Raw genomic sequence first — 72,089 nt, 5'->3', positions numbered from 1 at the left:
TCACGGTGGACTTGCCAACTCCATAGTCGTGGAATTATCTTTAGCAGAGCGGGCAGATACTACATCCGCAGTAGACAGCAGTACTCCACATGAAGAGATACCGCTATTACGTAGATCACAGCGTAGTACCCAGGGTCAATTACCGGCCAGGTATGCAGATTACCAACTATAAAGCTCATAATGTGAATTGTATATATGTTATGCCGTATATAGTTAAACAGAAAATGTAGTATAGTCATTGTTATCAGTCTGCAACGTTTAAGCCCAGTACCTACAGAGACTTGTCTGTATGAACTTCTTGCATATTCTTGAACTTGTTATCAGCCCAGAGGCACTAAATCAAAGCTCCGGAAAGACTGCTTTTTGAACTTTGCTTTTTGCTCTTTTTGAACTTTCTTTAGACTTTATATTGAGTACCTTCAAGGGTAGAACTGTATTAATGGACGCTATTTGAAGTGACTTTTTACAGAACTCTATTTTTGTTTCCTTGAGTGGTTTTTGTAACTTTTCATTTTTAAGACTCTGTACATATTAATTGTTATTTCAAAATGTTATCGTCCCACAGTCCCGGAGTACTGTTCTTAACTAAGGGGGAATGTGGCACCCCTAGGGGTATTTGCCACAAAAATAGTTACTGACAGTAAATACAAATACTAAAATAGCAAGACTGCACTACCACCTCCGGCCAGAAGGGGGAGCTCCAGAGACTCCCCTTGATCCATTCTGGTCTGAGAGAAGAAATGGCAGTTGGGCCAAGGAGCTGATAGTGAGAGGTCATACAGTTGAATCTCTAACAGCCCTGTGACTGTTTCCAGGCCTAAATCACCGGCCTGAGGAGAAGAGGGACAGAGAAAAAGGACATTGTGAGAACCGGGTAGCATTAATCACTACCCAGAACAGGCGCAAAGACGGATACTGGATCCGTGGCCGTATTCATTATATACAATACAGCAACCGGAAAAACATGAGGTGATATCAGCTTCACTAGGGCCGGACGCAGCAACAGACACAGAGTTCAGCGGTACTCCCGGAGGGGGTAAGCCGATAAAAGGACTCGGGTTGCCCGTCGAACCAGGACCCGGAGGGGACAGATTGGGCCGGCAGCCAGTTCACATACAGCAGCAGGGCCACACAGAAATTGCGTACACTAAGAGGCGAAGACCCCGGCAGGGTCAAAGTAACTCAGAGTTCCCATACAGACTCCGGTGACAGGACAGGTTGTAATTCCTTTTATGTTGAAGTAAATTGGTTAAACGTTTCAGTGCCTCAGTCTTTCATTTGGACAATAGCCAATATCCAGGATCGGGATCATCACCGCTGATAGAACCTGCTGCTGATCAAGTAAGTGCCTGTTCCCTCATGATACTCCTTACACTGTGCATTGCCTGAGACCACAGCACCGGGTCAAGCCACCCGTGACATCCCCCTCAAGAGACAGACCCCATTGGTCCGGTGCTGGGTATCCCGGTCTCCTGGGCGTCACACTTGGACCTTACAAACATGTCTGACCATGTGTATTTAAGCACAACTCAGCGGGTGTTGCTTCACTGGGTGTTGTTCTCGTCGCTTTGGGCAGCCATATCCGGTCAATGTTGATCCGCGAAGGAGGAGACGAAGATTGTGTGTCCCTCCTCTATTGACCCAACGCCAGAGTAAAGGACATTTCCAGAGACTATATTCAGCTTTGAGGGCACATCCTGACAAGTTTTACCTGTATAGTCGCATGTCCATCAGGACTTTTGACATGTTGTTGGAGATCTTACGTCCTGGCCTCACCTATCAGGACACCTGGATGAGAAAAGCCATCTCTGCTGAGGAGCGTCTGCTCCTAACCTTACGGTATGTATTCCACATTCGCCCATACTGTTTTTTGTTTGTTTGTTCAAAACTGTGTGGTGTCCTACTATGTTTCAGTAACTTAACTTGGACATGAAGCCACAAGCACATATAAAAGAATGTTGTAAATATGCTATTATTTTAAGATAGTAAAATTAACCTTTTTCTATTGTAAATAATGTCCTAGGAAATGAAATATACACTTGTGCTTATTCCTGTTTTCGTAGTCATCATGTTAATATTTTTTTTACCTTTTTCTTGTATTGCAGCTTCCTGTCCACAGGCTTGTCCTATGCAGTAAACCTACAGAAAGGGCATCGGAGGTAAAAGCTCCGCCACAATATATCAGATAGAAACCCAAAAGAAAAATGGACACTAAGAGCTAAAGTATAACAATTTTATTATGACAATTTATTGGAGAACCATATAACTATAGTACAAAAAATAGATAAAAACCAAGTAATGGGATGCAATGAAACAGGATAAAAAGAGGCGACACTAGTACCACACACGGGACAAATGACACATATATGGAGCAAAAAGATCATCAAAGGAACTATTCCAAAATCATGGACAGTTACACTGATACAAAAAAGTGCACAAAATCATACATAGATCACTAAGATTGATGTGTATTGCGTAATGCACATAATGAGATCATATTAGTGTTTATAAGAGTAAGATATAGAACAAATAATAAGTGCTCACAAATAAAGTGCCAATGCAGGGAGATACCCAAATGCAAGATGATACAAAGTAAAGTTTACTTTGTATCATCTTGCATTTGGGTATCTCCCTGCATTGGCACTTTATTTGTGAGCACTTATTATTTGTTCTATATCTTACTCTTATCTATGGACAGTTCCTTAGAGCAAAACGTATCTGCTCTCAGGAGACATCTTACCAGAAACAAGCGGAGGATATCTCGAACCGGTTCTTGGATCGAGGCTACTCATCGAGGATAGTTAAACGATGCAAAGGGAGGGCCTCCCGGATCGATAGAGCGAGTCTCCTGAACACTAAGAGGGAATCCCAAACATCTAATCAGGTGAGATTCATAGCCACCTACTCAAGCAAATCCAACATGGTGAGAGAGACTTTGAGCAAGTATTGACCCATCATCAAATATGACACAACATTATCGAATTGTCTCACTAACCAACCTTCCATCACATATCGGAGGAACAAAAACCTCCGTGATCTGCTTACTCATAGTTATTATAGAGGTCAAGAACCTAAATGTGCCTTTGGCTCTAAGGGCTCCAGATGGGGTTTTTTCCCGTGTAGAGACTGTACGGCATGCAAAAATTTGGAACGGTGTTTCTCCTGCCTTTCTAGCGATGGATCCAAGGAATTTCGGATAACTCAGCACATCACCTGCTCTACTGAACATGTAGTATATTATGCCACATGTCCATGTGGACTCATCTACGTGGGTCTTACTTCACATCAGCTACGGGTCAGAATTAGGGAACACACCCGGGACATAAAAGCAGCATTAAATTCATCGGCTGATGAATTTTTGAAACCAATACCTAGGCACTTTAAAGACAAACATGGTTGCAATAGTCAGTTGCTGTTGGTACGGGGCATTGATCGCGTATTGGCAGATGGTCGAGGAGGAGACATGAAGAAACGCCTTGCCCAGTTAGAGGCACAGTGGATAGTCCGCATTGATTGCATTCGACCTAAGGGCCTCAATGAGGTCCTTAGTTTTGTCCCATTTTTATAAAGTTTTCTGTAGTCTTATGGTTTATCTTCTATAGTAAACTTTTTTTAGTTTAGTGTTTTGTGGTTTTAACTGTTTTTTTTTTTATTGCTCTGATATTTACTGTCTCTCTCTCTATTTTAACAGATTGTCTTCACTATGTATTTCTCTCATCCCCCTTGATCCCAGGAGGCTCCTTTGATTTCTTGTATGTCTGCTATGAAGCTGAGGATATACCCCACCAGCCGTTACAACGTTTCTGTATCTAATCAGATGTCTGTGCACTTTTTTTTTTTTTTTTTTTATTTAGGTTGTTTTATATTACTGTTTCATACAGGGCTATATATTCTTCATATATAACTGTCACCCAGTTTTCACATTTTACTGTCATACATCTTTGTGCATCAGTATGTACACGGGTGGGTCAATTTTTCTTCACATATATAACTGTCACCTATTTACTGACATACATCTTTATGATTTTCCTCTGCTATCTTGCAGGGTGACCCTTTTCCCTTCACCTTTCTTCATGCCGGTGTATTATAATCTGCACGGTATAACATCTTTGCACTTGCATTCCTATGTGCACTTATCTCCTGGCATTTATTTGCCATACATTTGGTTCGGGTATTTCTTTAATTGTATTAGCACCGTATTGTGCTTTGTTTCCATTGATTAGTTTCTCTCACCTTGAATCTGTGTATTTCTCCTATTGAGGGCTTTGTCCTGGCAGAAGCTTCGTGCACTTTTTTTATTCCTTCTCCTGTTTACCCCTGTATTAATCAGTATACGCCCCCTTTCCCTCAGCCTCTATTAGTCTTTCTGCTTGTGTTTGGCCGCCTCCTGCTCCTGATCACGCCCCCAGCGATGTGCGCTTCTCCCGGCCGGCTTGTCTGGTTGCCGTGGTGACGCGTCCTGCTTGCGTCGCGCATCTGGCCCCTCCCACTGACGCGTCAGTGCGGGGCGCAGGTGCGTGACGTCGGACGCCGACTCCGCCGCCTCCGGCCATTGCAGTGCTGGAGGAAGCGCCGCCATTACCGCTGGAGGAGCTTTTTGTTGGGGATATAAAGAGACCTCCACTACACATCACACTAGCGCCCCCCGAGGAAGCAGCACATGCGAAACGCGCGTCGGGGCTCCCCTTACCGCACACGGCAGCAGGTTGGTACTCTGTATGTGTACCCTTTCATTAGTAGTATGTAGGCAGACTATAGGCTTTATCTACCTTATTGTATGGGACTTTTCCCCTTATGCTTGACTCTTACCTCCAGCCCTAGTATAGTGTATGCCTCATTATATATATTTGGCCCATATTATGTACTTTATGGATAGTATTTAAACATACAATCTCTTGCACTAGGCACTTTACTTTGTATCATCTTGCATTTGGGTATCTCCCTGCATTGGCACTTTATTTGTGAGCACTTATTATTTGTTCTATATCTTACTCTTATAAACACTAATATGATCTCATTATGTGCATTACGCAATACACATCAATCTTAGTGATCTATGTATGATTTTGTGCACTTTTTTGTATCAGTGTAACTGTCCATGATTTTGGAATAGTTCCTTTGATGATCTTTTTGCTCCATATATGTGTCATTTGTCCCGTGTGTGGTACTAGTGTCGCCTCTTTTTATCCTGTTTCATTGCATCCCATTACTTGGTTTTTATCTATTTTTTGTACTATAGTTATATGGTTCTCCAATAAATTGTCATAATAAAATTGTTATACTTTAGCTCTTAGTGTCCATTTTTCTTTTGGGTTTCTTTTTGTCCTATGCAGGTCTACACCTGGAGTTTCTGATTGGGCGGTCGACAATTTCAGGCATTGTTAGGACAACCTGTTCCCAAATATGGCAGAAACTTCAGGAAGTTGTGATGCCTGAGCCCAAACAGGAGGATTGGCTCAAAATTGCCACTGGTTTCAAAAATACTTGTGACTTCCCTAACTGCATTGGAGCTGTGGATGGGAAACATATCAGGGTGCGTAAGCCGCCGAACTCTGGTTCCCAATTCTACAATTACAAACAGTTTTTCTCTGTAGTTCTGTTAGCAGTTGCTGACAGTAACTACAGGTTTATAATTGTAGACATTGGGGCCTATGGGCGAACTGGAGACTCTAGGGTCTTCAATTCGTCCATAATGGGTTGGCGGCTACGTGACAACCAGTTGAACCTCCCACCACCACAACAACTCCCAGGCTCCAATGCGGAAGCAGTGCCTTTTGTTTTTGTTGGAGATGAGGCCTTCCAACTGACGAGGCACGTCATGAGGCCTTACCCCAGGCGCAACCTTGACCACCGGCGGAGGGTGTTTAATTTGAGACTTGCAAGGGCACGGAGACTGGTTGAGTGCGCCTTTGGGATTCTTGTTGCCAAATGGCGTGTTCTTCAGTCTGCCATCCAGCTGAGTGAGGCTATAATCAATGAAGTGATCAAAACCTGTGTAATTCTACATAATTTCACAAGAATACATGATTGTTCCCCTCCAAATTTTGAAGATCACCTCATGAACAATGTTAGTAGGCCTACCCCATATGTCCCTCCTTCGCGCCGTCCACTTTCTGGTCTTAAAGTTCGTGATGTCTTAACAAATTATTTTTTGAGTCCTCAAGGTGCTACTCCCTGGCAAGACTATGCATTTTTGCATGTTTAATTATTTTGATCTATGAAGTATGTGTTAACCAATTTATAAACTCGGTCTGTTGTATTTAATTATTTCACATATGGTTGTCAGCATATCATGTGTGTGTGATGTAAGAATGATTCGAGCGCATCCAGACTTTGATTGTTAGTAATATAACTTTTTACTGTAGACCATTTGTTATGTTTTTTTTTTTGTGCCCATAACCAGATTTTGGCATCAAATTGGCCTTTTTTTAGTGGCAACAAAATTATTTACAACATCCACAATTAAGACTGCTATGTATGCACAATCTAAACCAATATTGTGGATAAAAGAATATAAACCTCAAAAAAATAACAAGGAAAAAAAAAAACCAAAAAAAAATTGCAAGTCCTGGTAGGTTGGTGCAGGAGATGTAGCTTGCTCAGGGTCAGCATCAGGTGGCCTTTGTAGGCCCAATTGTCCAGCACCCTGTGCAGATGTTGTAGTGGCCTGAGGGACATTAGCCCAGCTATGATGCTGGAAAGTTTGAAGAGTGGGCCGAGGATTTGGGACATACCCCTGCTGTTGCTGACCATATGTCCGGGAATCATACCCCAACCCAAAATGACCATATTGTCCATACCCAGGTTGGGACCAGCCTCCAGCACTAGGTGAGGACAAGTGGCCATATTGGGATGTTTGATGATATCCTGCCATATGTTGCTGAGGTTGCCATTGTGGGTTCGTTGTGGGTTGGGGTTGAGGGGTTGGCTGACGTTGAGGGGTTGGCTGACGTTGAGGGGGTGCTTCAGGTCCTTGTTGAGCAGCCAGGCATTGTAATCTCTGAGGCCGCAGAATATTTTCAGGTGATATCTGCCACTGTTCAATCATCTGCAAGAGATTGTATGGGTTATTTGGGGGGGTGCATGCGTCAATAAGGATCTGAAAACACCCTCTCAAACGCAGCCTCAACTCCCGCTCTATGGACCTTAAGTACTGGGCAAGGCTCCTTGTAAATCCCTCCTCCTCATCATCCTCTCGAACCCGTGCCAAATAGTTCATGACCCCAGCATCAACGTTTCGCCGGCTTGGGATCAGCTCTCTCCTGCGGCGTGAACGCTGTGGTATGACTGCAGCCTGTGGGGATGGATCCAGGGCAACAGTTGGGCTGCTGCTATTTCCAGGGTCATCCTGGCTAGGTGGTGGTGCTGATGATGATGCTGCGGCGGAAGATGCAAACTCTGGGGCCTCTGGGTGTGGTTCTGATGCAGATGGAGCTGCCTGGCCAGATGTGGAGGATCCATGAGGGATGGAGCCGGAGGGAGCAGCAGATGGACCAGCCACCTCTTCACCTTCCCCAACTGGGTCAATGACCAGCTCTGACTCAGACCCTGTCTCCCTGTCAGTGAGGTTAGACTGAGTTCTGAAAAAGTAAAATTTATATTTATTCAAAATTTTAATGAAAATTTGTATCAAAAGACTTAATAAAAACAGTGAGTGATGTTTGTACTTACGGCCTGAGGTCCATGCTGGGGTTAAGGAAGGTTAGGCGGTCGAAGTAGACGTATTTTCGTTTTTTAGGAGGTGCCCCGGCTCCACTTTTCTCCCGCTGCTGCCTCTCCCTCCTATACTGGTCACGGATACTCCGCCACCTTGTTGTAACATCACCCACTAAAACAACAAAAAATAAACACATTGATTAGCCCATTATGCAGAGTGCTCACACAAGGTGAAATTGAATACACAGATTTAAGTGAAGCATACAAATAGGCATTTGTGGAGCACATTTAATATTAAATTTAAAAACCACACACACAATTATCAAGCAAGGCCACAAGGACAGAGTCCCCTAACCTCTATCACAGAAAGGACAATTAATGGGAAACACTGTTAGTAAGGGACACCTATTCCAAACATTAATGAAATCCGTTTATCATGTACAGCACCATGTATCTACTGGTGTGCTTTCTAGTTCTTTCATGAATATTTAAGACATTCTTGATGATAAATTCTAAGTAGTAAAGGCCTGCTGTTTCACAAGAACATTACATTTCAAACATGGGTGTACTTACTTATCTGTCGCTGTGCCTCACGTGGCTGCTGGTCATAATGTGGGAAGAGGGACCCACACACACACTCCTCCATGCAGCCTCTTTTTGTGCCCTGTTGGCATAATTTGGGTCTCTTTGGTCCCAGATGACAGGCCTCTCTTGGACCAAAATTATCAGCATGTCCGTATTGACAATGTTTGCCATGCTGAATATCACTCCGTGGAGGCGTGCAGCAGACTTCCGGGTTCACTGTCTGGCTTTTTCAGCTAATTAGCATGTCTCACCTGCCTGATTGAGTCCTTTGGACATTTCCGGACATCTGCCAGTAAGTTGCGTATTTCTCGCAAGGCACACGCATGGTCCGTATGCATTCCGTATTATACGCTCTCCCATAGACTTGCATTGGCGTATTTTTTGCGCGATACGCTGACAAACGCAGCATGCTGCGATTTTGTGCGGCCATAGAACGCCGTATATTACGGATCCGTAATATACGGCTGATAGGACTAGACCCATTGAGAATCATTGTGCCGTATGTTATGCGAGTTTTACGGACGTAGTTTCTGCGCTCTTACGTCCGTAAAACTCGCAAGTGTGACGCCGGCCTAAGAGTTAAGGAATCCAAAAACATTAAAGGGCCAACTGTTCGGCTGGCATCTACCTAGGCCACCTGTCTTATACACCTACTAGGCTGAGTGCTCCTTGCTCTTTATGAGAACGCCATTGCCAAATACGTTTGGCAATGGCTTATCTTAGGAAGAACAAAAAAATCAGTGGTTTAAAATTGGGCTTGCCAGATGCTTAAATGGGTTGTTCCACCAACGAAATACATTTTAATCAATAGATCTTGGTGTAAAAAAAAGTTTCACAATTGTAGGTATTAAAAAAAATGTTCCAGTGCTGACATTATCATATAAATGTTTCCCTGTTATGTACTGTGTAATGGCTTTGTTTGACCACGCAGGAACATTCACCTACACATTGCATGCATACCAACTTATACAGGTCCTTCTCAAAAAATTAGCTTATAGTGTTAAATTTCATTATTTACCATAATGTAATGATTACAATTAAACTTTCATATATTATAGATTCATTATCCACCAACTGAAATTTGTCAGGTCTTTTATTGTTTTAATACTGATGATTTTGGCATACAACTCCTGATAACCCAAAAAACCTGTCTCAATAAATTAGCATATTTCACCCATCCAATCAAATAAAAGTGTTTTTTAATAACAAACAAAAAAACCAACAAATAATAATGTTCAGTTATGCACTCAATACTTGGTCGAGAATCCTTTGGCAGAAATGACTGCTTCAATGCGGTGTGGCATGGAGGCAATCAGCCTGTGACACTGCTGAGATGTTATGGAGGCCCAGAATGCTTCAATAGCGGCCTTAAGCTCATCCAGAGTGTTGGGTCTTGCGTCTCTCAACTTTCTCTTCACAATATCCCACAGATTCTCTATGGGGTTCAGGTCAGGAGAGTTGGCAGGCCAATTGAGCACAGTAATACCATGGTCAGTAAACCATTTACCAGTGGTTTTGGCGCTGTGAGCAGGTGCCAGGTCGTGCTGAAAAATGAAATCTTCATCTCCATAAAGCATTTCAGCCGATGGAAGCATGAAGTGCTCCAAAATCTCCTGATAGCTAGCTGCATTGACCCTGCCCTTGATGAAACACAGTGGACCAACACCAGCAGCTGACATGGCACCCCACACCATCACTGACTGTGGGTACTTGACACTGGACTTCAGGCATTTTGGCATTTCGTTCTCCCCAGTCTTCCTCCAGACTCTGGCACCTTGATTTCCGAATGACATGCAAAATTTGCTTTCATCAGAAAAAAGTACTTGGGACCACTTAGCAACAGTCCAGTGCTGCTTCTCTGTAGCCCAGGTCAGGCGCCTCTGCCGCTGTTTATGGTTCAAAAGTGGCTTTACCTGGGGAATGCGGCACCTGTAGCCCATTTCCTGCACACGCCTGTGCACGGTGGCTCTGGATGTTTCCACACCAGACTCAGTCCACTGCTTCCTCAGGTTCCCCAAGGTCTGGAATCGGTCCTTCTCCACAATCTTCCTCAGGGTCCGGTCTCCTCTTCTCGTTGTACAGCGTTTTCTGCCACATTGTTTCCTTCCAACAGACTTACCATTGAGGTGCCTTGATACAGCACTCTGGGAACAGCCTATTTGTTGAGAAATTTCTTTCTGGGTCGTACCCTCTTGCTTGAGGGTGTCAATGATGGCTTCTTGACATCTCTCAGGTCGCTAGTCTTACCCATGATGGGGGTTTTGAGTAATGAACCAGGCAGGGAGTTTATAAAAGCCTCAGGTATCTTTTGCATGTGTTTAGAGTTAATTAGTTGATTCAGAAGATTAGGGTAATAGGTCGTTTAGAGAACCTTTTCTTGATACGCTAATTTATTGAGACAGGTTTTTTGGGTTATCAGGAGTTGTATGCCAAAATCATCAGTATTAAAACAATAAAAGACCTGACAAATTTCAGTTGGTGGATAATGAATCTATAATATATGAAAGTTTAATTGTAATCATTACATTATGGTAAATAATTAAATTTAACACTATATGCTAATTTTTTGAGAAGGACCTGTACTCCAGTTCATCTCTTTAGGTTTTAGATTTTTGCACCCTGTGCAAATAAGGGTGTTGCCTCCCTTTTCTTTGAGATGGACATTACGCTCCCCATGGCTGGGTGTCCATTAGTCAGGGTCTTGGTCCTGCTCAGCCGTTATTTTCATTTGACATATGGCAAGGTTTTAATACTAGAGGTAAGACTGTCCCAAATAGGATTACTTTGATATGGTGTATTGGCTTTTATGTTTTTTTTGTCAAAAAAATATGTTAATTAAGTTCCCTATGTTATTTTCATGCACTGTTGCTATGTATTTATTTATTATTATTATTATTTATTATTATAGCGCCATTTATCCCATAAAAACAAGTACAATAATCTTAAACAATACAAGTCATAACTGGTACAGGAGGAGAGAGGACCCTGCCCGCGAGGGCTCACAATCTACAAGGGATGGGTGAGGATACAATAGGTGAGGGTAGAGCTGGTCATGCAGCGATTAGGTCAATCGGTGGTTACACTTGGTGGTTATTTACTGCAGGGTCTTTGCTCAGGAACATGATCTGAACATATCACATATTTGCAGGGAAGGAAGCAAAAGAGAGGATATAGACAGGGCAGCAGATGCTGCTTTTTGTAAAGGTACCGTCACACATAGCGACGCTGCAGCGATACCGACAACGATCCGGATCGCTGCAGCGTCGCTGTTTGGTCGCTGGAGAGCTGTCACACAGACAGCTCTCCAGCGACCAACGATCCCGAGGTCCCCGGTAACCAGGTTAAACATCGGGTAACTAAGCGCAGGGCCGCGCTTAGTAACCCGATGTTTACCCTGGTTACCATCCTAAAAAGTAAAAAAACAAACGCTACATACTTACCTACCGCTGTCTGTCCTCGGCGCTCTGCTTCTCTGGTCTGGCTGTGAGCTCCGGGCAGCCAGAAAGCAGAGCGGTGACATCACCGCTCTGCTTTCCGGCTGACCGACGCTCACAGCCAGAGCAGGAGGAGAGCAGAGCACAGCGCTGGAGGACAGACGGCTGTAGGTAAGTATGTAGTGTTTGTTTTTTTACTTTTAGGATGGTAACCAGGGTAAACATCGGGTTACTAAGCGCGGCCCTGCGCTTAGTTACCCGATGTTTACCCTGGTTACCAGCAAAGACATCGCTGAATCGGTGTCACACACGCCGATTCAGCGATGTCTACGGGGAGTCCAGCGACGAAATAAAGTTCTGGACTTTCTTCCCCGACCAGCGATCTCCCAGCAGGGGCCTGATCGCTGCTGCCTGTCACACTGGACGATATCGCTAGCGAGGACGCTGCAACGTCACGGATCGCTAGCGATATCGTCTAGTGTGACAGTACCTTAAGAGAAAGCATTTTCCTGCCTGTTTAAAAACGTTTTATCTCACAGAAAGAATCAGCTGCGATCCCATGCTGTTCTGTCTGTAAACTCTCTTTTGCACTCTCCTCTGGCCAGGAGCTATGGTGTATCTGACCATGTTACTGCACGGTTAGACACAGCCATTACACAGCACATACCTGGGGCACATACAGGTGCTTCTCACAAAATTAGAATATTGTCAAAAAGTTCATTTATTTCAGTTCAGTTCTTCAATACAAGTGAAACTCGGGAAGAGACTTGGCACCAGTGCATTGATAGCAACCATGCAAATATTATTGTACAGTCATGGCCAGAGGTTTTGAGAATGACACCAAAATTATATTTTCACATGATCTGCTGCCCTCTGGTTTTTATTAGTGTTTGTCTGATGTTTATATCAAATACAGAAATATAATTGCAATCATATTATGAGTACCAATAGGTTATATTGACAGTTAGAATGAGTTAATGCAGCAAGTCAATATTTGCAGTGTTGACCCTTCTTCTTCAAGACCTCTGCAATTCTCCCTGGCATGCTCTCAATCAACTTCTGGACCAAATCCTGACTAATAGCAGTCCATTCTTGCATAATCAATGCTTGCATTTTGCCAGAATTTGTTGGTTTTTGTTTGTCCACCCGTCTCTTGATGATTGACCACAAGTTCTCAATGGGATTAAGATCTGGGGAGTTTCCAGGCCATGGAACAAAATCTCTATGTTTTGTTCCATAAGCCATTTAGTTATCACCTTTGCTTTATGGCAAGGTGCTCCATCATGCTGGAAAAGGCATTGTTGGGCGCCAAACTGCTCTTGGACGGTTGGGAGAAGTTGCTCTTTGGAGGACATTCTGGTACCATTCTTTATTCATGGCTGTGTTTTTAGGCAAGACTGAGTGAGCCGATTCCCTTGGCTGAGAAGCAACCCCACACATGAATGGTTTCAGGATGCTTTATAGTTGGCATGAGACAAGACTGGTGGTATCGCTCACCTCTTCTTCTCCGAATAAGCTGTTTTCCAGATGTCCCAAACAATCGAAAAGGGGATTCATCAGAGAAAATGACTTTGCCCCAGTCCTCAGCAGTCCACTCCCTGTACCTTTTACAGAATATCGGTCGGTCCCTGATGTTTTTTCTGGAGAGAAGTGGCTTCTTTGCTGCCCTCCTTGAAACCAGGCCTTGCTCAAAGAGTCTCCGCCTCACAGTGCGTGCAGAAGCACTCACACCAGCCTGCTGCCATTCCTGAGTAAGCTCGGCACTGCTGGTAGTCCGATCCCGCAGCTGAAACAGTTTTAAGATACGGTCCTGGCGCTTGCTGGTCTTTCTTGGGCGCCCTGGAGCCTTTTTGACAACAATGGAAGCTCCCTCCTTGAAGTTCTTGATGATTCGATAGATTGTTGACTGAGGTGCAATCTTTGTAGCTGCAATACTCTTCCCTGTTAGGCCATTTTTGTGCAGTGCAATGATGGCTGCACGTGTTTCTTTAGAGATAACCATGGTTAACTGAAGAGAAACAATGATACCAAGCACCAGCCTCCTTTTAAAGTGTCCAGTGATGTCATTCTTACTTAATCATGACTGATTGATCGCCAGCCCTGTCCTCATCAACACCCACACCTGTGTTAATGGACCAATCACTAAAACAATGTTAGCTGCTCCTTTTAAGGCAGGACTGCAATGATGTTGAAATGTGTTTTGGGGGTTAAAGTTCATTTTCTGGGCAAATATTGACTTTGCAAGTACAGTAATTGCTGTTAAGCTGATAACTCTGACATTCAGGAATATATGCAAATTGCCATTAGAAAAAATGAAGCAGTAGACTTTGGAAAAATTAATATTTGTCTCATTCTCAAAACTTCTGGCCATGACTGTACTCGGTCAGTACCCTATTAGGCTGCTTTTACGCTTGCTGTGATTTTGTGTCCCCGATAGATTTCTATGGGGCCGCAAAAACGGGCCACAATAATTTCACGGTGTGCCTTACGCCGTATGGCCGTGAGGGCCATATTTACTGGTGTGAAAAAATATCGAGCTTGCTCGATAATTTTCACGGCTTACGGATGTGACCCCCATTGTAAATCAATTGAGGTTATTTTTGCAGTGCGCCGTGACTTCCGGTTTGGGGACTGCCGTTTTTTTTCCCAATACTTTTGCTATAGTATTGGGAACCTGAAAAACGGCGATGTGCAAGTTTTTTGTGGTGCGATATTGCGGCAGACCTTGAAAATTGCAACAATACTGCCCACAAAAGGCCCGCAATAACGGGCCGAAAAAAAACCCGGTAAGTGTAAAAGCAGCCTTACTTACAAATTACTCTGTTCCAATCTCCCACTTCCTGTTTTCACACCCAGCGAATAAATAGTTAAGTTGGTTAATTCTGCCATGTCCTTGTCTGCGTGTTGTATCCCATTGCCTGCTTACACTTGTGCACATGAGTGTTATCTGTTTTTTGACAGATAGCACGTGTTCCCATGTTATTTTATGGGCCTGTACACATCGCCGATGTGTTTGGCCATCTTTGTCTATGGATCGGTGGAAAACATTGGACCACAGTTGGACGATATCTGAGTGCATACCGATTTTCACAAACACACTGCATGTAGAAAAGGGAGAAACTTTTTTTTTATCTTCACGTCAGAGAAAAACAGATAACACTCTGATCAAATTCTGATCAGAGTGTGATTATCATAATTGGGCTAATTATCTTGAGTGAGAGAAAATTTGGAATCGAGTTTCCCAGTGGAGAACTCGAATTTCGCCAGCTCTGCTCACCTTTATCAAAAACATTATTTTATTTTTACCTAGAAGTCTTGTATACACTTTGGATTTTACAGAATGATTAATATACATTAAATGCTATGCCATCCATGAACAATTATCTGCCTTTCCATCCACACTTATTGCATTCATTATCTGCTATCCTGTATGCCTTTCTGCATACAGAATGGTATAGCGCAGCAATGCTTGAGCCTTGGTCACGACTCCACACCACTTCTTACTGCATAGTTTTGCTCTATAGAAACATGGGTACATTATAGAATTAATGTAAATACTTTCGTTTTGCTTACCATTACTAACCATCTAAATAAAAAATAGTCATGATTGTTTTCTTATAATCACCAGTCCACCCCATGAAGAAAGTTCTAGCTGAATATAAAAATGATGGCTGACTGTGAAGATGATAATAATAAGCAATGTCCTAATATACAAAGATTTTGTCTCAGTATTTGTAATAAAATAGGCTTACTCTGGCATAAGAAGATATCTGTATTCACATACCAGGGTTGTTTTCTTTGTTCCAGCTTGCCACACACATAGATGGTTTTAATATTAAAGCAGCTCTTCCCTTTAGGAAGCGGTGGAATGTAGCATGAAAAGACATGCGTTGTAGTATCATTTTACTGTGCATTGTCTTATTTTGATGACTGTTTGGGAGATTATGTGGAATGAATAGAGCAGCCATGGCATTGAGAGTAATCATAAACATTCATTTTGTCAAATCCCAAATCATTTTTTTACTCATTGACATGCTGACTCATTCATGGATTTATCTCCCTCAGCTTCATTGAGTCACACTGTAGGAAGTCTCATTTCTCCTAGATTTGTGGTAATTAAAACGCAGATATTTTTTGGGTGGGCATATGAGTTGCAACATATTAATATTTTAGAAGGGGGACATGAATAAAAGTATAAAGTATACAAACAATTTTAGGCTGGGTACACGTCTTTTCATTGAGCACTCTAACTATCAGCAGAAGGCGTTTTTAAATAGAGCTTGACCCTACCTGTCCATATAATTGCAGGCTTTTAGTCCAGGAGAGGCATCATGTTAGGTTTAGGGTCCCAACAAAGGTGTGCACCTTGTCAGTGGTGGTTGGGCTCACCCTAACTGATGTTTATCAGAAAACTTGGCACTCGGGTAAATGTTGTAATCCAAAATTACAAAAGAAGTTTCAGTTATACAATGACCTTCATCAGTCCAACAGGTCGCAGTATGCACTATCATATGTTAAAACTAAGAAGGACCCAACTCGGACTATTGGAGTACCCTACTGTTAATTGTTCCCGAATTACAGTTTCATTACACTGAGACAGTTTTGAACACAAGCCACTCAGCCAAACCAGATCTCCACTTTGCACTGACGAGGGGCAGTACCCTGAATCACAGTGTCTGCAAATTGAGATTCTGGTTTGGCTATTATCCTAAGTCATGTGACAAGGCTCGTTAAAGGGTCAACATTGACTGTTAGGATTGCTTCTTCCTATAGGTGGCACTAGAGTTCTAGTCCACTTCCTCTCTGAAGAGACAATTTCCATATTTCCCAGAGGAGCATTGCTCCTTTTCTCATCTCAACATGCTTAACATGTCACTCTCCGCAAGGAGAAACAATACTTCTTGGATCCCTAGCACAATTATGCATATTTTCCCCTTGTCCTCAGTTCTCATTTTATGTGCCAATTTAAGTTGAGTGGATCGATCTGCTGCAAATCAACTACAGTTTACATTTTCTGAAAATCGCAGGTCTCAGCAAATTTAAACAGTTTGCAATTCGATTCCCCAGGATTAAAAAAAAAAATGCCCTGCACCATTTCATACACTGATGAAGAATGCAGCAATCTGTGATTGAGTTCATGACATAAGGCGCAGCAGCGCATGCATTCCCCAAATGCCTTGCAGCATCACATCACATGGATAAGGGCAGCTAACTGGGGTGATTGTCAGAATATTACATGACCTATAAAAGATAAGGAAGGGATCACCAAACAGTGGACATTTTAGGATTTAACAGCCATGGGATAGGAGAACAGAGCGCAACACCCATTATAAATAGGAATAGAAAATAGATCTGATTATGGTGCACTACTTCAACACTGAAAGACAATGAAAATGGAAGTGATAATCTCAGTTTGTGGAACATATTCAAAAGATTAATGTGATAGGCTTTTGACAAACCATGCAAAGTGTAACTGTGAATCTGTGTTATACCACTGTAACAGCCCCATTAATAATAGCATTTTTTATTTTATTAATCCTCGCATGCTGCAAGTAAAGAGGGCAATTTAAATACCCATCTGTTAGGTGTCGAGTTCCCGTTGCTACACAGGGGGAATCTTGAACTACATCTGCTGCGGTCTCCCATGCTCCTCCAACTGCAGTGGAACCTGCACAGCGGAAATGTCGATCACAGCGTCTGGCTCTGCTTGATACTGTGCGAATGGTTACGGTCAGTGGCGAGCAGGCTTTTGTGGGACTTAGTCCTGCTTTTCACGCACTGAGCATGCCCACAGGAGGACCTCTCATTGGAGGTCAGAGGTCACATGCTCAGGCCCTGTAGCAGCTCCTATTGCTCCACCAGGAAGGTCCTGAAGAGCTGCAACTATAAATGGTTTTCATAGCCGCATGGCCATGCACTATTACCAAATGTGTTTGGCTTTTGCCAGTGGATACTATACCACTCTATACATATGTGGTGTGAGGCTGTAGCTTTGGGACTGTACACTCAGGCAGGCAGCTAGCGTCAGTGGGGACAATTAGCCTTGGCTTAGCATCTGGTTCCTTCATGTGTGCGGTTAGCACAGAAGAATTCCAGAGCAAGCACAACCCTAGTTAGGGTAATAGTTTTGTGTACAGCGCGATTCTGTGAGGCAACAGAGATCGCTTCCAGTTCACACGGGGTGAAGCTTAACCATGTGTGAGCTCAGAGTTTATCCGCCGTTACTTTGCAGCAGATATCTCTGCACAGTGGACCAAGGGCTGCGAGTACCTTGTAGCTATCTATCTATACTCGGTGCGTTCTTCTAGCCCTAACAGTATACTAGCGCCAGGGTCTGGCTAAGTAATGGTGAATTGAACAGCAATTGCAGAGGTACATCCAGCAGCTGGAGGGCAGGTTGACGGCTCTCGAGCGTGCAACCTCATCTGTGGATGCTACCACAATAGCTGTTCAGGCTGGTAGCGTAGCTGCAGCAACTTTAACCACTGCCACCCCTGGTCTGACCTAATCCCACCTCCCGCCACCAGAGAAATACTCTGGTGACAGTAAATCATGTAGGGGTTTCGTGAGCCAGTGCGGTATATATCTCGAGCTCCTGGCTGCACGTCCTCATGTGCTTACGGTCTGTCATGTTTTTACCGGCAATCAGGACACCTTGCCTCCAGGTGTTCTCAGCGGCCGGAAAACGTCAGCGTCTAGTGGTAGTCGGAGGAGGTACACTAGACACAGCGACGTTTTCCTCCAAATTGTCCTTCAAGGGGACAATTACCATAGGCCCATCCACTCTTATGGTAGAGCTTTGTGTGGACTCCTGGGCAGAGGGCAATTTTATGTCATCTGCTTTCGCCCAATGACATGCAATACCCCTGGTGATGCTCACCAAACCTGTGAGCGTTTGAGTGGTAAATGGGTCGATACTACCTTCACAGATTACGCACCAAACCATTCCATTCACTCTTTCCATGTCTCCATCTCATCAGGAGATTATTTCCCTACTAGTCATTCCCGAGGGAATTCATGAGGCCCTGTTGGGGATACCATGGCTACGCTACCACTCTCCTCATATAGAGTGGTCCTCAGGGAAAATTCTGGGATGGAGTAAATCCTGTGAGGGTAGATGTCAGAGAGAGTGCGTTCAGGTTGCTACAACTGAGGTACCCGCATATCTTTCCTCTCTCCCCAAGCACTATTGGCCCTATGTGGACATGTTCTCCAAAAGGGCTGAGGAGACCCTTCTGCCTCACCGCCCCTATGACTGTCCTATTGGCCTCTTGCCTGGTGCAGAGCCTCACCGGGGTCGAGTCTATCCGTTATCTCATCTGGAGATGGAGGCAATATCCCAGTACATCCGAGAGAATCGGGCAAGAGGATTCATTAGGAAGTCAGTGTCACCTGCAGGGGCTGGGTTCTTCTTCGTGCAGAAGAAGAATGGAGAACTACGTCCATGCATAGACTACAGGGGTCTTAACGCCATCACCATTAAGAATAAGTACCCACTACCCCTGATATCTGAGCTCTTTGATAGGCTACAGGGAGCAAGGGTATTTTCTAAATTAGATCTGCGGGGTGCTTACAATCTGATTTGCATCCGTGAGGGGGACGAATGGAAGATGGCTTTTAACACCAGGGATGGGCACTATTAATATCTGGTGATGCCCTTCGGGCTCTGTAATGCCCCTGCCATTTTCTAAGACTTTGTGAATGACATCTTCTGGGATATGCTCACCACCTCGGTCATAGTCTATCTGGATGATATTCTCATCTACTCTCCGGATATTGACTCCCACCGGAGAGATGTTTGCAAAGTCTTCGACCTCTTACGGGCAAACTCCCTCTACGCCAAGTTGGAGAAGTGTGTGTTTGAGCATGAGTCCTTGCCTTTCCTGGGCTATATCATCTCTGCCCAGGGATTGGCTATGGATCCTGCCAAGCTACAGGCTGTGATGGACTGGCAGGAACCCAATTCTCTTGAAGCGGTGCAGCGCTTTATGGGGTTCATTAATTACTATCGCCAATTCATTCCCGACTTCTCAACTTTGGTAGCTCCCTTGGTTGCTCTCACCAAGAAGGGAGCAAACCCCAAATTGTGGTCAAGCAGGTCTCCAAGGCCTTTCTCGCTATTAAGTCACACTTTGCTAGCGCTCCCATTCTACTTTGCCCCGATGTAGATAAGCTGTTTAAAATGGAGGTGGATGCCTCATCTGTTGGTGCTGGAGCAGTCCTCTTCCAAAAGGATGCTCAAGGTCGGAAGATTCCTTGCTTCTTCTTTTCCAAGACCTTCTCACCAGTGGAAAGGAATTATTCCATCGGGGACAGAGAGTTGCTAGCCATGAAGTTGGCTTTCTCAGAGTCAGACACCTCCTGGAGGGGGCTCACTTTCCCTTCCAAGTTTTTACAGACCACAAAAATTTGGTGTACTTACACACAGCCCAGCTGCTAAATTCTCGCCAGGCCAGATGGTCCCTGTTCTTCTCCCAGTTCCATTTCACCCTCCATTTTCTCTCCGGGGAGAAGAACATTCATGCTGATACTCTCTCCCACTCCGTAGTGTTATTAGAGGAGGAGGAGCCTCGGCTTATTGCCCCTTCTGAGAGCCTGAGAACCGTGGCTCTGGTTTTGCTAGAGTCTGTGCCCACGGGCAAGACTTTTGTACCATTTAATTTGCGACCAGAGGTTCTCTCTTGGGCTCATTCGTTCAGGGTGGGTGGACATTTTGGGACCAAGAGGACATTTGAGCTTCTGGCGAAGACATACTGGTGGCCACGTATGGCTCGTGACATAGGGGATTATATTCGGGTGTGTGTCTCCTATGCCAAGAATCAGTCTCCTTGGCAACAGCCTGCTGGGCTACTTTACCCCCTGCCGGTGGCAGACAGGCCCTGGGAGATGGTCAGGATAGATTTCGTGGTGGGCTTACCTAAAGGGGGAGTCACACATAACGATATCGTTAACGATATCATTGCAACATCATGCTTTTGGTGACGTAGCAACGATCATGTTAACGACCTCGTTATGTGTGACAGCGACCAACGATCAGGCCCCTGCTGGGAGATCGTTGGTCGTTGGGGAATGATCAGGACCATTTTTTGGTCGCTGATCACCCGCTGTCATCACTGGATCGGCATGTGTGACGCCGATCCAGCGATGTGTTCACTTGTAACCAGGGTAAATATTGGGTTACTAAGTGCAGGGCCGCGCTTAGTAACCCGATATTTACCCTGGTTACCATTGTAAAAGTTTAAAAAAAAAAACAGTACATACTCATATTCTGATGTCTGTCACGTCCCCCGGCATCCACAGGGTTAAATCGGCTTTCAGCAGGAGCGCTGCTAATGTGTCAGAGCCGGCCGTAAAGCAGAGCACAGCGGTGACATCACCGCTGTTACTGCAGGCGCTGACACAGTCAGTGCAGGGAAGCTCTCGGCAGCAGCGCGTGCATTAGCAGCGCTCTTGCCGAAAGCAGTTTTAACCCTGTGGACGCCGGCGGGAGACGTGACAGACATCAGAATGTGAGTATGTAGTGTTTTTTTTTTTTACTTTTACAATGGCAACAAGGGTAAATATCGGGTTACTAAGCGCGGCCCTGCACTTAGTAACCCGATGTTTACCCTGGTTACCCGGGTGCTGCAGAGGGACTTCGGCATTGTTGAAAACAGTTTCAATGATGCCGAAGTCGTTCCCCTGATCGTTGGTCGCTGGAGAGAGCTCTCTGTGTGACAGCTCCCCAGCGACCACACAACCACTTACCAACGATCACGGCCAGGTCGTATCGCTGGTCGTGATCGTTGGTAAGTCGTTTAGTGTGACTAAAGCTTAAGTCTCGTAGCTGAACCCTTATCTGGGTAGTCACTGATCATTTTTCTAAAGTGGTGCATTTGGTGCCTCTTCCATGGTTACCTTCTGCACTGGCCTTGGCGGCATTGTTCATAAAACATATCTTCCGTCTACATGGCATGCCTGATAAAATTGTCAGTGACTGGGGTCCCCAGTTTGCATCTTGGTTTTGGAGAGAGCTCTATTGTTTACTCTGCATTGAGCTGAATCTCTCTTCTGCATACCATCCAGAGATGAATGGGTTTGTATAGAGGGCCAACCAGACTCTGGTGACATACCTGCGAAATTTTGTCTCTGCTAGGCTGGATGAATGGGCATCTTTGCTACCTTGGGCGGAATTTGCTTTGAACAATGCCGTAGCCGACTCCACTCAGCAGACTCCATTTCTCCTTAATTACAGCCAGCATCCATGTGTCCCTGTGCACATGCCCGTGTCATCCACTGATTCCAGGGTGGCAGACTGGGCAGTGGAGGCACGTGACATTTGGGACCACACACAGGATGCCATTCGGGCCTTCAAGGAGAGAATGAGGGTTTCTGCCGATGCACACCGGTGCCCTGCTCCAACCTTAGCTCCTGACAACTTAGTCTGGCTCTCCGCCCATAACATAAGGCTGCGAGTTGAGTCCACTAAGTTTGAGCCTCATTACATTGGTCTTTTCAAGGTTCTGGAACAGGTTAACCCTGTGGTCCACCGTTTGGCTATTCCTCCGCGCCTTTGTAACACTGACACCTTTCATGTTTCCCTCTTAAAGCCCGTGTATATGTCCCAGTTTTCTGAGTCATCTGCCGGGACATTGGGTTCATCCACGGATGAGTACGAGGTGAACTCTATCTTGGGGTGCAAGGTGGTAGGCAGCAAGAAATACTATCTGGTGGACTGGAAAGGTCACGGCGCAGAGGACAGAACCTGGGAACCTGTCGAGCACATTCGGCCTCCGCTGCTCATTGCAGCCTTTGAGCGCAGCGAAGCTCAAGGAGGAAGGGGCCCTAGGAAGGGGGGTAATAATAGGTGTCGAGTTCCCACCGCTGCACAGGAGGAATCTCGAACCATGTCTGCTGCAGTCTCCCATTCTCCTCCAACCGCAGTGGAACCTGCTCAGTGGAGACGTCGGTCCCAGCGTCTGGCTCAGCCTGATGCTGTGCGAAAGTTACTGCTGCCTTTCCAGGCTCTGCCTTTGTAGCCAGCACTGGTCAGTGGCGAGCAGGCTTTTGTGGGACTTAGTCCTGCTTTTCACGCTCTGAGCATGCCAACAGGAGGACCTCTCATTGGAGGTCAGGGGTCACACGCTCAGGCCCTGTGGCAGCTCCTATTGGTCCACCTGGAAGATCTTGAAGTGCTGCAACTATAAAAGGTTTGCATGGCCGCAAGGCCATGTGCTAGTATCAAATGTGCTTGGCTTATGCCAGTGGAAACTATACCCCTCTATACATATGTGGTGTGAGGCTGTAGCTTTGGGACTGTACACTCAGGCAGGCGGCTAGCATCAGTCGGGGCAATTTGCCTTGGCTTAGCATCTGGTTCCTTCGGGTGTGCGGTTAGCAAAGAAGAGTTCCAGAGCAAGCACAACCCTAGTTAGGGTAATAGTTTTGTGTACAGTACAGGGTGAAGCTTAACCATGTGTGAGCTCAGAGTTTATCCGCCTTAACTTTGCAGCAGATATCTCTGCATGGTGGACCCCGGGCTGCGAACGCACCTTGTAGCTACCTATCTATACTTAGTGCGTTCCGCTAGCCCTAACACCATCTGTCCTAATTTTGTCACTAAATAAAAATCCTGAAGCCAAGGCTTGTGTGTTAGAGAAGGTGTGCTTCCCGTGAGAGGTTTGCCTCCTGTGAGACAAGTAATCCATATTTCTTAACTTTGTTTTCTTAAATAAATATACACATACAAAACCAGTATATACTGTATATATGTTATGTATCCACTGGAAAATAACACCTATAAATGTGATACACAACTAAGGAATATACTTCAAAGCTCATGTAAAATGAGTGTCGGGCAGGTGGGGGCTGCCGCGGAGTCGCTATACTGATTGGTATACTGACAACTATCCTCTCATACTGTATATGCACTTTCATATTACGCACTTTTTATTGCACACTGGCATTTTATATTGAATCCAGTATTGGCTATATTGCTGTATTTATAGCGTGATTTATAGCATGATTTTAATTCCAGTATATTTCAGCTCTATTTATTTCTCATATGAGGACATTTATCTGGTGTACCACATATAGTAATTCATTGTTCATGAATTTTGTGCTAACTTATTTTGATATTGGTCCTGCATGACATATATATATATATATATATATATATATATATAATATTTGTTTTAATTAGTTAATTAATTAATTAATATTTAATGTCATTCATGGATAAAGTATAATTTCATAATTGAGCACTGTAATTTTACTTCGTATCATCCCGCACATTTTTCAATTTTATCTTGTCTTCCCCTTCATTCATATTTCATTATGTATTTTGTGAACTTTTTCTTGTATAAATAATCTATGATTGATTGTTAGTGATAAACGAATATACTTGTTCGGGTTTTCCCGAGCATGTTCGGGTGGTCTCTGAGTATTTATGACTGCTTGGAGATTTAGCTTTCCTTGCCGCAGCTAGATGATTTGCAACTACTAGACAGCTTGATTACATGTGGGGATTCCCTTGCAACCAGGCAACCCCCACATGAACTTAAGGTACCGTCACACTCAGCAACTTTGCAACGAGAACGACAACAATTCGTGACGTTGCAGCATCCTGGATAGCGATCTCGTTGTGTTTGACATGCAGCAGCGATCTGGATCCCGCTGTGCCATCGCTGGTCGGAGCTAGAAGTCCAGAACTTTATTTCAGGTCAGCATGTATCGTCATGTTTGACATCAAAAGCAACGACGCCAGCAATCTTTTACATGGAGCTAACAACCAGCGAGAACAATAAGTGAGTCGCCGATACGTCACTGGATCGCTCCTGCATCGTTCTGGAGTTGCTGTGTTTGACGTCTCTACAGCGACCTAAGCAGCGACGCTCCAGCGATCGGCTCGTTGTCTATATCGCTGCAGCATCGCTGAGTGTGACGGTACCTTTAGGCTGGCTAATAGCTGGAAATCAAGCAGCTGAATCAACAAAAACTAAATCTCCGAACACTAACAAATACTCGGAGATCACCCGAGCAACGAGTATATTCGCTCATCACTATTGATTATATTCTTTAGTTATGTATCACATTTGTTTTCTAAAATGAAAAAAGAAAAATCTCCACAATTCAAAAATTCCAACACAACTGTATAACTCACAAAGTGTGTATGTTTAATTTTTATTTTTAGTTTGCAAGCTTTTTTTTATTTTTTTTATTTTACAATAGTTCAGTAATACATCTGTACACATCACCAGAAGGGCATAATGGATCATTTTGGACTGTTCAAGTAGCCTAAGAATTCTGTTACTGCAGTGTGCTGTTAGTTAGGTTGTTGGCTACCATCATTTACCATCCATTTTCCCCTAACCAGATGGGTTGAGGTTAGTTTGACATTAATAACACTGCATTTGCGTTGTAAGGCTCAAAAGGCATTCAATAAAGTCACATGAGACCTCAGAGTGTTAGACGTGTTATACATGTATTTTCCAGGTAATTAGAGGATTTGCACTATTGTGATTCACCACCTATTAAATTTTGGGGGAAAATTCAACAAAGCTGTCAATTTCATATTTCGAAAGATTTGCTAATCTCTTAAATCAGCCATTTATGAGGCACCATATTAAATGCCTTTGATAACTCTAGATACCGTACAGACCAAAAGTTTGGACAAATCTTTTCATTTAAAGATTTTTCTGTATTTTCATGACTATGAAAATTGTACATTCACAATGAAGGCATCAAAACTATGAATTAACACATGTGGAATTAATGAAAAAGAGTGAAATAACTGAAATTATGTCTTATATTCTAGGTTCAAAGTAGCCACCTGTTGCTTTGATGACTGCTTTGCACACTCTTGGCATTCTCTTGATGAGCTTCAAGAGGTAGTCAACGGGAATGGTCTTCCAACAATCTTGAAGGAGTTCCCAGAGATGCTTAGCAATTGTTCGCTCTTTTGCCTTCACTCTGCGGTCCAGCTCACCCCAAACCATCTCGATTGGGTTCAGGTCTGGTGACTGTGGAGGCCAGCCCATCTGGCGTAGCACCCCATCACTCTTCTTCTTGGTCAAGTAGCCCTTACACAGCCTGGAGGTGTGTTTGGGGTCACGGTCCTGTTGAAAAATAAATGATGGACCAACTAAACGCAAACTGGGTGGAATAGCATGGCGCTGCAAGATGCTGTGATAGCCATGCTGGTTTAGTATACCTTTAATTTTAAATAAATCCCCAACAGTGTCACCAGCAAAGCACCCCACACCATCACACCTCTTCCATGCTTCAAGGTGAGAACCAGGTATATAGAGACCATCTGTTCACCTTTTCTGCATCGCACAAAGACACGGTGGTTGGAACCAAAGATCTCAAATTTGGACTCATCAGAACAAAACACAGATTTCCACTGGTCTAATGTCCATTCCTTTTATTCTTTAGCACAAACAAGTCTCTTCTGCTTGTTGCCTGTCCTTAGCAGTGGTTTCCTAGCAGCTATTTTACCGTGAAGTCCTGCTGCACAAAGTCTCCTCTTAACAGTTGTTGTAGAGATGTGTCTGCTGCTAGAACTCTGTGTGGCACTGACCTGGTCTCTAATCTGAGCTGCTGTTAACCTATGTTGTTAACTATGCTGTTAATTTCTGAGGCTGGTGACTCAGATAAACTTATCCTCAGAAGCAGAGGTGACTCTTTGTCTTCCTTTCCTCGGGCGGTCCTCATGTGAGCCAGTTTCTTTGTAGCCCTTGAACGTTTTTGCCACTGCACTTGGGGACACTTTCAAAGTTTTCCCAATTTTTTGGACTGACTGACATTCATTTCTTAAAGTAATGATGGCCACTCGCTTTTCTTTACTTAGCTCCTTTTTTCTTGCCATAATACAAATTCTAACAGTCTATTCAGTAGGACTATCAGCTGTGTATCCACCAGACTTCTGCACAACACAACTCATGGTCCCAACCCCATTTATAAGGCAAGAAATCCCACTTATTAAACCTGACAGGGCACACCTGTGAAGTGAAAACCATTCTCGGTGGCTACCTCTTGAAGCTCATCAAGAGAATGCCAAGAGTTTGCAAAACAGCTATCAAAGCAAAAGGTGGCTACTTTGAAGAACCTAGAATATAAGACATAATTTCAGTTGTTTCACAATTTATTGTTAAGTATATAATTCCACATGTGTTAATTCATAGTTTTGATGCATTCAGTGTGAATATATATATATACACTGCTAAAAAAAATAAAGGAGAACTTGTACAATTGGTGGCTGACTAAATTCTTTTTTTCCCCACTGGGTATGTATATTCGCTCTATCTGCCATTCTATATAACACCACAATAGCTGTAGCTTTGAAATCGGTTGCCCATCTCACACATACCAAAGCTTGCAAAATCAACTGACTGCCCTGGTACAACAGCCTGACCAAAGAACTGAGGCGATCATCCAGGGCTTCTGAGCGGAGATGGAAAAGATCCCACTCCAATGAGCACTTCATTGCATTCAAACAGTCCCTCACTACTTTCAAGGACACACTCGCCACAGCTAAACAAACCGACTTTTCGTCTCTCATATCCTCCCTGTCTCACTACCCTAAACACTTATTCAGCACCTTCAATTCTCTTCTCCGTCCCCTAGCACCTCCTCCCTCCCCACTCATCTCAACTAAAGACTTTGGATCATTTTTCAAGCAGAAGATTGATAACATCAGAGACAGTTTTGGTCAACAACACCCAGAGCCCTTCCTGTTAACTGCCCAGCGCTCCTCCTCCAAAACCAACTTCTCCACATTACAGAAGGTTGACTCTCTACTCTACTCTCAAGATCGCATCTCACCACCTGTATACTTGACCCGATCCCATCCCACTTCATCCCAAACCTCACCACAGTCTTCATCCCAACCCTAACCCATCTTTTCAACCTATCACTAACAACTGGTGTTTTTCCCTCAAGCTTTAAACATGCCTCAATCACACCTATTCTCAAAAAGCCCTCTCTTGACTCATCCTCTGTATCTAGCTATCGCCCTATATCACTTCTCCCCTATGCCTCAAAACTACGGGAACAACACGTCCATCTTGAACTGTTGTCCCACTTCTCTTCTTGCTCCCTCTTCAACCGCTTACAATCAGGCTTCCGGTCACACCACTCCACTGAAACTGCCCTAACTAAGGTCACCAATAACCTATTAACCACCAAGGCCAAGCAACACTACTCTGTCCTCCTCCTCCTGGACCTGACCTCTGCCTTTGACACAGTGGACCACTCCCTATTATTACAGACCCTTTCATCTCTTGGCATCACAGACTTGGCCCTATCCTGGATCTTGTCATACCTAACAGACTGGACATTCAGTGTCTCCCACTCGCACATCACCTCCTCACCTTGCCCCTATCTGTCGGAGTCCCGCAAGGTTAGGTCAAGGGCCCCAGCTCTTTTCCATTTACCCCTTCGGCCTGGGACAGCTCATAGAATCTCACAGCTTTCAGTATCACCTCTATGCTGATGACACACAGATCTACATCTCTGGACCAGATATCATCACCCTACTAACCATAATCCCTCAATGTCTGTCCGCTATTTCATCTTTCTTCTCCGCTAGATTTCTAAAACTTAACATGGACAAAACAGAAATCACCATCTTTCTCCCATCTCACGTGACCCCCCCAATGGGCCTATCCATTAAAGTAAACAGCTGCTCACACTCCCCAGTCCCACAAGCTCTCTGCCTCGGGGCAATCCTTGACATTGATCTCTCTTTCAAACCACATATCCAAGCTCTTTCCACTTCCTGCCAACTTCAACTCAAAAATATTTCACGGATCCATACATTCCTCAACCAAGAATCTGCAAAGACCCTAGTCCATGCCCTCATCATCTCCCACCTTGACTACTGCAACCTTCCGCTCTGTTCTGTGGCCTCCCCTCGAACACTCTTGCACCCCTCCAATCTATTCTAAACTCTGCTGGCCGACTAATCCACCTGTCCCCCCGCTATTCCCCGGCCTCTCCCCTCTGTCAATCCTGGCACTGGCTCCCCATTACCCAAAGACTCCAGTTCAAAACCCTAACCATTACATACAAAGCCATCAACAGCCTGCGTCCTCCGTATATCTGTGACCTCGTCTCCCTGTACTTACCTGCACGCAACCTCCGATCCTCACAAGATCTCCTTCTCTACTCCCCTCTTATCTCCTCTTCTCACAATCGCATACAAGATTTCTCACGCACATCACCCCTACTCTGGAACTCTCTACCACAACATATCAGACTCTCGCCTACCATCGAAACCTTCAAAAAGAACCTGAAGACCTACATCTTCCGACAAGCCTACAATCTGCAGTAACCACCGATCCACCAAACAGCTGCACGACCAGCTCTACCCTCACCTACTGTATCCTCACCTGTCCCTTGCAGATTGTGAGCCCTCGCGGGCAGGGTCCTCTCTCTTCCTATACCAGTCGTGACTTGCATTGTTAAAGATTATTGTACTTGTTTTTTACTATGTATACCCCTTCTCACATGTAAAGCGCCATGGAATAAATAGTGCTGCAATAATATATATATATATATATATAGATATATATATCTATATATATATATATATATATATATATATATACAAATTATCAAGACGGATAGTTAACAGCTGTGAGACTTACCAATGGACATTAGAAGTTCAGGTGCTCTCACAAGTCATGTAAGCATGCGTCCACCGGCATACCAAAAATAAAAGTATATATTTGCAAAGAGCATGTGCAGCAAGAGATGCCATCTGCTGTAAGTGAATTTCAAAAGATGCAACATGTGCATGCGCACTAACTCACACCAAACAAACCCGGATTGGCAATCTGTCGAAGCAGGCAGATGCCAGCAGCTCTGTGCTACAAAATGGGCTGCTGGCCCTTTAAAACTTCTGCATAGGCCCTGGCCACTACCAGCATCAGAGAACAGTGCTCTCTTCATCAATCTCCAGCATCCTTTCTGAATCCCCAGCAACTCCAATGCTGGCTGGACAGCACCCACCTCATCTTTTCATCCTCCCCCCATCTCAGAGACCTGGGTGCGTACCAAGATGAAGGGAATGTGCGCACGTATCTGTGAGGGCTGCGGATTTTTCCGCAGCGGATTTGATAAATCCGCAGTTCAAAACCTCTGCGTTTTTTCCTGCGGATTTATTGTGGTTTCTATTGCGGATTCCGCTGCGGTTTTACATCTGCAGTTTTCTATTGGAGCAGGTGTAAACCCGCAGCGGAATCCACACAAAGAATTGACATGCTGCGGAATGTAAACCGCTGCGTTTCCGCGCGTTTTTTTCTGCAGCATATGCACTGCGGATTTAGTTTCCCATAGGTTTACATTATACTGTAAACGCATGGGAAACCGCTGCGGATCCGCCGCAAAATCCGCAGTGTGTGCACATACCGGAAAACTTTTTTCATATATATGCAGCACTTGCAGTTTCACGTGTATAATGTATATAGACTGTTGTATATACAATATATAGGTGATACTGCTGTATACAATCACAGTATCATCTATATAATGTATGTACAGCAGTCTATATTCATTATATAGGTGATGCTGTGACTGCTGTATATACTGTACATAATATACAGTAGCTTATACTGATGTGTATATTTCTCCTGTCCTGTATACATAGTATAATTCTCAGCATCTACTCATATTTTGTGTATGAGAGAGTATGTATGTTTGTGTGTGTGTGTGTGTGTGTGAGAGAGTGTGTGTGGACACACACACACACACCACTCTGATTAATTGTGAAAAAAGTGGAGGACTCTTTATTACCTCATGTGGCAATATTTTAGATCAATAACAGAACATTTCTCTGATATGGAACTGACATGTTGCCTTAAAGGGATTGTCTCCTACTAGGACAACCTAGTCCTAAACTAAATGTTCAACCCCAAGAAAATAATAAAGCCTATACTGCCATGCTGGCACTGTTCTGACAGTGGCTGTGATGTCCCCTCCCCCCTAGGGCTGGGATGTGGTATTGTGAATAGTGTTGAGCGATACCTTCCGATATTTGAAAGTATCGGTATCGGATGGTATCGGCCGATACTGGCAAAATTTCGGATCTCGCCGATACCGATACCTGATACCAATACAAGTCAATGGGACACAAATATCAGAATGTATCCTGGATGGTTCCCAGCGTCTGAAGGAGAGGAAACTCTCCTTCAGGCCCTGGGATCCATATTAATGTAAAAAATAAAGAATAAAAATAAAAAATATGGCTATACTCACCCCTCCGAAGGACCCTGGCTGTCACCGCTTTAAGCGTCCGCCTCCGTTCCTAAGAATTGCAGACAGTGAAGGACCTTCGATGACGTCGCAGTCGGGTGACCGGTCACCTGACCGCTCACGTGACCGCTCACCTGACCGCGACGTCATCGAAGGTCCTTCACTCACTACATTCTCAGAAACGGAGGCGGACGCTTGCAGCGGTGACAGCCAAGGTTCGTCGGAGGGGTGAGTATAGCCATATTTTTTATTTTTATTCTTTATTTTTTACATTAATATGGATCCCAGGGCCTGAAGGAGAGTTTCCTCTCCTCCAGACCCTTGGAACCATATGCACTGCACATTGCGATTCTGATTTCCGATATCACAAAAATATCGGAACTCGGTATCGGAATTCCGATACAGCAAATATCGGCCGATACCCGATACTTGCAGTATCGGAATGCTCAACACTAATTGTGACACGTGATGCCCGTACAGTGGGTACAGAAAGTATTCAGACCCCTTTAAATTTTTCACTTTTTGTTTCATTGAAGCCATTTGGTGAAATCAAAAAAGTTCATTTTTTTCTCATTTATGTATGCTCTGCACCCCATCTTGACTGAAAAAAACAGAAATGTAGAAATTTTTGCAAATTTAGTGGAAATGAAAAACTGATATATTGCATGGTCATAAGTATTTAGACCCTTTGCTCAGACACTCAGATTTAAGTCACATGCTGTCCATTTCCTTGTGAACCTACTTGAGATGGTTCTACTCCTTCATTGGAGTCCAGCTGTGTTTAATTAAACTGATAGGACTTGACTTGGAAAGACACACACCTGTCTATTTAAGACCTCACAGCTCACAGTGCATGTCAGACCAAATGAGAATCTTGAAGTCAAAGGAAATGGTCAAGGAGCTCAGAGACAGAATTGTGGCAAGGCACTGATCTGGCCAAGGTTAAACTAGAATTTCAGCAGTACTCAAGGCTCCTAAAAGCACAGAGGCCTCCATAATCCTTAAATGAAAGAAGATTGGGACCACCAGAAGTCTTCCTAGACCTGGCCGTCCAGTCAAACTGAGCAATCGTGGGAGAAGAGCCTTGGTGAGAGAGGTAAAGAAGAACCCCAAGATCACTGTGGCTGAGCTCCAGAGATGCAGTAGGGAGATGGGAGAAAAGTTCCACAAAGTCAACTATCACTGCAGCCCTCCACCAGATGGGCTTTTATGACAGAGTAGCCCAGCGGAAGCCTCTCCTCAGGGCAAGACATATGAAAGCCCGCACAGAGTTTGCTAAAAAAAAACACATGAAGGACTACCAGACTATGAGAAATAAGATTCTCTGGTCTGATGAGATGAAGATAGACCTTTTTGGTGATAATTCTAAGTGGCATGAGTGAAGAACACCAGGCACTGCTTATCATTTGCCCAATACAATCCCAACAGTGAAACATGGTGGTGGCAGCATCATGCTATGGGGGTGTTTCCACAATCAGTGATGGTTTTAGGAGCCATGTCATCTGCTGGTGTAGGTCCACTGTGTTTTATCAAGATCAAAGTCAGCACAGCCGTCTACCAGGAAATTTTAGAGCACTTCATGCTTCCCTCTGCCGACATGTTTTTTGGAGATGGAAATGTCATTCTCAAGCAGGACTCAGCACCTGTCCACACTGCCAAAAGTACCAATACCTGGTTTAAAAACAACAGTATCACTGTGCTTGATTGGCCAGCAAACTCACCTGACCTTAACCCCAAAGAGAATATATGGAGTATTGTCAAGAGGAAGATGAGAGACACCAGACCCAACAATGCAGACGAGCTGAAGGCTGTTATCATAGCTACCTGGGCTTCCATAACATCTCAGCAGTGCCACAGGCTTATCGCCTCCATGCCACACCGCATTGATGCAGTAATTGATGCAAAAGGAACCCCGACCAAGTATTGAGTGCATTTACTGAGCATATATTTCAGTAGGCCAACATTTCAGATTTTAAAATCATTTCTCAAGCTGCTGTTTTAAAGTATTCTAATTTACTGAGATAATGACTTTTGGGTTTTGATTGGCTGTAAGCCAAACTCATCAACATAAACAGAAATAAACACTTGAAATAAATCACTCTGTGTGTAATGACTCTATATAATATATGAGTTTCACTTTTTGTATTGAAGAACTGAAATAATGAGCTTTTTGATGATATTCTAATTTTGTGAGAAGCACCTGTAGCAGCAACGACCAATGGTGCTCGGACTGATCTTTAACAAGGACTAACTTGGTAATGTTAATCCAAATAACTCATTCCAGCTCCAAAGAGTTAAAATAATGCTTTTTATTGATAGAATTAAAACTTCATGATCCAAGTAAGAGATTGTAGGAGAAAACAACTAGATGATTTGCCTGCCTGTCTACTGTACTCTACAATGTTCTGCTGCTGCAAGGGCCAACAACTCCTCTCCAAGCATCTACTCCCTGACCATCATTTCATCTACAGTGGGGCAAAAAAGTATTTAGTCAGTCAGCAATAGTGCAAGTTCCACCACTTAAAAAGATGAGAGGCGTCTGTAATTTACATCATAGGTAGACCTCAACTATGGGAGACAAACTGAGAAAAAAAAATCCAGAAAATCACATTGTCTGTTTTTTTATAATTTTTTTTGCATTTTATGGTGGAAAATAAGTATTTGGTCAGAAACAAACAATCAAGATTTCTGGCTCTCACAGACCCGTAACTTCTTCTTGTATACTGTATACTGTGCTGCTGCTAGAGCAGGGCAATATTAATCCATAATGATTGGTCCAGCTGCAAAGGGATAAATAATGTTTTTTGTTTCTATTATTAAAACTTCATAGTGAAAGTGAAAAAATAGTGGAAAATGAACAACTAGTGTAAAAGATTAGGCGTTATTGCGACTGAGGAGATAGACTGTCCAAAAAGCTGACTCTAACTAATGGTGTCATTGAGGTAATATTATCCTGCTCTGACTGAGATGAGTGATGTGCCATCTATTCTTTTAAGCCCTGCACTTCCTCCGCACTATGAGACCAATTGTGAGCTGTGCTTGTTAATACTGCTGCCCATACGGCTGGTGCTAGTGGTGGCGGTGCAGCTGCTGCTAGTGCCTCGTACATTCTCAGCCAAGCTATAGGTTTTGTTTCTTTTCACTACTTTGTCTATTTCCGGGGGTTTTTCTTTCGTTTACTGTACATGTTGTACATTTGAAGGAAAAATGGAAAAATGTTGGGTAGGACACATGTGAGGCCAAAATAGCTTAAAGCCCAATAAGTGTCTCAAATTTGACTTTTTAAGCTGGTGTTCCAAAACAGACCTGCACAGATAAATGTGCAGATTAATTTAATATTTTTTTCTATGTTTTTATTAATCAATTTAAATCCCTTTGTCATCTAAGATGTAACAAAAGATGCCAACTAGGTAGTTGCAATCCGATGACAAATGCAACAAGACAACTGCGTGAAGTATTGTTGTGTCATTAATGCTTTCCCAAATTGGACTTTTAAAACAGATATGCAAAAATTAAGATAATTTTTTTTTTATAAATTTGTTATTCTATATTTAAAAACCTTATCTCTGCCCCTTTGACAAAAAGTCAAACTTAAAATGTTATGTTGTATCATAGATACTCCCTAGTACAGTAAAATACGGCAACAGTATTGTCATGGCCCCTATCAATTGAATCAACGTATTTTTCAAAGGCAATGATCACTTTTCCGTCTGTAAAATTTGTCCAAATCTGTTTTAGGGCTTACTCTCCCTATCTGAAATCTCTAAGCTCCTCTCTTTAGACTGTAAGAAACAAAAAATGGTTGATGTGTTCCCTGTTTCAGCTTTTATACAGCCTATGATGGTCCCCTCTGATTGGCTGTACAATGCCATGTGATGCGATAGCTGAAAGGCATTGTGGGAAACCCAATATAGCCAATCTTGAGGTCGTGAGAACGTTCCTGGGTCTTTAGCAATCTTCTGCAGTGTGTAAAATGGCGCAAACCACTTTTTGGATGATTCATCTGTGCTATACAATGTCAATGAATATATTGGAGCAGTGTTGAAAAATATTTATGTTCGGAACCTGCTTTGGAATCTATATCAGGTATAATTTCCGCCATGAGCTTTTAGTGGCAGCCAACTCCTAAAATCATCTGTATCTTGAATAATAAGGAGAAAGCAAAGGGATACGTGCACACTTTCGAGTACATTGCTCAGTTTAGGGTTACAGAGGTGAGTTTACTGCTAGTTTTGACCTACTTTTGTCATGGCAGCAGAAAAGAGCTTTGCTATTACTTGTTAAAGAGTATAGAAATATTGTTGTATAGCAACTCCAGGGATCATAATGAAATGAAACCAAGCCAACCACTACAAAAAAAGAAAATATACAAGTGCACAGATAAGCTTATTGGTGAATCACACCAGCATGCATCTGCCAGGCAACATGTCTTAATGCTAGTAGCTGTTCAATTTCACGTTTTCTTTGTGGCGAGAAATCTAATCCAACAATTATTATGTCAGACTTGTCATGCCTTCTGCGCTTACCTGTAATTTCAAACCAGGATAATTATCACAGTGGTTGCACAGGTAAGTTATGTTGTCTCCCAATCATATCTCCATAAAAAAACACACAATGACGTTGATTGAATGCTAGGTATTCATTTAAAAATACAGGAAACCTGTAGCCTGTTCCATTTGAGAACCGGCTAAAATATACATATTTCATGTTCACATCAGACTTATAATTACAGATGTAATTGATTGAACACATATTTTTTGCCTACTCTTTGCCCTACTGATCAAGTTAAGATGAAAAACAAAAACAGTGGAAAAAAAAATAAATACAAAAAATAAGTGGGCGAGTTTTTGTGTTTTTATATACCAAAAAACAAAATGGGACTTTTTACTTATGAAAAGGGATATGGTTCAACTACTGATGCCTCCAGGCTTAAAACTATTTAAACATTGGGAATTTATGAGACTTTACTTTGGTATTTACTAGAACGGTATTCCTGTTCAAACTCTTTTTAAAGCAGTCAGCCATATGTGTGATTTACTTACATGAGTATTCTTGTGAAAAAATAAAACTATGTGATGATATTTATTTGAGCAATGCTCACATTTCCGTCTAAATAACCATATCAAATATTTATAGTCAATCTTCACAAAATTACCCCTAAGAATAAAAAATACCAAAATGGCCATATGTTTCCTAAGTAGGGGGTGACGCTAAACTATTTCGCTACTACATGATGCTACTAAATGAGCAGAGCTATATAACCATTAGCAAAGTTCGAAGAGGCCTGTCAAAAGATTGAAAGTCATCAGAAATTATTCTACCTGTTCAAATTTTTTTTTTTACTTAGTTGCATTTCATTGGTCCTTAAAATTATTTGGCAATTGAGTTTTATTTTAAAAGATGAGTCGTTTGACATCTATAGTTTACGTGTTGCACTGTCTATTTCTGGCTGCAAAATGTGTTAATTGAAAATCTGACACTCAGCCAGCTTTCACAATTTAAATTACCTTTTTTTAAATTTTTGTGCCTTTTTCTAAAGTCTTCTTGGCTAATTTATGGCCACAGACCACATCAAAGTTGGATGTACAGAACACAAAGAGTCAGTAAAAGCAAAATGGTGAAACAGTTTTAATTAAATACAACTAACATAGTAACATAGTTATTAAGGTTGAAGGAAGACTTTAAGTCCATCTAGTTCAACCTGTAGCCTAACCTAACTTGCCCTAACATGTTGATCCAGAGGAAGGCAAAAAAAACCATGTGACAAATAGTAAGCTCCACATTAGGGAAAAAGATTCCTTCCCAACTCCACATACAGCAATCAGACTAGTTCCCTGGATCAACGCCCTATCAAGGAATCTAGTATATATAACCTGTAACATTATACTTTTCAAGAAAGGCATCCAGTCCCCTCTAAATTTTAGTAGGGAATCACTCATTACAACATCATACGGGAGAGAGTTCCATAGTCTCACTGCTCTTACAGTAAAGAACCTGTGTCTGTTATTATGCCTAAACCTTCTTTCCTCCAGACGTAGAGGATGCCCCCTTGTCCATGTCTCAGGTCTATGAGTAAAAAGGTCATTTGAAAGGTTTTCATACTGTCCCCTCATATATTTATACATTAAAAAAGATCATCCCTTATTTTTGTCCTCAAATGCTTAAGTAAGTAACTGAAAAGAGGACAACAAAACATATACTCCCAATCTAGGAACTTTCCAATATTTAAGGACACAACTGTTTATCACTTATCACTCTCCCATAATGACAGTTCTGTGCTGTGTTGTGTATAGATATGTGATTCTTCAGAATTTGCTTTAGTCTGTGCCTGATGAAGAGACCTGAGTAGTCTCGAAAGCTTGCAATTTGTTACCTTCTTTTCAGTTAGCCATTAAAAGGTATCAACCACTGAGGACTCTCAATCTATATATAATTGTCTAAGGGGCACTTCCGTCTGTTTCTCTGTCTGTCTGTCTGTCATGGAAATCCCGCGGATTTCAGCGACGGGCACAGCCTGGCCGAGAATTAGTCCCTTCCTACTTCCGTCCAGTCAGTGCCTGGCGCCTGCTTCATACTCCCCTCCAGTCAGCGCTCACACAGGGTTAATGGCAGCATTAACAGACCGCGTTATGCCGCGGTGTAACGCACTCCGTTAACAGTGCTATTAACCCTGTGTGACCAACTTTTTGCTATTGATGCTGCCTATGCAGCATCAATAGTAAAAAAAATCTAATGTTAAAAATAATAAAAAAACTAAAAACCTGCTATTCTCACCTTCCATCGTCCACCGATGAGCGCGCGGCAGCAGCCAGCTTCCGTTCCCAGGGATGCATTGCGAAATTACCCAGAAGACTTAGCGGTCTCACGAGACCGCTAAGTCATCTGGGTAATTTCGCAATGCATCTCTGGGAACGAAAGCTGGCAGCAGCAGTGCACGCATCAGGACTGCTATTTTTTATTTTTATCATTTCTTTTAACATGGATATGGTGCCCACACTGCTATATACTATGTGGGCTGTGTTATATACTGCGTGGCTTCTATATACTACGTGGGCAGTGTTATATACTGCATGGGTTGTGTTATATATTGCGTGGGCTGTGCTATATATTACGTGGGCTGTGTTATATACTGCGTAGGCTGTATTATATCATGCGTGGTCTGTGCTATACATTACGTGGGCTGTGTTGTGTACTACGTGGCTGTTATATTCTGCATGGCTGCTATATACTATGTGGCTCCTATATACTATGTGGCTGCTATATACATACATTCATACATATTCTAGAATACCCGATGCGTTAGAATCGGGCCACCATCTAGTTCTAAATATTTTTCTACTGGCTAACACGGTACCAAGATATATATCTTTCCGGTCCCTACAGGTAGTCATCCACTAAAAGGTACTCCAAACACATGCAAAAAAACAAGCACACTGACATACAAACTCATATGCAAACATTGGTATTGGAATGGTAATAGTATAAGGCTACTTTCACACTAGCGTCGTACTCGGCCCGTTGCAGTGTGTCGGACCGACGAACCGACACTAGCAGTGAATGTGCCACACAACGGGGGCAGCGGATGCATTTTTCCAGCGCATCCGCTGCCCCATTGTGAGGTGCGAGAGGTGGGGGCGGAGTTCCGGCCGCGCATGCGCGGTCGGAAATGGCGGGCCGTCGACAGCAAAAAACGTTACATGTAACGTTTTTTCATATACAAATCAATAAGCATGTACTATAAATGGCCGAGAGCATATTTGGTAAAGAAAGTTCTCCCAATCTAGATATGAATATACAAGAGCATCGCTCCCAATGGGATATATAATGCACTAGCGAAGAAGGGAGCATGGACACAAAAATTTGTAAAAGAGTATATAACAATTTTATTAGTATACAAATTTAGGAAATATCATACAAAAACAATAATTATACATACTGGAAAAAATACATAAAAAATTCCAACATGTGGAGAGAAGGAAAACCAGCCAGTACACTAAGAGGTAAGGCACACATCCATAGTATAATCTGGGTAAGAATCAAAGATCTAACAGGTGACACATGCTCCTATAATAAGGAGACACCTCTAAGGGACTAGCGTCCCATAGCATATAGTACGCTGTAGTGTCCCAACATTACACATATCTTAAAAGCAAAATGAGGTTACCCATGGTGGATCAGGATACGTGTGTGGCCTTCCCACCACCCACTAGAGCGGTGACGTCACCGCTGTGCTTTACGGCCGGCCGGCGCTGACAGTGCAGGGAAGCAGAGCGCCGGAGGACAGACAGTGGAAGGTAAGTATGTAGTGTTTTTTTTTTTACATTTACGAGGTCCCTGGGTAACCAGAGTAAACATCGGGTTACTAAGCGCGGCCCTGCGCTTAGTAACCCGATGTTTACCCTGGTTACAGTGAAGACATCACTGAATCGGCGTCACACATGCCGATTCAGCGATGTCTGCGGGAGATCCAGCGACGAAATAAAGTTCTGGACTTTCTGCTCCGACCAACGATGTCACAGCAGGATCCAGATTGCTGCTGCGTGTCAAACACAACGATATCGCTATCCAGGACGCTGCAACGTCACGGATCGCTAGCGATATCATTGTTAAATTGTTCAGTTGGAAGGTACCTTTAGAAGGCTGATCAGAGGTCAGATCTAATTCAATGTCAATGACTGACCTCACAGATGATTTTTTCTTGAATGGGCATAAAGACCAACAAACTGCAAAATCTTATGTGAAGCTTTCACAGACGAAGGAAACCTGTTATAGTGGGAAAAGTGGGTCCAACTCTATACTAAAGTCTATAGTATTGAAATGGATGTCCAAAAAACTCATAGGTATGCAAGGGTCTGATGTACAGAGATAATATATAGTTAAAGGTGTTTTCTAACTTTTTCCAGTCAATGGTAATCTCAATATGGAAGCAACATCTCCACTGTGATTGGCTATAGCAGGGTCTTGTTAAGTGCAGCATATTAATATAAGATGACATACTATACAAAGACTGGCAAAAGGCCAAGGAATAATACATGTTATAATGATAACAATTAGAGATGGGAGAATCAATTTGCAGGACTCCAATTCATTTGTCTGGTAAATATTCTGTGACAGTAGTAGGGGAGACCGGTGGTATGTCGTACCTACTGGAATTCCTGGGTCTTCTTTCAATTAGAGCCAGCCAGCCTAGGTAATCAAAATAGGAGACCTATTCAATTTTGAAGTGCCTTTGAGGTATAGCCCCCAAACAGACACCATTTTTTTTTTTTTCCAAACTGTTTTTATTAAACATTTTCAATTAAACATTTTCAACATTAGTATATTAACATGCAAACATAGGTACAAGGAATTACCTCCCTCTTTCCGGTATTACAGAAGCCCATTATTAAAGACGGTAACTATTTTAGCGTTCCAATTTGCAAATTAAGGCAAAGTACCTCTCAATCAAGATAAACATAAGGCTAAAAACATAGAATTCAACATGGAAATACAATACGAGAACAGATACCATTTTAATAAACTGCACTGCTTTATTCAAAACTGCTTTCTTGAAATGTTCCAACTCTTCAGGTGCTTCATGGGAATTAAAGAGGTTTTCGAGGTTTGGCATGGAAGTCTGCAGTTACTTCACCACGCACAGTGCACACTGTCAGGATACCCTGGTGCAGGCACTGGGAGTGCCTATTTTATTTTTATCCTCAATTGAGGTTTCCAGAGATAAGCAGTGGATGTTGCACAGTTAACCCCTTTACCTCCCCTCACTTCTTCACAGCCTGTTTTCATCTTCATGGCCAGACCAATTTTTTCAATTTTGACCAGTGTCGTTTTATGACGTAATAACATTGGAACGCTTCTACACATCACACTGATTCTGAGAATGCTTGCTTATGATATACTGTATAGCATTTCATGAAAGTGGTAAAATTTGTTAAATATGAATTGTGCTTATTTGTGAAAATATCAGAAATGTGGTGAAAAAGTACAAATTGTTGTAATTTTCATTTTTTTATTTTTTTATTTCTATGCTCTTAAACCAAAGGGTTGTGTCGCAAAAAATGATTAATAAATAATATTAATCACATGTCTACTTTACATCAGTACAATTTTCAACACAATTTTCTGTTAGGAAGTTAGAAGGGATAAAAGTTGATCAGCAAGTTCTAATTTTTCTAACAAAATTTACAAAATTGTTTTTTTTTTAGGGACCACGTTACATTTGAAGTGACATATAGGGTCCTAAATGACAAAAAATGCCCAAAAGTGACACTATTGTAAAAACTAGACCCCTCAACTGCTAAAAAAAACATTCAAGAAGTTTTTTTTTACCCTTCATCCTCTTAACAAGAATTAAAGCAATGTGGAATGGAAAAATGAAAATTAAATTTTTTCCCACAAAAATGTTCATTTAACCCCAAATTTTGCATTTAGGGTTAAATGAGGTTAACAAGAGAAAATGAGCCATACAATTTTCTCTGCAATTTCTCCTGAGTATGCCGAAACCCTATATCTGGAGGAAAACTAGTTTGGTCGCACGGCATGGCTCGGAACGTAAGGAGCACCATCTCAATTTTGGAGTGCAAAATTGTCTGGAATAGAACGCTGAAAACATGTCATGTTTGCAGAGCCCATGATGTGCCTAAACGTCTAAATCCCCTAAATCCCCTAAAAGTTATCCAATTTTAGAAATTAGATCCTTCAGGGAATTATTTAGATGTGTGAGAAGGACCTTAAACCCCAGCTGCTTCATGGAATTTTATAATGTTGTGCTGAGAAAATTAAAAAAATCATATTTTTTCCCACAAAAATGATGTTTAAGTCACAAATTTTGCATTTTCACAAGGACAACAGGAAAAACTGCACCATATGGTTTATGTGCAAGTTCTCCTGAGTACACTTGATACCTCAAACGTTGTGGAATTTGAATTTTAAAGTGCAAAATTGTGTGAAATAGATACCAGACACCATGTTGCCTTTGCAGAGCACCTGATGTGCCTGAACGGTGTAAACTCCCACAAATAATCCCATTTTGGAGACTTGATACCTCAAGGAATTTATCTAGATGTGTGGTGAACACTTTGAACCCCCAGTAGCTTCACAGAAGTTTAGAATGTGGAGCCATAAAAATAAAAAAATCACATGTTCCCCACAAAAATGTTCTTTTCATCTCATATTTTTTATTTTCACAAGAGTAACAAGAGAAAATGGACCCACAAATTTATTTAGCAATTTCTCTTGAGTTCACTGATACCCCATATAAGGGGGAAAACTACTGTTCTGAAAGGAAGGAGAATTGTTTGACTTTTTGAAAGCAAAAATGTCGGGAATCGATAGCAGATGCCATGTCGCATTTGGAAAGCCCCTGATGTTCCTAAACAGTGGAAACACCCCTCAAGCGATCCCATTTTGGAAACTAGACCCACTCAAAGAATGAATATAAATGTGTGGTGAGCAACTTGAACCCCCAGGTGTTTCACAAAACTTGGTAATGTTGAGCTGTGAAAAGTGAAAAACAGTATTTTCTGACAAAAATGTTGATTTTGTCCCACACTTTCCATTTTCACAAGGATAACAGGAACAAAATGGACCATACAATTTGTTGCGCAATTTCTTCTCAGTACACTGATATACCATATGTGGTTGAAAAGTACTACCAGTAACGGTGAAGCCCCTATATTTGCGTTAACAGATGACAGACCTGAGTAGGGACTTTCTTTTTTTATGGCTTGATTTGAGGCTTTTGTTAGAAGCATTTTACATAACATTTTGGATCAAGCTTATCCTGCTCCCTACGGTGAGCACTTACATCAGGATTTAAATCTAAATTTCTGAGTGACATGATTCAAGTTAAACCCCTGAGTGAACCATTCACTAGAATGAGGCAGCAGAGTTACTCTGGACTCTGTCTGGCCTCTGTCCAGCTTTGTCTTTATTTTCAGAAGTGCACAAAACTGTGACAGGGTTCGCTTTTATCCACGCTTAAAAACACTCACAAGACAGGATCTAAGGTCAGAAAAAGTCCACATCTGCCTCGTTATATGGAATATTCCGCTGGGGTTCCATCTGAATCACACATTTCAGAGATTTAGGCTTTGTTCACAGTGGGCCTTTTTGCAGCGTTTTTTTGCTGCATTTTTTCATGCTAATTTTGAGCTGCATTTGAGATTACTAGCTATGTCTTTGAGATTTCAGAAATTTCATGCACAAAGCTTGTTCTTTTTGTCATCAGTATTTTGTGCTTTGGTGCATTTTTTGAACAGAGAACATGTCACTTCTATCCTTTTTTTCAGCGTTTTTCACCCATTAAATTGAATGGAAAAAATGCATGGAAAAACGCACCAAAAAAGGCAGCAAAACCAGCGTTTGTGCTGCAGCTTCCTTCCAGCCAAGCACTCAGGTTTTGCTGCAGAAAAAAATGCAGCAAAATGCCCTGTGTGAATTTAGCCTTACATGGAAATCCCAATGTAAGTGCTAAGCGAAGAGCGCAGGATAAATATTAGCCGAACCTAACTGCAATCTTTAGGAGGCAGAATGAACAAATCAACAGAAGGTAAAGAATTTATTTTTTATGCCATTTCTCATGCAGTATAACTGATTAGATGACTTTATTCTTCAGGTCGGTGCAATTACAGCAATACCAGATTTATGTATTTTTTGGTTTGGCTGCTGTCACACACTCCTTTGCCCGAATGATTGCCATGATGTATCCATACGTCAAAGGTCGGAATCCCCTTCCTAACCAGGAATTATGGACATGTCCAAGGTTGTAGAGGGGTTAAAGTTGTAAATATGCCAAAATGCCAGATTAGAGGCCAATGCATTGTGCCTAGATTCTGCTTCTAGAAACAAGAACTAAATGGGCTTTTCCTGCTACAGTAATGCCATACCTGTGGATGCCAACTTTGGTGTAGGCACACTGTGGGGCTCGGAATAGAAGGGGCCATTTATGCTTTGATGGACAAATTTAGCTGGATTTTTTCTTAGAGGGAATCATGTTTTCCAGAGACTTTGTATTACCATTAATGTGAATGATGGACCTGAGTAAGGACTTGTTTCTATGAGATTAATTGAACTTTAGTGGTGTCATTTTGGGGGTGCATAACATTTTTTTAGCACTTTTAAGGCTAGGTTCACAATTATCCTGTGTTCTAAGCTGAGTACTTACATGAGAGTTTGCTTCTAAATCACTAAAAAAAGTAGATTCTTCCATTCAGTATAATGAGGCAGATGGAGTCACTTTGAACATTTGGCCTCTGTTATGACAATTTACACACAACGTACGCAACTGCTTAACCACAACTGCCTAAAAACATGGAGAACTAGAAAAATGGCTTTATGGAGTCCAAGGGGTCTCCATCTGCCTCAGTGAATGGTTTTATATGAGATCATCTGAGTCATGTTTTGGGGGGATTTAAATGGAAATCCTTAGTTAAGTGCTTAGAGTATACCAAGTAATAAATGTGATCTGAGCCTTTTACTGATTTTTTATTTATTTATTTTTATTTTTTTTTTTGGGGGGGGGATTTTGGGAGGCAGAATTAGCAAATAAACAGCTGTTTAGTAATTGTTTTTATTTTTGTATGGTGCAGGGGCGGACACAAGCAGCAATGGGCCCCTGTGCAGGAAATACATTCGGGGCCCCCCTCATGCATGTACACTGTATATAAAATACCTATAATAACATGTGTATACACAGCAGTATATACACTCATACTAGCCCTATACACACACAGCACTATACACACAACAGAAAATACACACACTAGCCCTATATACACACACAGCAGTATATACACACAGCAGTATACACACACAGCAGTATACACACACACTAGCCCTATATACACACATAGCAGTATACACACACAGCGGTATACACACACAGCAGTATACACATACATACTAGCCCTGCATACACAAAACAGTATACACACATATTAGCCCTATATACACACATAGCAGTATACACACACACACAGCAGTATACACACACTAGCCCTATATAAACACACAGCAGTATACACATACATACTAGCCCTGCATACACAAAGCAGTATACACACATACTAGCCCTATATACACACATAGCAGTATACACACACACAGCAGTATACACACACTAGCCCTATATACACACACAGCAGTATACACACACATACTAGCCCTGCATACACAAAGCAGTATACACACATACTAGCCCTATACACACACAGCAGTATACACACACAGCAGTATACACACACAGCAGTATACACACACATATTAGCCCTATACACACAGCAGTATACACACACAGCAGTATACACACATACTAGCCCTATATACACACACACAGCAGTATACACACACATACTAGCCCTATATACACACACACAGCAGTATACACACACATACTAGCCCTATATACACACACAGCAGTATACACACTGCCTCTATATACACACACAGAAGTATACACACACATACTAGCCCTATATACACACACAGCAGCATACACACACACAGCAGCATACACACACACACACTAGCTATATATACAAACAGCAGTATACACAAACACACACTAGACAGATCAACATCCATCACATGGAATATGTACAGTACCTACAGAGAGTGCAGTTGCAGGGAGCTGGTCAGGCCCAGAACACAGGAAATGAGCAGGGGAGACATGGAGCCTGTCAGCACTCATCCCTGCAGACTCCCGGCGGGCCAGTCCTTCTCCTATCTCCTACCTAGAGTAGTAATTCCTCCTCCCCTCCCCCTATTTTCACGTGTATCCCAGTCCTGCCGATCACTGGGGCTATGGGAAGAATGTGTACCTGCACAGCAAGGAGCCACAAGCAGAGACGCAACTTCAGTGACTCCCTCACTCCTCTCTTCCAGCGTCTGCCGCCCCTCACCACACTGCACCAGTGACAGCCGGACAGCAGCGTAATGTATGCTAACAGGAGAGGTCAGGAAGGGGGCCCCTTTTGACCGTCATATCACATGTGCAGCAGAGCGGGCCCCCTGCTTCTCCTGTTATCAGTAATCCTGCCGCCGGCTGTCATTCACCTCATTGCTGTGTATGTCCGTCGGGTGCCCCCTCCCGCTCTGGGCCCCGGTGCAGTTGCACAGGTTGAACCGGCGGTATGTCCGCCCATGGTATGGTGTGTATATGTACAGTATAACATATAACAGTTAAAAAATGTTCGTCAAAAATTGCTTTTTCATTTCCATATTCTGTGAGCTATAACTTTCTAAGTTTTTTAGCAGACGGATTCATAATATGGTGGTGCTTGTTTTTGCAGCAGGAGTTGAAGTTTTTAATGAACCATTTTCTGGTACATACCATTTTATAAACACAATTTATTCAGCATTTTAATGCACAATTAAAAAACAGGGATTTTAGTATTGTTTTTATTTTTTATCTTATGCAGTTTGCCATGTGCAAAAGTGATAAGACAGCTTCATTCTTCGGGTCAGTATGATTATAATAATGTCAGAGTTATATAGGTTTCTTTATGTTTTGCTACTTTTGCATCATCATAAATTGAGAGCTGTAACTTTTTTTATTTTTTTGCCCTCAGATCTGAGTAAAGGCTTGTGTCTTGCAGGATGAGATGACGTTTTTAGTGATACCAGTTTTGTTTTTTACATAAGACTTGTTGATTAGCTTTTATTACATTTTTTTGCAGGTAAGTATGATGAAAAGCTAAAAGTTCACTATGGTTAGTCCTGAAGTGTGAAACATCAAAGTATGCTGACAAATAAATTACACGTAATCTGTACTAGTCTCTGACTTCCTCCGCTCTCTCCATTAAGGAAATGCAGGATTTAACACATTCTTCTCCACTATTGGCATCTTTGCATCCCTGAGGGTCTGCAGCACATTTATGTGCAATAGGTGGTTGTGTTAGGCTACGTCACATTTGCGTTGTTGGGCACAGCGTCGGCGTCGCAACCAACAACGCATGTGCACAATGCTGTGTTTTGCGACGCATGCATTGTCATAAGAGAGCACAGAGCAGGAATTTCGGCGCAGGAAAAACGCTACAAGTAGCGTCCTCTGCGCCCTGTCTGTGCGTCTATATGACACATGCGTCGTAAAATGCAGTACAACGCATACCGGCGCATGTCCATGCGCCCTGCCATGTTAAAGATAGGGGCGCATGACGCATGCGTCGGTATGCGTCAATGACGCTGCGCCCAAAGGCGCAAATGTGAACGTAGCCTTACACAACCCTGACCGGTGAGCAACTATCCTTTTTCTTTGATACTATTGACCTGAATAAGATCATATTGGGCTATTGTCTTTCCATTGTTATTATTTTTGAAATGTAAAAAACAAAGTTAAGGAATATCAGATATTGTTAATGGCAGAATGTATTTATAGAGAAATTTCAATTCTTATTGAAGAATCTGTCTAATTTCCATTACAAGGTCCTGACAAAATGATTTCGGTAGTGAAGGAAAATTTATGATATCTTCAACTGAAGTTTGAGTGCAGTAATAACATACTCATGCAAAATGTAAGAAACTTACGGTAATTTATTTCATCTGCTAGATTTACTAGTTTTTGATGTTTTTGTTGTTTTCTTAGCAAAAAAAGGAACTTATATTTTCCTATGATTCATTTCATAGTCGTAGAGATAAAAATAGCACAATCTCAAAAGTTTATCAAAAGGTAGATATGATAGCATTAAAATGACTAACATTAAAAGAAAGCATGGAGCTAAAAAAAGGCACACTTCTTATCATAGTCTGTGCACAGTAGGAGTAATACAAGCATACCTGATTAATGAAAAAATAATCCCAAGGTTAAGTAAGTGAATTATGAGAGGGAGTAGTTCATAAATCTTCCAGATGATTTAAGTGCACTATTTAAGTACAATGAATTGTTTTCTGAAACTTTGCTTGTGGTTTAAGATATGGATTCAGATTTAGCTCAGAAATAACATGGAAAAAACACAAATATATTAAAAAAGAAAGTAAAAGTAGTACAAAGTTCAATCCAGTAGCATAGCAACCGGGAAGGTGGCATTGTGTGCAACCATCCCGCGTTGTGGGGGCACACCTGAAGCTACATTACCCTTAGGGTACCGTCACACTATACCATTTCGATCGCTACGACGGTACGATTCGTGACGTTCCAGCGATATCATTACGATATCGCTGTGTCTGACACGCAGCAGCGATCAGGGATCCTGCTGAGAATTGTACGTCGTAGCAGATCGTTTAGAACTTTCTTTCATCGCTGGATCTACCGCTGTCATCGCTAGATCGGTGTGTGTGATACCGATCTAGCGATGTGTTCGCTTGTAACCAGGGTAAACATCGGGTTACTAAGCGCAGGGCCGCGCTTAGTAACCCGATGTTTACCCTGGTTACAAGCGTAAAACTAAAAAAAAACAAACAGCACATACTTACATTCTGGTGTCCGTCAGGTCCCTTGCCGTCTGCTTCCCGCACTGTGACTGCCGGCCGTAAAGTGAAAGCAGAGCACAGCGGCTGTGCTTTCACTTTCACTTTACGGCCGGCAGTCAGTGAGTGCGGGAAGCAGACGGCAAGGGACCTGACGGACACCAGAATGTAAGTATGTGCTATTTGTTTTTTTTTAGTTTTACTCTTGTAACCAGGGTAAACATCGGGTTACTAAGCGCGGTCCTGCGCTTAGTAACCCGATGTTTACCCTGGTTACCCAGGGACCTCGGCATCGTTGGTCGCTGGAGAGCTGTCTGTGTGACAGCTCCCCAGCGACCACACTACGATTTACCTACGATCACGGCCAGGTCGTATCGCTGGTCGTGATCGTAGGTAAATCGTATAGTGTGACGGTACCCTTACTCTCCTGTGATAGAGTAGGGAATCAATATCTCCCTTCAATTATCATGAGGATACCACAACAGAGAGGTGCCAAAAGACTTCTTTGTCTGGTTTCACAAATTCCTGCACTGGTTAAAATTACTTCACCATCTTATTAAACAGTGCAGTTTTTTTCCTTTCTGGCAGTGCAAGTGTTAGGCCGGCGTCACACTAGCGAGTTTTATGGATGTATGAGCGCAGAAAATACATCCAGAAAATACGCATTGCACACGGTACAATGATTCTCTATGCCCCTGCTCCTATCAGCCGTATTTTACTGATCCGTATTATACTGTCTTCTACGGCCGTAGAAAATCACAGCATGCTGCGTTTGTCACCGTATTGCGCAAAAAAAGCCAATGAAAGTCTATGGGGGCGAGAAAAATATGGATTACACACGGACCAGCAGTGTGACTTGCGAGAAATACGCAGCGGTGTTCTCTAGAAAAGCTGGCAATTCAGTGTGGTGTACAATACAATCACACTGACAGAATAGAATAGAATAGGTAGAATAAATGTGTACACATAGAATAGTATATATACTGTATATATATATATATATATATATATATATATGTCAATGAGACATATATATATATATATATATATATATATATTTATATTTAATTCAGCGCTAGATAGCAGAAAAGCCGGTAATTCAATTGCCGGCTTTTCCTATCTCCTTCCCAAACTCGACAGGATATGAGACATGGTTTACATACAGTAAACCATCTCATATTCCTTCTTTTATTACATATTCCTCTTTACTAATGTAACAAGTGTCTGTGTGTAAAATTTGGTGTCTCTAGCTATTAAATTAAAGGGTTAAATAGCGTAAAAAATTGGCATGGGCTCCCGCGCAGTATTCTCCGCCAGAGTGGTAAAGCCAGTGACTGAGGGCAGATATTAATAGCCTAGAGAGGGACAATGGTTATTGCCTCCCCCCCGGCTAAAAACATCTGCCCCCAGCCACCCCAGAAAAGGCACATCTGTAAGATGCGCCTATTCTGGCACTTGGCCACTCTCTTCATATTCCCGTGTAGTGGTGGGATATGGGGTAATGAAGGGTTAATGTCACCTTGCTATTGTAAGATGACATTAAGCCAGGTTAATAATGGCGAGGCGTCAATTATGACACCTATCCAGTATTAATCCAATAGTACGAAATGGTTAATAAAACTCACACACATTATTAAAAAGTATTTTAATGAAATAAAGACACATGGTGTTTTATTATTTTATTATACTCTCAATCCACCTGAAGACCCTTGTCACCTGGAACAAAGTTAAAAAAATCAAACAACAATATTCCATACCTTGCGTCGCACAGCTGCATTAGCAGAGCTCCTGGGTGTAAAATGATTTAACCCCTTCAGATGGATTTACAGCGGTGACAGGTTCCCTTTAAGTCAGGACTTTGTAGAGCCTAATTTTGCAGTAATTACAGCTGCAAGTCTCTTTGGAAAAGTCTCTAAGAGCTTTCCACATCTTGCCCAGTCTTCAATGCAAAACTGCTCTACATCCTTCAAGTTAGATAGTTTCCTATGATGAACAGCAATCTTCAAGTCTGACCACAAATTCTCAATTGAATTAAGGTCTGAACTTTGTTTTGGCCATTCGAAAACATTTAGACATTTCTCCTTAAACCACTTGAGTGTTGCTTTAGCGGTATGCTTTGGTTATTGTCCTGTTGGATGGTGAACATCTGTCACAGTCTCAAATCACAGACATATTGAAACAAGTTTTGCTCAGGAATATCCCTATATTTCGCATCATCCACCTTCCCCTTGACTCAGACCAATTTCTCTGTCCCTGCTGCATGATGCTGTCACCACGTTTCACTGTGGTGATGGTGTTCTTAGGGTGATGAGCTGTGTTGGCTTGGCGACAGACATAGTGTTTACCTTGATGGTCAAAAAGTTCAATTTTGGCGTCATATGACCAAAACATCTTCTTCCACACATTTAGGGTGTCTCCCACATTTTTTGGTAAACTCAAAACAAGCTTTACAATTTTTGTGTGTAAGTAAAGGCTTTTTTTTTGCTTTTTTTCTGCCCACACTTCCATAAATGCCACCTTCATGGAGTGGCTTATTGAGGTCAAATAGACAGATAATCCAGTCTCTGCTTTGGAACTCTGCAGCTGCTTCAGGGTTACTTTTGGTCTCTCTGCTGCCTCTCTGATTAAAGGGACACTGTCACCTGAATTTGGAGGGAACAATCTTCAGCCATGGAGGCGGGGTTTTTGGGTGTTTGATTCACCCTTTCCTTACCCGCTGGCTGCATGCTGGCTGCAATATTGGATTGAAGTTCATTCTCTGTCCTCCATAGTACACGCCTGCGCAAGGCAAGATTGCTTTGTGCAGGCATGTACTACGGAGGACTGAGAATGAACTTCAATCCAATATTGCAGCCAGCGGGTAAGGAAAGGGTGAATCAAAAATCCAAAAACCCCGCCTCCATGGCTGAAGATTGTTCCCTGCAAATTCAGGTGACAGTGTCCCTTTAATAACTTCCTTGCCTGGGCTGAGAGTTTTGATGGACGTCCCTCTCTTGGCTGGTTTGTTGTGGTTCCATGTTCTTTCCATTTGCTGATAATGGATTTGATGGTGCTCTGTGGGATCGTTAAGATTGCAATATTTTTTTTATAACCCAAAACCCAACCCTGACTTGTACTTCTCAACAACTTTGTCTATGATTTGTTTTGAGATCTCCTGGGTCTTCATGGTGTTTGGTTAGTGGTGCCTCTTGGTTAATGGTGTTGTAGCCTCTGTGAGGATTCAGAGAAAGAGGGTATATACTGACAGACCATGTGACACTTAGGTTGCAGATGGGTGGACTTCCTTTCACTAAGCATGTGACTTATGAAGGTAATTGCTCACACCAGAAATTTTTAAGGGGCTTCATAGCAAAAAGGGCTGAATTATATGCACATGCCAATTTTTTCTTTTTTGATCCCATTAATTTAATTTACACCTATATTTCTCTCACTTCACCAACTTAAACTATTTAGTGCTGATACATCATACACAAATAGGATTACATAAATATTTAAGCACAGTTTGCAATGCAACAAAATAGGTAAAAAGCCAAGGTGGTGAATACTTTCGCAAACCACTGTATAACACTGTATAACAGTAAAATAGTTGTCATCTGAACACATTTATTTTCAAATAACTGAAACAACAAAATCAGTGTACTTGGCTTTTTTGCCTTCCCTTTTTATCTCAGTGCTTCACAACTATTTACATGAAACTTACATTCAGATGCATTCAGATTTCATGCAGTGAAACCTTAATCCTTGAATCATCACAGTTGCAAAAATACATATCGCCTGGTGAACAGAACTTAAGAAGGAACTATTACTAGCCACCATGTATCCCTTGAAATCCAGGGATTAAGTTTTATTCCAGTGTGACTTTTGATGTGCATAACCCCACACCACTGACTCTAGTAAATCATTTTAACGTCTAAGCTTTTTGAAACTTATTTGTCTAACACTTTGTCATGTAGAATCAGAATTGTTCACCCAACAATTTATAATAATTAGTGTTGAGCATTCCGCAAAATTCTGCAAATATCGGGTATCGGCCGATATTCGGTGTATCGGAATTCCGATACTGAGTTCCGATATTTTTGCGATATCGGATACCGGAATCAGAAGTTCCCATAGTGCAATGATGCACTATAATGGAGTGTGGGTGGTGCGTGGGCAGAGACTGCATGTGTGTGTGTGTGTCCGGGCGGGGTCTGTGCGTGACTGTGGGGGCTCTGTGCGGCTTGCGGGGGCTCTGTGCGGGCTTGCCGGGGCTCTGTACGGCTTGCAGGGGCTCTGTGCGGGCTTGCCAAGGCTCTGTGCGGCTTGCCGGGGCTCTGTGCGGGCTTGCCAAGGCTCTGTGCGGCTTGCGGGGTTCTGTGTGAGTTTGCGGGCTTTGTGCGGGCTTGCCGGGCTCTGTGCAGCTTGCAGGGGCTCTGTGTGGGCTTGCCAGGGCTCTGTGTGGGCTTGCCGGGGTTCTGTGTGGCTTGCGGTGGCTCTGTGCGGGCTTGCCAGGGCTCTGTGCGGGCTTGCCAGGGCTCTGTGCGGCTTGCGGGGGCTCTGTGCGGCTTGCGGGGACTCTGTGCAGGCATCATCCGAAAAAACTACAAGTCCCATCGGACGATGCGTGCAATAGTGACAGTGATTGACACATTAGCCAATGATGGGACAGTAGTAGTCCCATCATCCAGCTAATGTGTTAAATGTAAAAAAAAAATACTACCGTATATACTCGAGTATAAGCCGAGATTTTCAGCCCAAATTTTTGGGCTGAAAGTGCCCCTCTCGGCTTATACTCGAGTCACGGTAGCGGTGGGGTCGGTGGGTGAGGGAGAGAGGGCGCTGAGGCATACTCACCTAGTCCCAGCGATCCTCGCACTGTCTCTGCCGTCCCACGGGCTTCTGTGCTGCAGCTTCTTCCCCTCTTCAGCGGTCACGTGGGACCGCTCATTAGAGAAATGAATAGGCGGCTCCACCTCCCATAGGGGTGGAGCCGCCTATTCATTTCTCTAATCAGCGGTAACGGTGACCGCTGATAGAGAAAGAAGCTGCGGCACCGAAGACCGTGGGACGGCAGGGACAGTGCGAGGATCGCTGGGACTAGGTAAGTATGTAATATTCACCTGTCCCCGTTCCACACGCCGGGCGTCGCTCCATCTTCCCGGCGTCTCCATCTTCCCGGCGTCTCTGCTCTGACTGTTCAGGTCAGAGGGCGCAATGACGCATATAGTGTGCGCGGCGCCCTCTGCCTGATCAGTCAGAGCAGAGACGCCGGGAAGATGGAGGCCGGACGCTGGGAGCTGCAAGCAAGAGAGGTGAGTATGGCTTTTTTTTTTTTTTATTGCAGCAGCAGCGGCCATGGCACAGATTTATGTGGAGCATCTATGGGGATATGTGAACGCTGCAGAGCATATATGGGGCACAGCCAAGGGGGAGATATGAACGCTGCAGAGCACTATATGGGGCACAGCCGAGGGGGAGATATGAACGCTGCAGAGCATATATGGGGCACAGCCAAGGGGGAGATATGAACGCTGCAGAGCATATATGGGGCACAGCCAAGGGGGAGATATGAACGCTGCAGAGCACTGTATGCGGCACAGCCAAGGGGGAGATATGAACGCTGCAGAGCACTATATGGGGCACAGCCAAGGGGGAGATATGAACGCTGCAGAGCACTATATGGGGCACAGCCAAGGGGGAGATATGAACGCTGCAGAGCACTATATGGGGCACAGCCAAGGGGGAGATATGAACGCTGCAGAGCATATATGGGGCACAGCCAAGGGGGAGATATGAACGCTGCAGAGCATCTATGGGGCACAGCCAAGGGGGAGATATGAACGCTGCAGAGCATATATGGGGCACAGCCAAGGGGGAGATATGAACGCTGCAGAGCACTATATGGGGCACAGCCAAGGGGGAGATATGAACGCTGCAGAGCATATATGGGGCACAGCCAAGGGGGAGATATGAACGCTGCAGAGCACTATATGGGGCACAGCCAAGGGGGAGATATGAACGCTGCAGAGCACTATATGGGGCACAGCCAAGGGGGAGATATGAACGCTGCAGAGCATATATGGGGCACAGCCAAGGGGGAGATATGAACGCTGCAGAGCATCTATGGGGCACAGCCAAGGGGGAGATATGAACGCTGCAGAGCATATATGGGGCACAGCCAAGGGGGAGATATGAACGCTGCAGAGCACTATATGGGGCACAGCCAAGGGGGAGATATGAACGCTGCAGAGCACTATATGGGGCACAGCCAAGAGGGAGATATGAACAGTGCAGAGCACTATATGGGGCACAGCCAAGAGGGAGATATGAACAGTGCAGAGCACTGTATGGGGCACAGCTATGGGGAATATGAACAGTGCAGAGCACTATATGGGGCACAGTTATGGGGCAATATGAACAGTGCAGAGCACTATATGGGGCACAGCTATGGGGCAATATGAACAGTGCAGAGCACTGTATTGGGCACAGCTATGGGGCAATATGAACAGTGCAGAGCACTGTATGGGGCACAGCTATGGGGCAATATGAATGGTGCAGAGCACTATATGGCACAACTATGGGGAAATAATGATCTATTTTTATTTTTGAAATTCACCGGTAAATGCTGCATTTCCACCTTAGGCTTATACTCGAGTCAATAGGTTTTCCCAGTTTTTTGTGGCAAAATTAGGGGGGTCGGCTTATACTCGGGTCGGCTTATACTCGAGTATATACGGTACATACATACTACATTCATACTACATACATGCTACATACATGCTACATACATACTACATACATTCTACATATAATACATTCATACATTACATACAATACATACATTCAGACATACAGTACATTAAACATAGAGTTCATAGTCACCATTACTTGTCACTAGGATCACCGATGCCAGTGTTATCTGTAAAAAAGATTAAAATAACAAACAACCAATATACTTCCTGTCTGCAGAAATCCACGAGTGTCCCACAACGATCTCCCATAGAGAACGGCAGCACCAGCTGTTGCGACCGCTCTCTAGGGGCTCCAGGAACACAATGACGGGAGGAAGGTATCCTTCCGCACTGTATTCCTCCGCCGCTGTAAAAAAATAGTCTCTAGTCTCACTTTTGGCATTGCTGTATGAGAATTTTTCCCATGCAGCAATTGCCATAAAGTGAGACTTTGTCCTAAGGTAACCTCAGTGATGCACTGCAGGATCCATTGTCACTGAGGGTTCTATAGAGCAGTGACATCACCCGATGTCACTCTTCTATAGGGGAGATCATCGTGGGACACTCGTTATTAATTGGACTACGGCGGACAGGTAGTATACGGTTTATTATTTTACGTTTTTTGCAGGCGCTGGAGTATGGTAAGTATGTTTAAATGAAGAATATTAACCCCTTAGTGACAGAGCCAATTTGGTACTTAATGACCAGGCCAATTTTTGCAATTCTGACCACTGTCACTTTATGAGGTTATAACTCTGGAACGCTTCAACGGATCCCGCTGATTCTGAGATTGTTTTTTCGTGACATATTGTACTTCATGTTAGTGGTAACATTTCTTCGATATTACTTGCGATTATTTATGAAGAAAACGGAAATATGGCGAAAATTTTTAAAATTTTGCAATTTTCAAACTTTGTATTTTTATGCCCTTAAATCAGAGAGATATGTCATGAAAAATAGTTAATAAATAACATTTCCCACATGTCTACTTTACATCAGCACAATTTTGGAAACAAAATTTTTTTTTGTTAGGGAGTTATAAGGGTTAAAAGTTGACCAGCAATTTCTCATTGTTACAACACCATTTTTTTTAGGGACCACATCACATTTGAAGTCATTTTGAGGGGTCTATATGATAGAAAATAATGAAGTGTGACACCATTCTAAAAACTACACCCCTCAAGGTTCTCAAAACCACATTCAAGAAGTTTATTAACCCTTTACGTGCTTCACAGGAACTGAAACAATGTGGAAGGAAAAAATGAACATTTAACTTTTTTTTGCAAACATCTTAATTCAGAACCATTTTTTTTTATTTTCACAAGTGTAAAAACAGAAATGTAACCATAAATTTTGTTATGCAATTTCTCCTGAATACGCCAATACCCCATATGTGGGGGTAAACCACTGTTTGGGCGCACCGCAGAGCTTGGAAGTGAAGGAGCGCCGTTTGACTTTTTCAATGCAGAATTGGCTGGAATTGAGATCGGACACCATGTCACATTTAGAGAGCCCCTGATGTACCTAAACAGTGGAAACTCCCCACAAGTGACACCATTTTGGAAACTAGACCCCTTAAGGAACTTATCTAGATGTGTGGTGAGCACTTTGAACCCCCAAGTGCTTCACAGAAGTTTATAACGTAGAGCCGTGAAAATAAAAAATCGCTTTTGTTTACACAAAAATGATCTTTTCGCCCACAAATTCTTATTTTCACAAGGGTAACAGGAGAAATTAGACCACAAAAGTTGTTGAGCAATTTCTCCTGAGTACGCTGATACCCAATATGTGGGGGTAAACAACTGTTAGGGCGCACCGCAGAGCTTGGAAGAGAAGGAGTGCCGTTTTACTTTTTCAATGTAGAATTGGCTGGAATTGAGATTGGACGCCATGTCGCGTTTGGAGAGCCCCTGATGTGCCTAAACAGTGGAAACCCCCCACAAGTGACACCATTTTGGAAACTAGACCCCTTAAGGAACTTATCTAGATGTGTGGCGAGCACTTTGAACCCCCATGTGCTTCACAGAAGTTTATAACGTAGAGCCGTGAAAAAAAAAAATTGCATTTTTTCTACAAAAATGATCTTTTTGCCCACAAATTTTTATTTTTACAAGGGTAACAGGAGAAATTAGACCACAAAACTTGTTGTGCAATTTCTCCTGAGTACGTCGATACCCAATATGTGGGGGTAAACCACTGTTTGGGCGCACCGCAGAGCTTGGAAGAGAAAGAGTGCCGTTTTACTTTTTCAATGTAGAATTGGCTGGAATTGAGATCGGACGCCATGTCGCGTTTGGAGAGCCCCTGATGTGCCTAAACAGTAGAAATCCCCCACAAGTGACCCCATTTTGGAAACTAGACCCCCCATGGAACTTATCTAGATGTGTGGTGAGAACCTTGAATGCCCAAGTGCTTCACAGAAGTTTATAATGCAGAGCCGTGAAAATAAAAAATATTTTTTTTTCCACAAAAAAGATTTTTTAGCCACCAAATTTTTATTTTCACAAGGGTAACAAGAGAAATTGGACCCCAAAAGTTGTTGTCCAATTTGTCCTGAGTATGCTGGTACCCCATATGTGGGGGTAAACCACTGTTTGGGCGCACGGCAGAGCTCGGAAGGAAGGAGCGCCGTTTTGGAATGCAGACTTTGATAGAATGGTCTGCGGGTATTATGTTGCGTTTGCAGAGCCCCTGATGTACCTAACCAGTAGAAACCCTCCACAAGTGACCCCATTTTGGAAACTAGACCCCCCAAGGAACTTATCTAGATGTGTGGTGAGAACTTTGAATGCCCAAGTGCTTCACAGAAGTTTAGAATGCAGAGTCGTGAAAATAAAAAATATTTTTTTTCCACTAAACAGATATTGTAGCCCCCAAGTTTTTATTTTCACAAGGGTAACAGGAGAAATTGGACTGCAATAGTTGTTGCCCAATTTATCCCGAGTACGCTGATGCGCCATATGTGGGGGTAAACCACTGTTTGGGCGCACGGCAGAGCTCGGAAGGGAAGGAGCGCCTTTTTGGAATGCAGACTTTGATAGAATGGTCTGTGGGCATTATGTTGCGATTGCAGAGCCCCTGATGTACCTAAACTGTAGTAACCCCCCACAAGTGACCCCATTTTGGAAACTAGACCCCCCAAGGAACTTATCTAGATGTGTGGTGAGAACTTTGAATGCCCAAGTGCTTCACAGAAGTTTAGAATGCAGAGTCGTGAAAATAAAAAATATTATTTTTTTCACAAAAACGATTTTGTAGCCCCCAAGTTTTTATTTTCACAAGGGTAATAAGAGAAATTGGACCCCAGAAGTTGTTGTCCAATTTATCCCGAGTACGCTGATGCCCTATATGTGGGGGTAACCCACTGTTTGGGCGCACGGCAGAGCTCAGAAGGGAGGGAGCACCTTTTTGTAATTTTGACTTTTTGAGCGCAAAATTGGCTGTCGTATTTGGAGACCCCCTGATGTACCTAAACAGTGGAAACCCCCCAATTCTAGCTCCAACCCTAACCCCAACACACCCCTAACCCTAATCCCAACCTCATCCATAATCCTAATCACTAACCCTAACCATAATCACAACCCTTACCCCAAAACAACCCTAATGTCAACCCTAACCATAACCCTAATCAAAACCCTAAATCCAACACACCCCTAATCCTAATCTCAACGCTAACCTCAAACCTAACCCTAATCCCAATACACCCCTAATCACAACCCTAACCTTAACCCTAATCCCAAACCTAACCCTAATCCCAAGCGTAACCCTAATGCCAACCCTAACCCTAATACGAACCCTAATCCAAACCCTAACCCTAATCCCAGCTCTAACCCTAACTTTAGCCCCAACCCTAGCCCTAACTTTAGCCCCAACCCTAACCCTAGGGCTACTTTCACACTTGCGTCGTTTGGCATTCCGTCGCAATCCGTCGTTTTGGACAAGAAACGGATCCTGCAAATGTGCCCGCAGGATGCGTTTTTTGCCCATAGACTTGTATTGCCGACGGATCGTGACGGATGGCCACACGTCGCGTCCGTCGTGCACTGGATCAGTTGTGTTTTGGCGGAGCGTCGGCACAAAAAAAGTTCAATGAAACTTTTTTTGTACGTCGCATCCGCCATTTCTGACCGCGCATGCGTGGCCGTAACTCCGCCCCCTCCTCCCCAGGACATAGATTGGGCAGCGGATGTGTTGAAAAACTACAGCTGCTGCCCACGTTGTGCACAATTTTCACAACGTGCGTCGGTATGTCGGGCCGACGCATTGCGACGGCCCCGTACCGACGTAAGTGTGAAAGAAGCCTAACCCTAAGTTTAGCCCCAACCCTAACCCTAAATTTAGCCCCAACCCTAACCCTAAATTTAGCCCCAACCCTAACCCTAAATTTAGCCCCAACCCTAGCCCTAACCCTAGCCCTACCCCTAACCTAACCCTACCCCTAACCCTAACCTAACCCTACCCCTAACCCTACCCCTAACCCTACCCCTAACCTAACCCTAACCTAACCCTAACCCTAACCTAACCCTACCCCTAACCCTACCCCTAACCTAACCCTACCCCTAACCCTAACCCTACCCCTAACCCTAACCCTACCCCTAACCCTAACCCTACCCCTACCCCTAACCCTACCCCTAACCCTAACCTAACCCTAACCCTACCCCTAACCCTAACCTAACCCTACCCCTAACCCTACCCCTAACCTAACCCTACCCCTAACCCTAACCCTACCCCTAACCCTACCCCTACCCCTAACCCTACCCCTAACCCTAACCCTAATTTTAGCCCCAACTGCTGTTCTCCTGCCGGCCGGCAGATGGAGACAGATGGCGGGCGCACTGGGCATGCGTCCGCCATATTCTGCTGCCGGCGGCCAGGAGGAGCAGCAAGAGGATCCAGGGACCTAGGTGAGTATGCTAGGGTCCCCGAATCCCCCTATTTCTCTGTCCTCTGATGTGCGATCACATCAGAGGACAGAGAATTACACTTTACTTTTTTTTTTTTTTTTTTGCGGTCGCCGGTAAACAGTTAATTACCGGCGATCGCAAAACAGGGGTCGGTAATACCGACCCCGATCGTGCTCTTTGGGGTCTCGGCTACCCCCGGCAGCCGAGACCCCAAAGATTCTCCCGGTGCCGGCCGGCGGGCGCACTGCGCATGCGCCCGCCATTTTGAAGATGGCGGCGCCCACCGGGAGACACGAGGAGCATCGGGGGAGCTAGGTGAGTATTGGGGGGCCACCTGGGACCCCTTTTCTCTGTCCTCCGATGTGCGATCACATCGGAGGACAGAGAAATTAAAAAGAGAACGCTTTTTTTTTTTTTTTTTTTTTTTGCGATCGCCGGTAAACGGTTAATTACCGGCGATCGCAAATGCGGGGTGGGTTAAAAACCCCCCGAATCATGTTCTCTGGGGTCTCGGCTACCCTCGGCAGCCGAGACCCCGGAGAAAATCGGCCTCTGGGGGGCGCTATGGACTTTTTCCACAGCGCCGTTAATTAACGGCGCTGTGGTTTAAGTACCCTTAGCGGCCGCCGTTAAAAGGCGTATCGGCGGTCGCTAAGGGGTTAAAATACTTTTTTCTTAATGTGTGTGTTTTATTAACCCTTTATTACTATTGGATTAATAATGGATAGGTGTCTTATTGACGCCTCTTCGTTATTAACCCGGCTTAATGTCCCCTTACAATAGCAAGGTGACATTAACCTCTTATTACCCCATATCCCACCGATACACGGGAGTGGGAAGAGAGGGGCTAAGTGCCAGAATTGGTGCATCTTACAGCTGATGATGCCGTTCTCCACGGAAGATCGTCGTGGGACACTCTTGGATTTCTGCGGACAGGGAGTATATTGGTTGCTTGTTATTTTAATCTTTTTTTACAGATGACACTGGCTTCGGGGATCAAAGTGACAAGTAATGGTGAGTATTAACTCTATGTTTAATGTACTGTATGTCTGTATGTATGTATTGTATGTAATATATGAATGCATTGTATGTAGTATGTATGTAGTATGTATGTAGATATTTTTTTTTTACATTCAACACATTAGCCAGATGATGGGCCTACTACTCTCCCATCATTGGCTAATGTGTCAATCACTGTCACTGTTGCAGGCATTGCCCAGTAGCACTTATAGTCCCATCAGACAATGCCTGCACAAACCCCCGGCAGCCCGCAGAGAGCACCGGCAAGCCCGCACAGAGCCCCCGCAAGCCGCACAGAGCCCCGGCAAGCCCGCAGACCCCCGGCAAGCCCGTGCAGAGCCCCAGCAAGCCCGCACAGAACCCAGCATGCCTGCACAGAGCCGTGGCACGCCGCAAAGAGCCCCCATAAGCCGCACAGAGCCCTGGCAAGCCCGCACAGAGCCCCGGCAAGCCCACACAGAGCCCCCGCAAGCCGCACAGAGCACCGGCAAGCCTGCACCAGGCCCCCGCAAGCCACACAGAGCCCCGGCAAGCCTACACAGAGCCCCGGCAAGCCCGTACAGAGCCCCAGCATGCCACACAGTGCCCTCGCAAGCCGCACAGAGCACCAGCAAGCTGTACAAAGCCCCGGCAAGCCCGCACAGAGCCCCCACAAGCTGCACAGAGCCCCGGCAAGCCCGCACAGAGCCCAGGCAGGCCACACAATGCCCCGAGACACTATACAGATCCCCGGCAGGTCTGCACAGACCCCGCCCGCACACACAGACACGCACAGTGTCTGCTCACGCACCGCCCACACTCTTGCCCCTCCGGAACAGGATGTAGAAGGACAGAAATGGCTTATTTACATTCCGATATTTGTGTCCCATTGACTTGCATTGGTATCTGGTATTGGTATCGGTGATATCCGATATTTTTTGGATATCGGCCGATCCAATCCGATACTTCTTGATATCGGAAGGTATCGCTCAACACTAATAATAATGATAAAAAAAGATTATTTTGCTAGCAACGCATATTTATTTATATTGCGATATATACTTCAAACATACTGCAAGACTGATTAACTGCTTTAACCACTAAGATGTATAGTTAACTTTTTAGCGATCAACCCAATTATCCCTTTATTAATACTCGTATGGAGCTCAGTCTCTTGAAGTATATTCTGCCAGGAATAAAATTGCAGGTTTACTTCCCCTAGGTTGACTATAACATTTTTTAAAAAGTATTCATATTACTTTTAAATATAAAAACATAGTAAAGAAGCAAAAATTTTAAAGGGACTTGTCAGCACAAGGGCTGAGTGTATGTGGCTGTGGCATTAATGTGATTGGCTGGCTGTTATGAACAGGTAATTCAGAACCACAATGGACATTGAAGTTCAGAGCACACAAAGTGACCTGACAATTACCAAAAACAATGGACGAGCTCTGAGACGTGGGAACTCTGCTGACCGCAATCCCTAATCCTATCACACCACACTAGAGGTAGCCGTGGATTGCGCCTAACGCTCCCTATGCAACTCGGCACAGCCTGAGAAACTAACTAGCCCTGAAGATAGAAAAATAAGCCTACCTTGCCTCAGAGAAATTCCCCAAAGGAAAAGGCAGCCCCCCACATATAATGACTGTGAGTACAAACACAGAGATGAAATAGACTTAGCAAAGTGAGGCCCGAGTTACTGAATAGACCGAGGATAGGAAAGATAGCTTTGCGGTCAACACAAAAACCTACAACCACGCAGAGGGGCAAAAAGACCCTCCGCACCGACTAACGGTACGGAGGTGCTCCCTCTGCGTCTCAGAGCTTCCAGCAAGCAAGAAAAACCAATATAGCAAGCTGGACAGAAAAAATAGCAAACAAAAATAACACAAGCAAAACTTAGCTTATGCAGGATAGACAGGCCACAGGAACGATCCAGGAGGAAGCAAGACCAATACTAGAACATTGACTGGAGGCCAGGATCAAAGCACCAGGTGGAGTTAAATAGAGCAGCACCTGACGACTTAACCTCATCACCTGAGGAAGGAAACTCAGAAGCCGCAGTACCACTCTCATCCACCAAAGGAAGCTCATAGACAGAACCAGCCGAAGTACCACTCTCGACCACAGGAGGGAGCGTGGCCACAGAATTCACAACAGCTGGCTGTCTAGCATAATCAGTGCTTATAAAAGGTCTTGCACCTCCTGACTAAGCACACTGATGCCCTTGCACAGCTCTGTGACCAGCGCCTTGTACCAGTATGTTTAACAGTACGTGTCCAGGAATATCACCCATGCCACACACTTACACTTACTGGATTTATGCACTTAACGACCAACACATAAACAAGCGCTTGTGGCCAGGGATGCAATATTTCCCTGACAGCACACTATGTGAATATTGTGGAGGCTGGGGCCGAGTCACACTCAGGCATGGCCAATGTGTTCCCAACGCTGAAGATTGCTGGCCCTACTTAGATCGTGGTTTCCTTAACTTCCTACAGAAGTTCCTGCACCGCCTCCTGCTGCTCCTCAACCTCCATCTCCGATGTGCTATCTCAGAGCACATTGTCCACATCAGCAGGAAGCTGGAATGTCTGCAGCTCTGCCTCAGCAAAGAGGCAACAGGCTCTGGTGAAGCTACTTTGTTTAGGAAATAAACCGCACACCACAGCAGAGTTGCCTAAATGAATAACATACCAGACAAATCTATAGTTTCTGCTGCTTAACCTTGAATCAGGCATGGTCGTGTGTGATAATGGGCATAACTTGGTGGCAGCAGTTAAGCTTTACAAACTCACAGTCGTACCATGCTTGTCACATGTGCTCAGCTTGGTAGTTCAGCAGTTTTTGAAAACCTACCCAGATTTGCCAGAGCTTCTGTTCAAGGTATGCAATTTCTGCAAGTCGGCTACAGCAGCTGCCATTCTGGCAGTACGTCAGCAGTGCATGCAAGAGCCAGCTCTGAAGCTCCACACTGCACATGCTGGCAAGACTTTGTGAACAGCAGAGGCCAGTAGTTGAGTACCAGCTCCAACGCGCCCATCGGTATTCTGGTCAGCCTCCACACATAACAACTGAAGAGTGGACATGAATGTCTGACATTTGTGTGGTTCTCCAAGACTTTGAGGAATTCACAAGGATGGTGAGCAGCGATGATGCCATAGTCAGCACAACGATCCCACATCTGTACCTACTTAAACAGTCTCTGCTCTCAATTAATCATGAAGTTTGTATGCAGACCAGGTGGGAATGGAGGGAGACATAACACAAAGAGATTCTATCTAGCCCAGCCTCATCTCATCTGCACAGCGTGGATTGGGTTACAACGAGGAGGTAGATGCTGAGTAAGAGGAAATGGAGGACCAGGAGCTGATGACAAGTGCAATAGGGCTGAGGAATGAGATTGATGAGGAAGAGAGGGAGGAGAAGGTGGAAATGAAGAGTCATCATCATAGTGGAGACATGGAAGTGTTGGCTGTATGGAGCTTGGCACATATGGCCAACTATATGTGTGGCAGCCTTTTTCGTGACCCTCATGTTACATTCATCTTGGCCAAATAAGTGTACTTGTTGTTCACCCTGCTAGACCCATGCTACAAGGAGAACTTTGCATCTCTTCTTCCTGAGGCCGAAAGGTCTTCTAAAATGCTGCTGTACCTCAAGAATTAATAAAGTATTAGGTAGGATTGTTTGCCCGGATCAAGTGGGTTTTGTGAGAGGCCGGGAGGACAAAGACAATTCGGTAAAGGTCCTGCACGCTATTTCCTACGCAAAGACAACCAGAACGCCGCTAGCCATCCTGTCAACGGACGCCGAAAAAGCGTTCGACAGGATCAGTTGGTGATACATGGTCTGTACATTACAAAAATTTGCCTTCCCGCCCCCTTTCATAGATGCTATCATGTCCCTTTATGTGGACCCATCTGCTAGAGTCGGGGTAAACGGGATCTTCTCGGAGCCCTTTAAAATACGAAATGGCACCAGACAGGGCTGTACTCTTTCCCCTGCCCTCTTTATCGTGGTAATGGAGACCCTAATGGAAAGGATAACACAAGACACTGACATTAAAGGCCTAAAGGTGGGTGCGACAGAGGTCAAGGTGGCTGCCTTCACTAATGATCTTCTACTTTTAACCACTAACCCAAGATCATCTTTTCCCAGACTTATGTCACTATTTGCAGAATTTGGTGAGATTTCCAATTTTAAAATAAATATGAACAAGTCAGAAGCTTTAAATGTCTCGGCAAATATCTCAGATACAGTGGGGCAAAAAAGTATTTAGTCAGTCAGCAAAAGTGCAAGTTCCACCACTTAAAAAGATGAGAGGCGTCTGTAATTTACATCATAGGTAGACCTCGACTATGGGAGACAAACTGAGAAAAAAAAATCCAGAAAATCACATTGTCTGTTTTTTTAACATTTTATTTGCATATTATGGTGGAAAATAAGTATTTGGTCAGAAACAAAATTTAATCTCAATACTTTGTAATATATCCTTTGTTGGCAATGACAGAGGTCAAACGTTTTCTGTAAGTCTTCACAAGGTTGCCACACACTGTTGTTGGTATGTTGGCCCATTCCTCCATGCAGATCTCCTCTAGAGCAGTGATGTTTTGGGCTTTTCGCTTGGCAACACGGACTTTCAACTCCCTCCAAAGGTTTTCTATAGGGTTGAGATCTGGAGACTGGCTAGGCCACTCCAGGACCTTGAAATGCTTCTTATGAAGCCACTCCTTCGTTGCCCTGGCGGTGTGCTTTGGATCATTGTCATGTTGAAAGACCCAGCCAAGTTTCATCTTCAATGCCCTTGCTGATGGAAGAAGGTTTGCACTCAAAATCTCACGATACATGGCCCCATTCACTCTTTCATGTACCCGGATCAGTCGTCCTGGCCCCTTTGCAGAGAAACGGCCCCAAAGCATGATGTTTCCACCACCATGCTTTACAGTAGGTATGGTGTTTGATGGATGCAACTCAGTATTCTTTTTCCTCCAAACACGACAAGTTGTGTTTCTACCAAACAGTTCCAGTTTGGTTTCATCAGACCATAGGACATTCTCCCAAAACTCCTCTGGATCATCCAAATGCTCTCTAGCAAACTTCAGACGGGCCCGGACATGTACTGGCTTAAGCAGTGGGACACGTCTGGCACTGCAGGATCTGAGTCCATGGTGGCGTAGTGTGTTACTTATGGTAGGTCTTGTTACATTGGTCCCAGCTCTCTGCAGTTCATTCACTAGGTCCCCCCGCGTGGTTCTGGGATTTTTGCTCACCGTTCTTGTGATCATTCTGACCCCACGGGGTGGGATTTTGCGTGGAGCCCCAGATCGAGGGAGATTATCAGTGGTCTTGTATGTCTTCCATTTTCTAATTATTGCTCCCACTGTTGATTTCTTCACTCCAAGCTGGTTGGCTATTGCAGATTCAGTCTTCCCAGCCTGGTGCAGGGCTACAATTTTGTTTCTGGTATCCTTTGACAGCTCTTTGGTCTTCACCATAGTGGAGTTTGGAGTCAGACTGTTTGAGGGTGTGCACAGGTGTCTTTTTATACTGATAACAAGTTTAAACAGGTGCCATTACTACAGGTAATGAGTGGAGGAAAGAGGAGACTCTTAAAGAAGAAGTTACAGGTCTGTGAGAGCCAGAAATCTTGATTGTTTGTTTCTGACCAAATACTTATTTTCCACCATAATATGCAAATAAAATGTTAAAAAAACAGACAATGTGATTTTCTGGATTTTTTGTTCTCAGTTTGTCTCCCATAGTTGAGGTCTACCTATGATGTAAATTACAGACGCCTCTCATCTTTTTAAGTGGTGGAACTTGCACTATTGCTGACTGACTAAATACTTTTTTGCCCCACTGTATCTCTATATTGAAAAAGGATACCCCCTTCAACTGGCCTTCAGAAAAATTAAAATACCTTGGAATCTATTTATCGGCTGACCCTTCCTCCCTTTATAAATATAACTACATCCCCCTTTTAGCTAACCTACAACTAGATTTAAAAAAGTACGACCTACCATATCTATCTTGGATAGGGAGGATAAACGTTATAAAATCCTATATCTTTCCAAAAATCTTCTACATCATGAATATGGTACCTATAACTCTTCCTAACTCTTTCTTCCTTTTGATTAACCAACTGGTCTCCCAGTTTGTGTGGAAATATAAAAAAGCTAGACTTCCTCTAAAAATCCTCTCTCTACCCAGAGGCGAGGGTGGTCTAGGCCTGCCTGATTTTCGCACCTATTACAAAGCAATCCACCTTGCTAGATGGATAAACTTAGTAAAACCCAACCCAGATAACTTAAGTACGCAAATTGAATTGTCCCTGCTGGGGAAGGAGGCCGATCTTTATCTCTGGACTTCCACTATCCCCCCCACCCCCCGCAACAGAAATTTGATGACATAATTCTCAACACCTTATCTATCAGACATACCCTTATCCCAAATCGCCCTTCTTTTTGCCTATTTCTTGACAATATCCCGCTCAAAGTTACTCCCTGGCTAACGGACCCCAACTACAAAGATGCCTTCGGCCTCTGGGATTCCATCCCTAATGTCACGATATCCCAATTCTTGTCCAAACAAGTTCCCTGCACTGATAATTGGCAGTCTAATGCGACAAAACAACCCTCCAACCTCCTTCAGAAAATCCATATTCGCCATATCATGTCGAAACTCAAATCAATTGAGAGACAACAAACTGACTGGTTATGGCTGGAATTTCTGGTTAAACTGAAATCGCCAATTACCAGACTGGTTTCTAAGTTATACGCAAATCTCTTCAAGACCCCAAACCAATTTAAACCTCTATACCTCTCTTCCTGGGAGACAGAGTTGGGGATCACATTATCCCCCCGGGAAACTCAACAGGTACTTGCTAACTCCCATGGGTTCTCCAGATGTATCTTATTACAAGAGAATGCGTTTAAAATTCTTTCCAGGTGGTACAGAACCCCAGAGCGACTATTTCACTTAGGGCTAACGGACTCTCCGTTGTGTTGGAGATGATCCCAGTCTATAGGGACTTTACTACATATCTTTTGGCTCTGCCCGGGCCTAACACAATTCTGGACCGATATAAATAAATCTCTACAAAGTATGGGCCTATTGTCGCAAGACCTGATTCCCCAGGATGTTTTGCTTTCCCTCCCTTCCACTACTTTTAAACCAGGGAAACATGAGCTGCTTCCCATTCTAGTTGCAGCTGCTAAACACCTGATCTCTACACACTGGAGGCAATTAGCTCCCCCTACGCTGAAAGAATGGACTTCAAAGGTCCAAGACCTCTTTCGCCTAGAAGAACTATCTAGTTGGGAAACTTGTTCCCATGGGAAATTTCAAAACTCTTGTCTTCGCTGGATTAATTTCTCATCCCACTCTGGTGGACTTGGCCGCCCCCCCCCCCCCCCCCTTCCTCTGAAACCTATCTCTACTGCTATAGACATGTTTCGCTATGCGCATTTTCTGTTTTTCTTTCTCCTCCCGGGGTTCTATGATGCGACACCGTGGACGTGCCCTCTATATTGGCTGTTTTGCCACCTCGCTGAATTGCCCTATATTCGAGCCTTCTGTCCTTCCTCACCTTCAGAAACGAATTAATTGCTTTTGTTTAATTCTTACCGTCACACCCTATGGCCTTTATTTATTTTATACGTTTAATAACACAATTTTAGGCTATTCCTTCTAGGCCTGAACCAGTTTGTTTATGTTTATTATGCTCACTTATCTTCTTTCAGCTATATTTGCTCTGATTTCCTGTATTTTTCAGTGCATCTCAATCTCTTGAATCAACATATATTTGCCATCTATTTGTGAGCATATTTGTTTTGATATTTGTTTATGTTATTTGAAAACTTCAATAAAGAATTTAAAAAATGCTGCTGCACAAAAAGGCCATTGTGGAGAATATGTTGAAAAAATTCTCATCAGACAATGCTAGCAGTAGGGGGCCTGATGACCAGGTATTTTTGAAAATTAGGGAATTGTTTTGAAAGATGGCCGAGCAAACCAGTGTACTCCCTACTTCCTCTGAAACTTTCAACTATTGGGTCTCAAAGCTGGACATGCAGCATGAACAGTCCCTCTGTAGTGAAATATGTATAAGTATAGATGCATGACCAGCAGTAAATTAACATCTGTTGTAGGCTGCAGCTCTCACAAAGGTCATGACCTATGTTATCCTGAGAAAAAGACAGCCTTATAACTTTCACCTTTAACATGCTTGTTGATCATTTTCTTTCTAATTTCCTGAAACAACTCTTTTCTTCGCTTCCTCTATATTGATTGTGATACACACCATGTCACCAAACAGCACAGTGAGTATCTGTAGCCCTATATACAGGAACACTCACTTATTCCAAGATTGTAGACACCTGTGATGCTAGGTAGTGGACACACCTTGATTTACATGTCCCTTTTGTCACATTATTTTCAGGGGTACCATCACTTCTGTCCAAGCCTATTTCATGAGTTTTATTTTTTTTAATTCTGTGGAAGCATGGTTGAAAAGCAATGTTTGACTTTAATTTGCTCATCTTTGATCTTTTATTTATTTATTTATTTTATTTATTTTATTTTATCTTTTATTTATTATTACTTTTGTCAGATTCAAGTTATTTCTATGACGATTGTGGGTTTTCGGTCATTAAACGAGGGGCACCAACAATTTTAACCACGTGTGTAGTCTCTTGTTAGTGATGTTCCTTAAGTTCTGTGCCTTTTCAGTGATAGCCCTGTCCTGTCCTGAGGCCCACCATCTTTTCCTTTCTCTGTGACCCAGCTGACATCTTCCACATCAGGGAGACAGGTGTCTGACTGTCAGTACCTCTTCCAGACCTTGAGTTCAATACTGTCCCAGCATCCAGACAAAATTTTAGAAGTGTCATTAATCATTCTATTAAGAAACTTGCACCATCCAAAACTCCCTGCCCTGCTGCATCTGCTTCTTAGGACCAGCTTCACTGTCTGTTCAGCTTTCCTTTTCTCTACCTAGACTGTCTGACTGACAGTTTCTGACTTTAATCCGGAATTTTTTTGCTATAAAACTGCTTTTACCCCTCCGAACTGGTGACCTAATCCCGATGTTAACTATCTAGTGTCCTATGCAGTGTAATGCAAACTGCATTACTATCTGCTATATGGTTCCCTTAGTGGACAGACCTCCGCATTCCCAGGGATAGCCTTACAGGTAAAGCCTGCAGGAGAACCAATGTACAACTCAGGCCATAGGGATAAGACACAACACACTTTTATCACACAAACTAAAAACATATCACAAAATAATAAAAAAAAATTAACCCTCTTGTTGACTCGGTGTCTTCTTCAGCCCGCCACCCTTTTTCACCATTAGCAGGCAAAGCATGAACACATGTCATGGATTATAGGTTTCTGTACCAGCAGCGAATAGGTACAAAAATGTCTAGCTGGTGACAGTTTTGAAGGATGAGTAGGAGGAGTAGGATGAGGAACAACCATGTTTACAGTAGGTTGGCAATCAAAGCAGCTCATGGGTTACACTGGAGTGTGTCTGGGGGAATACAGAGGGTACAGATGATTCAGAGGTCCCAGACCATTCACCTCCAATTGAGAACAGCTTGTTGCTGCCTCTGGGCATCCTGGCACACATGAGGCAATACATGCTGTTGAACCTGCGCAACGACCTCAGAGTTACCCGGATTGTTACTAGTGCTGATTACTGTGTGACCACCCTGCTGGATCCCTTCTACAAGCACAAGCTTTTCCTACTTGTGCCACAAGAGCATGATTGAAAAATGCGGGAATACAAGTGTGGCTCCCCATGAGTCCAGTTGCCACAGTGGCATTGCCTCCCACACAGGCGGTGATGTCATGCCTGGAAGCAAGGAGCGGTCCCCTTACCAGATAATTTCTAGAATCCAACACCTTTCCTACTCCAGACCAGAAGGGAGAGCTCTAATTCTGGTTTCAAGGGAGCTTCCCTATAAGTTCTGGCCTGGAGGTGGAGTTAGTCAGTCCAGTCTAGTGAGGACTCTGAGAGGGAGAGGTGAGCAGGCAAGTCAAGGAGAACCTGGGGAGTGGAGCTGTAGCCAGGCTCACCCCAGAACAGAGCATTGACTAGGAGGACGCCAGAGTCCTTGGCTGTGTGTGTGCTGTATGCCCGACAGCCGAATCTGGAGTGCAGGGAACTACAAGCTCCCTGGCCACACTGAACGCCTGGAGGCACTGCAGCAGACCAAGAGCAAAGGCTGTCTGTGAAAAGGCAATGCCTGTGATAGGCTCACTCTGTCTGCTAAAAAGGTTAGAAGCAACATGCAGGAGAACTTGAACAGAGCTTAAAGCAGCAAGGACCTAAAAGAATAGCGCAGAAGGAAGGCCTCCAAACCCACCTGGCTAGGTGGACCCTAAGCTGCTTCCAGGCTGCCCAGACCCCTTCACCTGTCACCCATGCCCTGGACTGCACCTGGACCTAAGAAGCAAAGGTAAAGGAAACTGCAATCCTTGTGTCCTCCCGTCTATGATCCCTTACCAACTGTACCGGTAACCCTGGGGCCCCGCTCCCCCTGTGGAGAGCAGAACCATCCCAGCTGCATCACCATCAGCCCCAGCAGTCCCCTTAAGCAGCGTCGGACATCCATTGCCGAACACCACACGTGGCGTTCCTAACTAATCTCCTATAGATTTTATTTCCCCTTTAATTCACTTTTATTGGATGCCCAGGGCCATGGACCGGGTCACTGCTGCCATGACCAACCACCCCTTTAAGAACCGTCAGGCCTGGCCCGAGTACCCCATGTCTCTAGTGGGCGCTCCACAAGCGCACGCCGGTAGGCTCAAAGGAAGCAAAAGGCAGAGGAGCTGCAGAACTGACACAACCTCGGAAGGGAGAGTTAACATCGCAGAAATGTGGAAAACTTTACTCAACCCGTTGCAACCGCAACATCCAGCACCATCATATGATGCAGTCCCTATTAGCAGGAGGCAGCCTTTAGGATATGCCTGTTTAGCAAATCACTCGGATTAATAGGTTAATAGGTATAAGTGGACAAATGAAAACACTTGTGATAACTTAGATAGACTCCAGCTAGAAAGCAGAACCCAAACACCCAGGAAAAGGTGTGTCTCCTGTGGCTTGACAGGAAGAGAAGCCGACCACAAAACGCCAGCTCAAGGGA

Source organism: Ranitomeya imitator, chromosome 4 (assembly GCF_032444005.1).
Source record: "Ranitomeya imitator isolate aRanImi1 chromosome 4, aRanImi1.pri, whole genome shotgun sequence".
NCBI classification, from domain to species: domain Eukaryota; kingdom Metazoa; phylum Chordata; class Amphibia; order Anura; family Dendrobatidae; genus Ranitomeya; species Ranitomeya imitator.
The sequence above is the reverse complement of the archived record's forward strand: the minus strand, read 5'-3'. Positions refer to the sequence as shown.